At 39.2% G+C, this 64,499-nt stretch overlaps 3 protein-coding genes and 2 pseudogenes across 4 annotated transcripts; 1 reads left to right on the top strand and 4 right to left on the bottom strand.

Moving 5' to 3' along the window:
* The first annotated feature begins 11,335 nt into the window (after positions 1-11,335).
* LOC143605073 (glycosyltransferase family 92 protein RCOM_0530710 pseudogene) lies at positions 11,336-13,302 on the top strand (annotated as a pseudogene).
* Positions 13,303-28,566: 15,264 nt separating this feature from the next.
* Positions 28,567-32,886, bottom strand: LOC143605077 (serine/threonine-protein phosphatase PP2A-2 catalytic subunit-like). The gene is made up of 6 exons (XM_077081328.1): positions 32,629-32,886; positions 30,549-30,663; positions 30,322-30,430; positions 30,144-30,221; positions 29,863-30,054; positions 28,567-28,998 (listed from the first exon to the last, which is right to left on the bottom strand). Exons 1-6 carry the CDS (start codon positions 32,879-32,881, stop codon positions 28,825-28,827), a joined length of 921 nt encoding a protein of 306 aa, XP_076937443.1. The 5' UTR covers positions 32,882-32,886; the 3' UTR covers positions 28,567-28,824.
* An 18,307-nt stretch (positions 32,887-51,193) lies between these two features.
* On the bottom strand, positions 51,194-54,204 carry LOC143605074 (transcription factor BHLH094-like; annotated as a pseudogene). The gene is made up of 6 exons (XR_013148431.1): positions 53,986-54,204; positions 53,245-53,436; positions 53,073-53,138; positions 52,070-52,138; positions 51,929-52,000; positions 51,194-51,360 (listed from the first exon to the last, which is right to left on the bottom strand). The product of XR_013148431.1 is annotated as a transcription factor BHLH094-like (transcript).
* Positions 54,205-62,950: 8,746 nt separating this feature from the next.
* On the bottom strand, positions 62,951-63,424 carry LOC143605075 (uncharacterized). The gene has a single exon (XM_077081327.1). It carries the CDS (start codon positions 63,422-63,424, stop codon positions 62,951-62,953), a length of 474 nt encoding a protein of 157 aa, XP_076937442.1.
* A 74-nt stretch (positions 63,425-63,498) lies between these two features.
* LOC143605072 (uncharacterized) lies at positions 63,499-64,089 on the bottom strand. The gene has a single exon (XM_077081326.1). It carries the CDS (start codon positions 64,087-64,089, stop codon positions 63,499-63,501), a length of 591 nt encoding a protein of 196 aa, XP_076937441.1.
* Positions 64,090-64,499: the final 410 nt, after the last annotated feature.

Genomic DNA, 64,499 nt, shown 5'->3' with positions numbered 1-64,499 from the left:
CCTTTAATCAAACTTAATAAAACTCTAAGCGTCGAAAAACCGCTAATGGTGACATTGTTAAAATCTCCGAAGCTTTAGAAAATGGAAAAATCTTGTTAGCCGGTTATGTTTTGCCTATTCAATTATTACCTATGACTCTTGCTGGTTTTGATGTTGTATTGGGTACGGATTGGTTATCCAACAACCATGCACGTATCATTTGCAATACCAAGACTGTTGAACTCCAAGCCCCCGATAAACGTACTATACGAATTGAATGGGACAAGGAAGCTGGCCAAGTTAGCCTAATCTCCATGATAAGGGCAAACAAATGTTTGAATCAAGGATGCTTGGCATTCATGGCCTACGCCACCGAAGAATCGAAACCCAAAGAAACCAAAGACGTTCCTGTTGTTTCTGATTATGCCGATGTATTTCCCGACGAACTCCGCGGCATTCCTCCCGATCGTGAAGTAGAGTTTAGAATCGATCTTATTCCCGGTACTACTCTGATCGCTAAAGCACCTTATCTCCTCGCGCCAACCGAGATGAAGGAACTGAAGAAACAACTAGACCAGGTCCTAGAGAAAGGCTTTATACGACCAAGTTCATCACCGTGGGGAGCGCCAATACTGTTCGTTAAGAAGAAGGATGGATCCATGCGAATGTGCATTGATTACCGAGCCCTCAACAAAGTTACCATCAAGAATCGTTATCCACTTCCGCGTATCGATGACCTATTCGACCAATTGCAATGTGCTAGCTACTTTTCCAAGATCGATCTTCATTCCGGCTATCACCAACTTAAGGTTCAAACCGAAGACATTCCTAAAACCGCCTTCCGAACGAGGTATGGCCATTATGAGTTCACCGTTATGCCATTCGGACTCACTAATGCGCCAGCCGCATTTATGGATATGATGAACTGAATCTGTAAACCTTACTTAGATAAATTTGTAATCTTTTTAATCAACGACATACTTATTTACTCTAAGTCTAAGGATGACCATGAAATTCATCTTCGAACCTTACTTGAAATCCTTAGGACCGAGAAGTTGTACGCCAAGTTCTCGAAATGCGAGTTCTGGTTGCACGAAGTGCAATTTCTTGGTCACATAATAAACGTTAACGGAATTCAAGTAGATCCCGCTAAGATTGAAGCCATTTCAAAGTGGGAGGTTCCAAAGTCGCCAACCGAGATCCGAAGTTTCTTGGGATTGGCAAGGTTTATCGAAAATTTTTCCTGAATCGTTGTTCCCTTAACTTCTCTAACTCGTAAAAACATCAAATATGAATGAGGAACAAAGCAACAAGAGGCGTTTGATATACTTAAACAAAAGCTTACCCAAGCTCCTATACTGGCTTTGCTAGAAGGGATGGAAGACTTCGTAGTCCTTTTGCGATGCATCACATTCCGGTTTAGGATGTGTGTTGATGCAACGCAAGAAAGTTATAGCTTACGCCTCTCTACAACTCAAGGTGCACGAGAAAAACTACACAACTCATGATCTAGAGTTAGGCGCCATAATCTTTGCACTTAAGATATGAAGGCACTATCTCTATGGAGTAAGATTTGTCATGTACACCGATCACAAGAGTTTAAAACACATCTTTGATCAAAAAGAACTTAATATGCGCCAACGACGCTGGATGGAAACTCTAAACGATTATGACTGCGAAATTGTCTATCATGAAGGTAAAGCCAACGTTGTGGCCGACGCCTTAAGTCGTAAAGAGCACGAAAAGCCAAAAAGAGTCCGGGCGTTAAGGCTAGAACTTCAAATTGATCTTATTGACCAAATCAAATCCGCGCAAACTCAAGCGATCAACGAAAATCAAATCTCCGATGAGAAACGAAACGGCACCATTGACTCGTTGGTCAAAGGTGACGATGGTATCCTTAGACTCGGAAATAGAATTTGGGTACCAATCATTGGAGAATTACGCGAGAAAATATTAAACGAAGCCCATAAGTCCAAATACACGATGCATCCCGGAAGCGATAAAATGTACCAAAATCTTAAAGCAAATTGTTGGTGGAACGGAATGAAGAAGGATGTCGCTTCGCATGTGGCAAAATGTCTCACTTGTATAAAAGTCAAGGCCGAACACCAAAGGCCTTCGGATTGCTTCAGCAACCTGAACTTCCCATGTGGAAGTGAGAATTAATAACTATGGACTTCATAACCAAACTCCCAAAAATGACTCGACAACACAATGCGATATGGGTGATTGTGGATCGTCTAACTAAGTCCGCACATTTCATACCTATTAATGAGTCGTACTCAATGGATAGATTAGTGTGTATATATGTAAACAACATTGTTGCTTTGCATGGAGTACCGCTATCTATAATTTCCGATCGAGACAGTCGTTTCACGTCTCACTTTTGGAAAAGCTTCCAACATGCACTCGGCACAAAGTTAAACCTTAGCACTGCCTATCATCCACAAACTGATAGGCAAAGCGAAAGGATAATCCAAATGTTGGAAGATATACTCCACGCATGTGTAATAGACTTAGGAGGAAGTTGGGTTGACCACTTACCTCTAATGGAATTTTCGTATAATAATAGTTATCACACGAGCATTCAAACTGCACCATTCGAGGCGTTGTATGGACGAAAGTGTAGGACGCCCGTGTGCTGGTCTGAAACCGGAGATAATCAATTATCTGGACCTGAGATAGTCCAAGAAACTACCGACAAGGTTATTCAAATCCTGCGAACGACTCAAGACAGCACGTGATCAACAAAAGAGTTACGCCGACGTCCGTCGTAAGCCCGTTAGAGTTTAATGTTGGTGATAGAGTTCTTTTAAAAGTCTCGCCGTGGAAAGGCGTAGTCCGATTCGGCAAGAAAGGTAAACTAAGTCCTCGATTCGTTGGACCCTTTGAGGTACTCGAACAAATTGTTACCGTCGCATATCGATTGAGACTACCCGAGGAAATGCAAGGGATACACGATGTATTCCATGTTTCGAATCTACGAAAATGTCTAGCCGACGAATCTCTTTCCATGCCGTTAAAAGACGTAGAAATCAATGAGAATTTAAAATTTGTAGAACCTCCCATCCAAATTGAAGATTCAAAACTAAAGAAACTTAAAAGACGAACCTTGAAAATCGTGAAGGTAAGATGGGATTCCCGACGAGGACCTGAGTATACTTGGGAACTCGAGTCTGAAATGAGAAAGAAATACCCTCATTTATTCGCGTAAGCAATCTCGAGGACGAGATTTATTTCAAGGTGGGGACGATGTAACATCACGTAAATTTCGGGCCAAAAATGTAAAATTTCAAAAGTCAAGGGACCAATTCTGCCAATTTCCAAACTTCAGGGACTAAATTGAAATTTTTGTTTTCTAGACCCATCGCGCTACGCGATAGGGTTAAGAAAGACATCCATCGCGTATCCCGATGGGGTGTCTTACACAACGTAACACGTGTGCCACGTGGCACATGGTGGCAGCACCTGCTGCCACGTGTCACCACGTGTTGACACGTGTGGCGGCGCCTGCCACGTGTCAACACGTGGCACGTCTAGGGTCTGACACAGCAGGCCTATATCGCGCTACGCGATAGGTCTGCCAAGTGACCCATCGCGTACCGCGATGGGATCCGATGTGGCAATAAATAGGGCAGCTACGGGTTCAAGGCAAACGCACCTCAAATTCACACATATACTCTCTCTCTAGACTCTCTCTCTACCTCGAAGTTCGTGCCCTTGATCCGTCTCGATAAACGTGCCCCGAAAACTCGTTTTCCGTGCTCGTTATCTCGATTTCCGTGCCACTCCCCGACATCCAGAACAAGAAGGAAGTGCTGCCCCAACAACCCGGGTGATTACCTCGAAAAGCGTGCCAAGATTCAATCAAATGAGTGTTGATAAGAAGGATAGAGTCGAAGTTATGCCCGAGTGTGAAGGGTATTTCTAAGCCGACAAAGGTAGGCATAATGCCTGACCAAAATAATAATAAAATATTGAAAGGGCTTAATACCCTAAGTCGAAATTATTCTCGATAATCAAAGAAAGGTATAACAAAGAAAATAAAGAAAAGAAAAGATAAAATATATATTATGAATAGATATATATAAGATTATTCTTTGTTATGAAATATATTATTTAAAGTATAACGAGTATACTTAAATATTAAAGAAAAGAATACGTTTCTTAAAGAAGAAGAAACGTCGGGTTTTATAAATAAACTAAATGTTTATAAAGATTACTTTTTAGCTAAAGGTTTTAAAGTAAAAGAGAAAATGAGCTTAAAAGGTTCATCGAGATAAATAAGACTAAAGGTCTTAAGCCGGATCGAGTATCCCACTAATGAATTTTATACTCGTACTATAGGGTGCGAGATAGCGAAGGAAGATTAACGGATGGTGTTGGAAGCCAATCCCATTAAAAACAAACAAACGTGTTATGTGTAAACTTTACATGAGACTAAGTGTCTCTAAAAACATTGTAAATAAGAGTATAAGCCAGCCCTCAGGCTATGGTATACGTTTATCTGGATCCTTTCATATGTGGAACGCGGTGGGCACATCGCACCACGCTTGGTCACGACCTCCAGCCACGATGGGCCGGACCTAAGTTACGTTCGAGTGGGGAATGGCCATGTGTATATTTATAGTACCTAAGTTATGTCATAAACGCTGCGGTGTTTCGCTGAGGTGACCTAGTGCAGAGACTCGAATTTATGATGATTGTTTAACTTGATTATTCCTAAGCCAATATGGGCCGAGGCTTACGTGGTCTCGAGGAGTAATTAAGTAAAGAAAATATTTTAGCGTCAGCATATTCACCAGCATACGTTGCTGACGTATTTTATTTAACATTGTGCAGGTAATCAAGATTAGAGCTTGAGAGAACGAAGAAGCTCAAGTATCCGATGGCTTGGATAGTTTTATGTAAATATTAAAACTTGGTGGTTTTATAAAACATATAAACAAGTAAAACCAAACGAGACTTTTGTCTCGTCTTTTGTATTGTAAATTATTATAATATCGATCCTTATATTTTAAAAGTCTTCTGCTAATAACCATAACTCTGATTTACTTACAAATACGATACCAACTATGGTTCACACTCCTAGGCCTAGAATGGGGGTGTGACAACCAGGTGTGGTGGGCCCACCACATACGTAAGGATCCAGACAAACGTATACTACAGCCTGAGGGCTAGGCTTATACTCTTGTTTATAAATGTTTTAGAGACACGTAGTCTCATGTAAACCTTTTCATTTAACACATTTGACTCATTTGAAAACAAGTTTGTAAAGTTTAGGTCGTATTCACCTTTTTGATTTGGATCGGCTTCAATACACCGTCCGAGGGTCTTTCCCGTTGCTATCTCGCACCTATAGTACGAGTATAACCTTTTGTTAGTCGGATATACAATCCGGCTTAAGACCTTTAGTCTTTTTATAATCTTTACCTCAGTTATATCTTCTTCAGCGAACCTTTAGTTCAAATCACTTTTTCTTTACTTTAAAACCTTTAGTTAAAAAGTATTATTTTCTTTTATAAATTAAAAGTCTTTCTTTTAACTTACATTCTTTTACAATATAAACCTTTAGTTTATTTTGTTTAACCCTACGTTTCTTCTTCTCTAAGAAACATATTATTTTCTTTTATTATTTAAAAATAGTTATTATTACTTAAATAATATTCTATAACAAATAATCATATAATATAATCACATTGATATATATATATATATATATATATATATATATATATATATTTATATATATTCATAATTCTATCTTTTCCTTTCTTTGTTATATTTTCTTTTATTTATCGAGGTATCGAATATAACCTCGACTTAAGGTTTAAGCCTTTATAATATTTTATTATTATTTTATTCGGGTATTATGCCTACCTTGGTTGGCTTATGAATACTCTATAGACTCGAGCAGCACTTCAACGCCGTTTCGCCTTCTTTTTCTTCTTGATCAAACCCTTCTGTCGACACTTTTTCATTGGTACACAAAACGATGCACACCAACACTTCTCCACACGTCGGCACGCTTTACGATACAGTCTTCAGGACGTTGGGATGGCACCTTCTTCTTTGTTGGAACTTTGTTTGGAATATGGCACGAAATCGAGGAACGTTGGTATATTGGCACGATTTACAAGGAATCAAGGTCCCGAACTTCGAGGTAATCAAGGGTATGGTTTATAATGTTTACAGAGATATTAGAGAGTGAATTGAAAGCTGATTTTGGTGTGCAAAATGAGAGAGCCCGACCTTGCTATTTATAGGCAAAATCATGGAGCCCATCGCGGTACGCGATGGCCCCTTTGGCAAGCCCGTCGCGTATTGCGACGTAGCTTGGCCCAGTCACCGTCTAGACCTGCCATGTGGCAGGCTTTGTGCCACGTGTTGACACGTGGCGACACGTAACGGACGTGCTGCCACGTGGTGACACGTGGTGGACGTTGTGCCACGTGTGGACACGTGGCATGCCACGTGCCTTGCCTGTCAGACAACCCATCGAGATACCCGATGGGTTTCCCTTCTGATGCATCGCGTATCGCGATGGGTCAGGAAACCAGAATTTTCATTTTAGTCCTTGAAGTTTTGATTTTGACAATTTTGGTCCTTTAACTATAGAACTTGATATTTTTGATCCAATATTTTCACGATGTTACAAATATCCATGCATGATCAATGGTAAAAGGATATGCAGCCTATTTTTTTAAACGATTACTATGTATACCAATATTGATTCTCATGCCGATGGTGGTTATGAGAAGGCCTCTTCTTTTCCCCTTATCGTAACGAGCTCACGGTGTTCTGTTTTGCAAGTCTAGCCGAGGTCAATTCATACTGACCCATATCCTTACTATCATTCGGTCGAGATATTGAACTAATCCTCTTAGGGTTGGGTTAGGGTTTCTTTATTGCCGTCATTTGTACCGACTGGAGCAATTAAAACCTATATCTGGTCGTTATTTGTTCGGCTCAACCTCCTCTTTCACACCACCGTTGTCGAACCGAGCAGGACCCGCCACATACAAGTTTATGGAAGGAAACGAAAGGCGAAATGAAGTGTTCAATCGAAACAACGAGGACTACATGGAAGTAGAGCAGCCACAACAACCTGATTTGTCCTTTCGCTTCACGGAGGCGAGGTCCTCTCGTCAAAAAGGTCCAATGAAAACCCTGACAAGGACCCAATTAGATGCAAAACTTCCAAAATGTTTTTCCAAAGAATCTCGAACACCTGATAGTTGGTTACAAAAAATAGTTAAAAGAATATAACTACAAATTCAATATTATTGTTCAATATAAATAAATAAATAAATAAATAAGAATAACTTTGAACAGTTTACCACATTCAGGATCTTCCGATATCGCTAGCCACGACGGTGTTATGTATTCATACTCGTCCTTTGTCCATGTTATAGTTTCCTTTTTAGTCCGAGGTTTGCCAGCATGTTCCCTTGTGTGTTTTCTCTCAGGTGCGCCTCTGCCTTTTTCACGTTGGCTCATCCCGACACGAGTCTTCGGTCAGGTTGTGTCTACGGCACCGTGTCTCCTTCCTTGTGTTCGAAACCAGCCATCGTGCTCAGATTTTGAACCGGCCATCGTGTTTGGGTTCGGAAAACCAGACCAAGTAGTTGCATGTATGCCCTCATGCTCGGTTGTAATTAACACCAACTGGGTACGGTGCTTAGTTGTGGATTATTTTTTGTTTGGGTCGAGATGTCGGGAGTATTAATCAAAACCGAGCATAGGATTTTTGAATGAATTCATATTTGTCCGGTAAACTGAATAAAATGAAAGAGGATGAGAAGATTTTTAGGTTTAAGATGGCGAAAAAAATTGGTGAAGTTTTTAAAAAAAATGAAAATTGGTGGTTTATATAATAAATAAAATTGTTCTTTTATTTATTTAAATTATGTCGTTTGTCAACTGTAACTTATCAAAATTTGAAAGACTGAAAATGTGCGGGGGAGCGGGGGCGTTGTGCCTTGGTGTTTTGGTCGTAAACATATCTCGACTACGAGTTATCCAAGTCTAACAATCTATTTTAAAAGGGAAAATTCCCAAAGTAGCCTTATTTTGGGAAGAGGTTCCAAAAATGTCCCTCAAATTTTAGAATTCCAAAATATCCCTCTCTAACACATCTCCGATGATGCGTTAGGAAGTCTATCTATAACGCATCGTCAAAAACGTGTTAGACTTCCTAACGCATCGTCGGAGATGAGTTAAACTTCCTAACACATCGGCGAAGATGCGTTAGACTTCTTAACACATCGTCAACGACGTGTTAGCCTCTTGTTTGCTTTTTTTTAATATTATCTTAATATAACTAATTCTACTTGATTTTTTTGATTTTATAACTTTTAATATATAAAGTTTTATATCATTTCGAATATACCGATAAAAAATGTTTGTTTTTATTTATATGTTGGCATAAATTTTATTTGAAACCGTGCGGGTCAAATTTTATTGAATATTTCGATATTAATTTGACATGAATCGGGTTTAAGTAAATCTATGTCGGTCCGTAGATAAAAATAAACATGCTTTGTCGGTATATTCGAAATAATATTATACTTTATATATTAAAAGTAATAAAAAAACAAATATAGGTATAAATAGTTATATTAATATAATATTAAAAATAATAAACAAGAGGCTAAAACGTCGTTGACGATACGTTAAGAAGTCTAACGCATCGTTGGAGATGTGTTAGAGTGAGACATTTTTGGAATTTTAAAAATTGGAGTACATTTTTGGAACCTCTTCAAAAAATAGGGCTATTTCTGGAATTTTCCCATTTTGCCTTCTCTATTCATACACCTAATTTTCTATTCAGACACCCTTCCCTACCATACTACTCGTATAAGCTATACTAGTCGTATAGATGTCAGCTTTATGTCAGAACCCATTGACCATACAATACGAGAAGGTCTATACGAGTAACGCCCCATACGAGTAGTATGGGCCATACGAGATAATTTGAATTTTCATATGACATGACAACTTCCTGCTTTATGCCAAGACACCTTTTTTAAGACTGCGTATACGAATGTCTCATACGAGTTACACGAACTATACAAGATAAATTTGTAGATGAGTGGTATTAATTTGTACGAGATAAATAAATCTTGTTTCAAATGATACATGGTCCACTTTCAACTATAAATAATACTTCACATTTACTCCATCTTTAAAACCCTTAATTTTCTTCCAAATGGCGCACCGAAGAGACAAAGAAGAAAATGAAGAATTTTTTTCCTCACAACCAGTTTCCAAATCGGCAAGATGGACCGATGATGTTTGGAGGCGTTTAACAAGGCCTCGTACAATTACTTCGGCATCTTCTTCACATGTTCCCGAAAACCCCCACGGAAAAAATAATTTTGCAGTTTTGAATCCAACGAAAAAAAGTTGGTCAAGAGATGTAGTTGAGTTTTATATTAACGGTCTGAGAAGGGTGTGTGGTGATCCAAAACGACTCGTATAGGCTATACTAGTCGTAAAGAGGGTGTATGAGGATTATACGAGTAGTATAGTCTATACTACTCGTATGGATACCAGTAATGTCTCGTATAACCCATACGACTCGTATAATAATTTGGTCAAACACCTTTTTCAAAAAGTTGATAGTTGATAGTTGTTAGTGTACGGATATCTATACTACTCGTATAAGCTATACTAGTCATATAGAGGGTGTATGAATATTGAAGCGGGGTGTCTTATTAGCAGGCCCCTTTTAAAAACATTTAACCTTGTTACGATTACGAAGCCCTCAGAAAGGAAAACGGAAACCTATAACCTATTAGTCTATCTAACTATCTATATAATTGCCTACCATAAAATCCTACGTGTCGCTCTCAGGTTGTCCCCCCAATTCTCTAGAGCCACCAGATTGCTTGAGTCCTAAATGGAGGCTTCTCATGCATTTGACCCGAAATAGTGGGTATGGGTCTTTCCAAACCCAGATAGTCTTTAAATGGGTTATAACATTTCATTTATTTATGAAACTCTTTCATAATCATACAATAATTTTCGCGGGTCATGGGTCTCACCAAACCTGGATAACCCTTAAACGGGTTATAACATCTCATATATTTGTGAAATAGCCTCTTAATCATCAAATAATAATTTCCACGGGTTAAGGGTCTTACCAAACCCTAATAGCTCTCAAATGAGTTATAAGATCTTATTTATTGGTAAATATTTTCATCTTCAAACCCTAATTTAATTTATCTTCTTTACATGTTCTCCATTGCTGGTCTATCATCTCCATCGCCGGTTAACTTCCGATACTACCCGCCATCGTCAACTACATCAACGTACCCTTTTTCATTAGACAAATATTTTTGTTCATGTTTGTTCATTTAAAAAAATCAACATTTTCGTGTTCGTGTATTTTTGTTCGTTAAAAATCTTAAAACTACACATCTCAATTGAAAATACTCAAACGCAAAAAAAAAAATATAATAACAAACTAATATATATGTATTAAATTAAAACAAACTACGTTAAAAAGTAAAATAAATCATCATAATATAACAAAACGATTAAAAACAAAAACTTTAATAAACTCCCGTAACACGGGAGGATCAAACTAGTAGTTTATATATAGAGGTACGTAAAATGAATAAAAAAAGTTCATTTTTGTTGACTAAAGTATCCCTGTGTTTTTCCACTCATGCCCCCCTAGCAATAACTAATTGACCCGTAACAAGAGGCGAGTATGTTTGCGTAAAGCAGCACGATGTCTTCCATTATTTTGTTCCTTTTTTAGGTACGCTATGATTGGTGTATGTATTCTTTATATAAAATTATTTTATTTTAGTTGTTTTGTAAAACACTTTATTATATTTAATTAATCTCATACTTTTGTTCCAACGATAACTTGTGTTATTTTTAATTCTTTTATGCTTTTACCGATAAAGAAAAATAAAAGCTTGATCTTCTAATCCAATATGGTTGATAGTTAATGTTTGAAATTATTATTATCTTAGATTCAAAACATACTTTCCATAATAATGAGTTTGTATTGATTGTGTTTTTAAGCAAGTCAGATCTAAAACGTTAAAATTATTGTAAATGATTAGAGGCTCGGTTAGTATTGGGATAATTCGAAAGGCTATTAGTAAAAATAAAGTAAATGAAAAGCATTTACAAGTTACAAGCAGTGGCGTGATGTATAACAAAGATTTATAGCGTTGAAAGGCAATAAAGAAAACGTTGTGGATGATACGTGGAAATAAGAATAACAAAGTATATAATTTCAAGATTGGTCACAGCGGTTTTCAATCATCATCTCTTTTACCTTCCTTTTAAAAGTTTAAACTAAACCCCACATCACATCGCCGCCCTTGACCACCGTTTCCGACAAACATTCCGTCCTTAAAACCACCAACCGCCTCCCAGATCCAACCACTCACCAAAACAACCGTCATGGACTCGCCGGAGCAACGGCGTAAACGTAAACGGTTCCTGAAACCCACCAAACTCCGTCACTCTCCCGCCGTCAGATCTCTTGTTTACTTTTTCTGCTTCTTCCTTTTCTTCTACTTCTTCTTCCACCGTCACACCACGTCGTTTCACCACCCAATTAGGGTTTTATCCAAATTCAAACTCCACTCCAGGGTTTCATTTCCTGATCACATCCTGTTAATAATAACCTCCTCACAACCTCCCAATTCCAACAACCCATTCGAATGCCTTTACAAAACCAACCATACGGATCATCATGACGTCATCAACCGTTTACCCGTCTTGTCGGTGGACCAATACACCGATAACCGCTTCCTCGTCCGGTGTCCACCTTCTAACTCCTCATCGCTGGTTACACTAACACGACGGGGGCCAAGTTTACCAGTTGATTCCGGTGAAGATAATAAACCCTTGAACTCGTGGGATAATTTAGCCTATGAAGCGGTATTGGATGGAACTACTGTTATAATATTCGTCAAGGGGATTAGTCATAGACAGGGGAAAGAATCTGACCCGGCGAATTTTAATTGTCATTTCGGGTTACCAGATTCGGAAATGAATGGGAAATATATTCTTAGTTCCAAAGCTGTGACTGCCGCTCAGGAAGTGGTCAGGTGTGCGGTTCCAAGAAGTATTATTAACCACCCGGATAAAGCCCGTGGGGTTCGGGTCACGGTTAGTTTTCGAGCCCCGCGGGGTAACCATGTTCTCGTCCCGTCTGTTGCGAAAATACCCGGGTCGATATTCACCCCGAAAGCTATAAAACATGAGATTTGCGTTTGCACGATGCTGTGGAACCAGGCCCGTTTGATACGCGAGTGGGTTACATACCACTCGTGGCTTGGTGTCGGGAAGTGGTTCGTGTATGATAATAATAGTGATGATGAGATCAAAGCCGTTGTTGAGAATCTTGTATCCGAGGGTTATAATGTGAGCCGACACGTGTGGCCTTGGATCAAGACTCAAGAGGCCGGGTTCTCACATTGTGCGGTTCGGGCTCGGTCTGAATGCAATTGGGTTTCGTTTATGGATGTGGACGAGTTTTATTACTTTCCACATAACCCGACATCCGGGTTTGCGGGCCCGGGTTCGCTTAAAACCCTGGTTTCGAACTTTACCAAATCGTCATCGATTGGTGAGATTAGAACGTCATGTCATAGTTTCGGGCCTTCTGGGTTAACGTCTCGGCCCAAACACGGGGTCACGGTTGGGTACACGTGCAGACTACAAAGCCCGGAACGACACAAGTCGATTATCCGCCCCGATGCACTCGACCCAAATTTAATGAACGTGGTGCATCATTTTCATTTAAGGAGCGGGTATACGTTCATCGATTTGGCTCAAAGTGTCGCGGTCATTAATCATTATAAGTACCAAGTGTGGGAGGTTTTTCGGGCCAAGTTCTATAGACGGGTGGCCACTTATGTGGCGGATTGGACGGAGAACCAGAACGAAGGGTCGAGGGACCGAGCACCTGGGTTGGGGACGGAGGCGATTGAGCCGGTTGACTGGCGGTTGCGGTTTTGTGAGGTGTGGGATACTGGTTTGAGGGACTTTGTTTTGGGTAACTTGGGTGATGTGTCTAGTGGTGTTTTGCCATGGGATAAAGATATGTGATGTAATATTGGTATAGTGATACTTTGATTGATTGATTCTTTGACAGGGGTTAACTGTTGGTTATGCGAAAAGGGGGTGCCTTTTCGAATTTCGAGTTTTCCTAACATTGTTTTTATAAGTATGAAAGGGGCGGGTTTTGGTGATAGATGTATGTTATATAATTCTTTTCTTGTGACATTAAAGGAATTTATTGCTTGTGTTCCTCTTTTTGTATATTGGTTTGTAACTATGTTGTATGTAAGGTTTTGAGTAAGCCTGGTAAAACGGGTGATCGGGTCGGGCATGGGTTAAAGAATACTATGACCGTAACTTGTTCGTGTTAAAAACTTAAAAATAGGTTGTCTTTTAAAATGTTTTTGCCGTAAAACTTTTATGAGGGTTCGACGGCTCTAAGATTCACCATTTCGGTTAAAATATCGGGTCTAGAAAAGAAGAATTTTTGAAGTCAACAAAATGATGGTGAAGAAACACTAATCGACCCCGGGCAGATTATGGATAATCTGGGGGTTAAGTAATGTTTCCCACGAGGGTTAGGTCCGGCAAAGAAGGATGTTCTTCAGATGACCTGCAAAACAGACACCGTAAGCTCGTCACTGAGAAGGGGGGTTCCTCCTTGTGACCACCCTCCGGCGTGAGAATCAGACTAGATTGCTCAGAATATAAATGTATATTGAGAGAAATAGCTAGTGAAGGTAAAATACCAGATGATCCTACCGTTCCAAGGTGTTGGAGTATTTATAGCCGAAGGTAGGTTTCCAAGCAGGTACAGCCAGCTGTAGAATATTCCTGTTCTACCAACTATGGGCTACGCACGTGCCATGCTGGTTGGTGGGTAGGCAGCGGCTGATAGTGACCAGGCCGGCTGTGTACTATTCCTTTTCCACCAACTGCAGGCTATGTGCGTGCCACGACAAGGGTTGGTGAGTAGGCAGCGGCTAATAGTGACAAACAGTACTAGAGCATGCTCCTCGTACTGTTTGTCGGTGAGCTGTCACCTTGTGATTGGTTCATGGGCTGCTTTGGTCAGATCTTGTCTATTTTGTCCATACCTTGGCAGGTATAGTACAAAAGATCTTCCAGAAGCATACGGACTGGCTCATTTGGGCGGGAGTATTCCCGCCTTGCTCATTCCTTCAGGTGACACTGAATTATTAAGTTAGTGCCTTGTGCGTGTAGCCTTGCTATTAGTGCGGGTAGCCTTCCCTGATGGCTTGTATCCGCAGCTGCGGGGACAGGCGGGATACTTCACCATTGGGAGGCTTTCCCTGCGGGAACAGCTGGCGTACTGCGCGTAAGGTCTTCATCTCTGAGCATGGTGGGTCCTGCGGAACCAGTTGGTCCTTGCGCAAACGTCCCTCTTCAAGGTGAGTCTTGCGGGTCCAACTGGGCTCTGCTGGGACCTACCTCTTCAAGTCCCCCCAGTCCAATGTTCTTCTCATGAATTGTTAATAAGTGAGGTGAACTTTGGACTTAATCAAGGGGTTTTGAAAAGTATTTGGTTTTAAGGTTGTCCGTGGGGATTCTTCCCGCGGTTTCCCTAATGTCACGCAGAAATTCCCGACTTTTCTGCTTGATCTTTGGGTATGATGCGGGTAGGTGTGTAACCTCCTCGCAAGTCAGGAGCGTTGAGTTCCACTTGTGTAGATTCTCCATGAGGTTTTGGTAGTTTTGAACATAGTGATCAATTATGTTAAAACAACTAATTCCATCTTGGAGCTTCAAACAATCTAGTTCTCGACGTTCCCACTATGCGGGGATGTTATTCTCGTTTCCGCAAGCATGGCCCAGAAGATCCTTCTTGGTTTCAATTCCCTGCGGAGTGCTAGGTATGTGAAGGGTTTCGCCTTGACACTGTACCCGCACTCGTCTTATAGTTGCTTTACTTCCAAGGTATTCCTGGCTTCAATTCCCTGCGGGTGCTAAGTATGTGAAGGGTTTTGCCTTGACACTGTACTCGCACCTGTCTTATAGTTACTTAGTTGCCAAGGTAAGGGGTATTTTCCCGCTTACTTTTGAATCTTTTTGAAATTCGAAGAGTTGGTGAGAGGATAAGAACAGTCCAAACTGTTGAAACGTCGTCCGACGGTTTCTTCTGACAGTGTCAGGACGTGCAGGAAGTTATGGCGACGTGACAGTATATGGTCATTCCAGGCGCTTTTTCAGGCGCGTGGGCGCGATTTTTCGGGCGCGTGGCCACGAAATTAATGGCACGCGTCCTTTCAACAGCTGTTGCCAGCTTGCTCTTTGCCATGTGTCATAGTTTCATTGCACCTGCGATTTCTCTCTCTTCCGCATTAAATTCATCGCATTAATTGCGATGAGTATATAAAGGGCGAGAGGGTGCACCTTAGTCCGCACTTTCACTTCTCTCTTCTTCTAAACGATTTCCGGCGAATACTCACTATTCCGTCGAGCATTCTTCTGAAATCGTTGTTCTGTACATCCAAAACATGTCTTCTACCCGTGATTTTGAGGCCACTGCCGAGGAGTCTGAGTTGTTCGTCGAGAACCCGACGTCGACGTCCGAAAGGGACGACAAGAGCACTGCTGGCGAGTGCCAGTGCGCTCTTCCTATTGACCTCTACCAGTACATCGTCCGGAAGTTCATGCTCGAACCTTTCGAGCCTGAGTTTCCGGAGCCTCATCAGACGGTGTACGATGCCCCCAAGGGCAAGATAGGGGTGTACGCTGCATTCTTCGTCTATGGGAATCTGAGGTTCCCATTGACGAAATTTGTGTACCGTGTTCTGGAGAGACACGGTGTACACTTGACGGAGGTACACCCAATGGCGATCGCGAAGATCCGCCATTTCGAGTGGGTGTGCCTCATTATGGGTGTAGAGCCCCATGTCGACCGCCTGATGACCTTCTACTCCTGGAGGTGCATCCAAGGGTGGTACACCCTGGTCAACCGGATCAAGGGTCTGAAGATTTGCGCCACCGAGCGCAGTCTTCGGTCTTGGAAGCGGGAGTTCTTCTACATCTCTGCCCGTGTCGTCCCTATTGCGATGACATTCAAGAACGGGAGAGCACTCCCCAACCTTCACGCCTCCAACTACCAGGAGGCGGAATGGTTCTCCAAGATTTCCCGGATCCAGACCCCGGTTTACCGGTTTGCGGAGTCCGGGATGGTGATGCTCGGGATGAGCCGGGTATGGAAGGATGCCGGCTCTGAGACTCCGCAAGTGCCGATCGTCCTCGAATACGGTTTGAACTCTGTCCCTTACGGTATGCTTTATTTTATTTGCTAGGTTAGGGTTTTTGTTCTAACCATCTCTTTATTCTCAGAGGGAAACGACTTGCAGTCTCTCCTGCAGCCGCGGGAGGCTGGTAGTCCCGCTCGGATGGGTACTCGCGCTCTTGACGAGAACGAGTTGCCCATCCTTGAGCAAACGGCGGATCGGTTCGTGGAGGTCTGCCCGCCAGGCCACGAGATCCTGAGCGCCAGGCGGCCAGGTAAAGAACTTTTTAACCCTCGCCCTGTCAATGCTGAAACCTCTGCGGGAATTCCTCTAATTTTGTCTTCTTCTGATGAGGAATCCGCAGATGGTCCTTTCTTGGCGAGGAAGAAGAAGGCTGTCGGCGGGAAGGGCAAGGCGAAGGTTGCCTCCACTGCCGATCCGGTGAATCGGTCTGACTCAGAGACCGAAAGTGAGGAGGTGGCGGGGAACCCTGGTGGTGAGACCACTGTTCCGGAGGTTCAGACGGCTGTCACCTCTGAGCGGCCCCGGACGACGACGGTGACCAGCGTGAAGAGGCCGGCTCCATCGGGTTCGTCCCCGCCTGTTCGCACCTTCAAGCTCAAGAGGACTCGTAAGTGTAAACTTAACAGCTTTAACTTCATATCTTTCTGGCAATGTTTTTAATGTCTTGTCTTCATGCAGGCGTGGATGCAACTGCATTCCAAAGCGATGCGGGGAGGAGCGGTTCTAGACCCATGACGGCAGGTTTGGTCAACCTACCCGAGGCGATGACCCAGGCGGCTGCGTCTGTATGCGGTATTGGTTCAGTTGCCCATCCTTTTGAGGCAACTGTTCCAACTGTATCGTCATCCCCCGCCGGCTGTCAGTGTCATATTTACTAAATCTTTCACTGAGCCGGCGGTGACTATTTCTGCGGGCTCCTCCGCAGCGGCGACCACGGTTGTGAGTTCACCTCCGGTGAGTTCACCTCCGTTGGTTTCCGTTGCAGCGGCCTCCACCACACCTCCTCCGGCGCCGGCGACTACGGCCGGTCCTTCAGGTATGCACAGGGTTGGGGCGTCTAGCCAATCCTTGCCTCCTTCCCATCTCTCTGACCTTTTGGATGGATATCCTTTAGGTTCAGGTGATGGGTTTGGTGGCTATCGGCCTGTTGTCGACCCTACAGGTGCGTAGGGTTAATTTGGCCTATATTCCTTATATCATTTCTTTTGCTAACTGTTTTTTGCTTTATTGCAGTTCGTGACTCCAATGAGGTGTACGCTCCTCGGTGGAGTATCCGCCGGGGAACGACCCTCCGGACTGCTGAGGATTGTGTCGAGTGGACACGCCACGCCGCCCCCGCTGGTGCGCTGGGGGAAGCCATGGCCAGCTACCAGGAGGGTAGGCTGTCCAACGAGCTTCGGATTCTCGTTGCCCGGATGCAGCCGCGTGTCGAGCTGCTTTGTCGTGAAAACGACAAGTTAAAGGCGGCTCGTAACCTTGAAGTGGCTCAGGCACGGGGTATCCGGGAGGAGAATGCGAAGCTTGCCGCCGTTGCTGCGGAAAAGGAGAAGGCCTTCAAGGCCCTCGAGGTTGAAGTTCAGGCCCGGCTTGAGGCCCGTTCCAAGGCTGCCCAAGCTGTTAACGAACAGCTTCGGCTGGCCAAGGAAACTGCACGGAACGCAACCGAGAGGGCCACCAAGGCTGAAACTGTTGCTGAGCCTCTACGCATCGAAAATGAGGAACTTAAAGCCAAATTAGAGAGGCTCCAGCAGGCTCATGATGCCTTGGCCATGGAAGATGCCAAGAAGCTCCAAGAGATCTTGGACCAGAGGGGGGTGCTTGACCATACTGAGCGTAAGCTAAAGGGCGTCGAAGAGGCTGCAGCCAAAGATGTGTTGCTTGCCAACCTTACCAAGAACGAAGCCGAACGCGCCCGTAATGAAGCTCAAGCTGCCCTCTAGGAGGCTCTGGTTGCCAAAGCATGGCTTCTTCGAGAAGCGTTGTCGCAGGTATGTGCAGCTTCCTAACTTCTCACTTCTTTACGCTTTTCCTTACTCTTGAGTTTGACAAACTTCTGTTTTGTAGGTTGTGCATCGGGTGTTCACGAACACATCATATGACGATGCGATGAGCGCAGCCCTCAACGCTTCTCATGAGGATGGGGAAAAGGCTGGCTTCCTGCTTGGTCTAGGGTTTGTTGAACAAGGCATCCCGCCTTCCAACTTCCCTCTTTACAATGTGGATACTGAAGCTGCGTATGACCAAGCAGTGAATCAGTATGCTGCCTTCCCGCATCCGGTGGTGGAGAAGGTGAACGAGATTGCTGCTGCTGATGATGGGCTAGCTATCCTTAAAGCTTTCCTTGAACCGTCACACTCTACTGATGGTGCGGGTCCAAGTGGAAGTGGTCCTGAAGCTTGATCCTTTAGATCCCTTTCCACCATTAGAGTAGATTTTTATTTTTGTATAGCTTCTCTTGTATGCGGGTATGTACCCAGCAATCCTTGTAATATTTGAATTTCGATGGAATAAAGATTATTTGCTAATGCATTGCCTTGTTTATTTCACGCATATTTTGATTTAACTTAGCAATTTCTTAAGTACTTGGATAAGTTAACTTTTCAACGTGGCAGATAAATAAGTTAAAGTTTTGCTTCCTCTTTCGTGATTGTGCGGGTATGACCTTCACTTTCACTTAGTAGGATGTCTAAACTTTACTTATATATGTCCTGCGTGGAAGTTTTCCTCATCTTTTCCTTATAAATTTTCTAAGTTTTTTGAATAAGTTAGCCTTTGTAAGCGCGGTTGTTAATAGGTTAGTGTTCAGTTTCCTCTATCATGATTGTGCGGGTAGGACCGTCACTTTCATTTAGTGGGATGACCAAACTTTACCTATAACTGACCTGCGTGAAGGTTTTCCTTATCTTTTCTTTAGAAATTTTTATCATTTTATGTGTTTATGCGGGTTTTGCCGCCTTCCACACGCAACGACTTACTTCTTCCCATATTTATGCGGTGAATACCGGCATATCAATATGGGAAGTTCATAAGTATAAAGGTAAGGCTATCTACACAATGTGAAAGGAGAATCATTTCCATTAGAAGTGGCTCTAGGCCTTTTCTTTACAAGTTTGGAATTGATCTACATGTAACATTTGCGTAATTGAGCTCCATTCCATGTTCTTGGGATGGGAGTGCCATCGAGCCTTTCGAGCCGGTATGCGCCATTTCCCAGAACTTCTTTGATAATGTATGGCCCTTCCCAGACCGGGGCCAGCTTTCCTGGGCGTTGTTGGTTCGAAGCCTCGTTGTTACGCAGTATGTAGTCTCCTACATTGAAGCTGCAGAGTTTTACCCGCGTGTTGTAGTACTTTTGCATTTGTCGCTTGTAGTTCTCTTCACGCACTGCGGCTAAGTCTCTGCGTTCCTCGGTTAGCATAAGGTCTAACCGTCTTTCCGCATCATTGTCTTCCGGCTAAATCAAGACCCTCGGTGAGGGTAAACCAATTTCGACTGGGACCATGGCTTCAGTGCCATAAGTGAGGCTGAACGGGGTTTCTCCCGTACTGGCCTTTTTCAGCGTTCTGTTTGCCCAAAGGACGTGTGGAACTTCGTCCACCCAGCCGGATCTGTGTTCCAGAAGTCTTTTCTTTATGCCGTCGACGATGCTCTTATTTGCTCTTTCCACCTCACCATTACCCTGCGAGTGTGCCACTGAGGTAAAGGTGTGGGTGATTTGAAGTTCTTCCAGCCACTTCTGTAGCTTCTTGTCAGCAAAGTTGGTGCCGTTATCGCTCACCAAAGTCTGTGGAAGTCCAAAACGACAAATAATAAATTCCCAAATAAATTTTTTAATATGTTTTGCGGTTGTTTGGGCTAAGGGTTTTGCTTCTATCCACTTGGTGAAGTAGTCGATGGCCACCACTAGAAACTGAACGTTCCCTGCTGCTGTGGGAAATGGGCCTGTCACATCGATGGCCCACTTCTGAAATGGCCATGAAGAGGTGACTGGAACAAGTTCATTCTTCGGGCGATGCGTGTTGAGTGCGTAGAGCTGGCAAGACCTACACTTTCTGATGTATGTCAGCGCATCCGTATGCATCCCCGGCCAAAAGTATCCCGCGTTGTTTAGCTTGGCTACAACAGCGCGTGGACCTGCGTGTACTCCACAGATGCCCTCGTGTATTTCCCTTAGGAGGTAGTCAACATCTTGGTTGTCTACGTATCTTAGGAGTGGGCCAAGAAAGTTACGTCTGTAAAGGATGTCATCGATGAGTTGATAGTTTAATGCTTTTCAACGTATTTTTCTTGCCTGTGTTTTTGACTCTAGTAGTGTACCCGCTGCAAGGTAATTTATTATTGGTGTCATCCACGTTTCTGTACCGGTTTGGATGACACAAATTTCCTTGTGCGGGACTGATGGTGCTTCAAGGAGTTCAATGCGGATGTCCTTTCCCAAATGGGTGAAGGCTAATGATGCAAGCTTGCTTAACGCATCCGCAGATTTGTTTTCGCTACGCTTGACGTGTATGACTTTACAATCATTAAAATCGCGCATAAGGGTTTTTGCTTGTGCGAGGTACAGGGCCATTGTGTCGTTCACGGCCGTGTACGTTCCATTTATCTGATTGGCTACTAACATGAAATCTACGTGGGCTTCCAAGTTTTTCACCCCCATTTTACGCGCAATTCTCAGCCCTGCCAAGAATGCTTCGTACTCGGCTTCGTTATTCGTACTTGGAAAATCCAATCGAATAGCGTAAGTGTATTCTTGGCCTGCTGGGTTGGTTAATTTCAACCCTGCGCTTGAACCCTCGTTGCTGGCTGCTCCATCAGTGTAGAGTCGCCAGACATCATTGATGTCCTGTGCTGGGGAGGGTTGAGCCTCCTCCTGGCACTCTTTCTCCCGCGAAGCGGGGACTTCTGCAATAAAGTCGGCCAGGACCTGGCCTTTCATAGCTGGTCTTGGCTTGTACTTTATCGCATATTCCCCCAACTCAATTGCCCATTTGGCTAGACGTCCCGATAATTCGGGTTTGCCTAGAACGTTTGCGAGTTTGAAGTTGGTGAGAATGGTGATTGGGTGACCCTGGAAATATCGTCTTAGTCTGCGTGAAGCTTGTACAAGTGCTAAGACTAATTTTTCCAGGGTGGAGTAGCGGGTTTCTACGTCTGTTAGGACACGGCTAACATAGTAGATTGGCATCTGGATGCCTTTCCGCTCTGCTAGCAAGACTGCTCCGGTTGCTCTATCTGTGGCGGAAAGGTATAGGATTAATTCCTCACCCGCTTCTGGTGCTGTGAGCGTTGGGAGTTCAATCAAGCGTGACCGAATCTCCTGAAAAGCTGCTTCCGCTTCTGGTGTCCAGCGGAAGTGCGTTTTCTTTAAACAGTTCCTCAATGTTGACACGAAAGGAAACGACTTATCCGCATGGTTTGCCAAAAAGCGGTTAAGTGCAACTAGTCGTCCATTCAGTGTCTGAGCTTGCTTGATGGTAGTAGGTGATTCCATTTTGATAATGGCTTCGACCTTTTCAGGGTTCGCTCTGAAGCCATCTTTAGTGACGATGACCCCTAAGAACTTCCCTTCTTCCATCCCAAAGGAACATTTGCTCGGGTTGAGCTTCATGTTTATCTTCCTGAGCGTGTTGAAAGTTTCTTCGATGTCTTTCAACATCGCTTCTGCGTCAGGGCTTTTGATGACCAAGTCATCCATGTAGACTTCCAAGTTCCTCCCAATTTGGGCAATGAACTCTTTGTCCATCAGGCGTTGATATGTGGACCCGGCATTCTTAAGTCCGAATGGCATCATTTGAAAACAAAATGTGCCATGGGGCGTCCGAAAAGCGGTTTTGTCCTGGTCATCAACGGCCATGTGGATTTGATGATACCCCTTATACGCATCCAGGAAGCATTTAAGGCGAAACGGTGCTAACGAATCTACCTTAAGATCAATTTCGGGTAACGGATAACAATCTTTGGGGCATGCTTTGTTTAAGTCTTTGAAATCTATGCACATGCGCCATTGTTTGTTATTCTTCGGTACCATAACAGGATTTGCAACCCATGTTTGATATCTGCTAACGCGTACGATGCCCGCGCCAAGGAGTTCCTTGACTTGGGTTCTACACGCGTTAGCTTGTTCCGCCCCCATTACTCTGCGCTTTTGTATGACTGGCGTAAAAGCCGGGTCACACTTCAGCTTATGCTCTGCCTTACTTCGAGGTACACCAGTCATGTCAGCTGGTGTCCATGCGAAGATGTCAGCGTTTTTCAGTAGTAAGCGTTTGAGTAAGGTGTGCGTGGGATCAATGACTGTTGGGCCAATGGTAACGGCCTGGTCAGGGTATTTGCCATTGAAGGCCCATTCTTCCGGTTCGGTGAATGTTGGTTTAGCCATCTTTGGTTTGGGTTTAGATGAGACAGATGCGATGCATACCTGGGGAATGCCGGTGATCATCGCTACACCCTCAGCTGTTGGCCATCCCATCATGCCGTGGACTGAAGATACCACGGCGTTGAATCTTGCCATCCTGTCTCTCCCCAAGAGAATGTCGTATGTGGTGTGGCTTCCTCATTACGACAAAGTCCACATCTTCTGTGCGGGAGTGTTTCCCGTCCGTGAGAGTGACGGGGAAAGATAGGATACCCAGGGGGGTGTTTGTGCTGCCGTCGAACCCTTCCATCGAGGCGCAGACCGTTTCTAGGCGTTCCTTGTCTTCGTCATCTAGCTTGTCGAAGAACTGCCTGTACATCACCGTTGACGAGGCGCCGTTGTCAGCAAGAGTGCGTGAAGTGATGTAGTGCCCCAGCTGGCTTTTGATGACGATAGGGCCTTCTTTGCTGGGTCCTCCTGGCACTCGCGGGAAGCGCACCTCAGCTTCCTTCCACGCGCATGGTTCTGTCGTTCGTCTTTTTCTTCCTGTGATGTTAGTATGAACCATGTGGATGCTGATGTCAACGGGCTTTCGTCCATTGCCTTTGTACCGTTTCTCATTCCTCCCTCCATTCTTGATTGATGCCACGAGGTGCGTAAGTCTTCCATCCTTGATGAATGTTTCAACAACATCCTTCAAGGATGTACACTCCTCAGTGTTGTGACCCTTTATCCCGTGGAAGTCACAGGATTTGCTCTGATCCGCATTAGGTTGCTGCCGGATCATTGGAGCTTTTGGCCATGGGAGTTTTTCGGTGGCAAATATCTCCGTGACGCTTTTGGTGAGTGGCGTCCACCGGTGTTTTTGGCTTGAAGGGTGCGTGTTATCCCTTCCGCCAACAAGAGGGCGAGAGCTGGATGAGGTGTCAAAGTTTACCCTTGACTGCCAAATACCTAGCTTCCTCTTTTTGTTCTGCCGGGCGATCCGAACATTGTTTTCTCTGGTCCTCTGCGTGTATAGGTGTGTACTCTGGGGGAGATCCCTACCCAATTGCTTCTCCGTCTCGGCAAAGCGCTTGGCCGCCGTCATGTTGGCATCCCATGTGGATGGCATGCCGTCCTTTCCCGTCAACGTGCGGATAAGCTCTGGGTATTCGGCACCCTGGATGAAAGCGGCGCGAACAAGATCTTCACTTATGTTGCCCAGACTCAGCTTTTTGGAGTTGAAGCGAGTGATGAAGTCTAGTAAAGATTCATCCTCCTCTCTGACGCAGTTGAGGATCGTCCACTGTTCTTCAGTATATTTCCTCTGTTGACTGAAGTGTTGGCTGAACTTGTGCTGAAAGTCCGTCCAATCATAGATGTGGTGGACCGGTAAACGATCGAACCACGCCCTGGCCGCTCCAACCAGCATCATCTGGAACATATAACACCACGTGGGTTCCGTCCAGCTGCTGACGGTTGCCCCCGCTATGAATCTGTTCAAGTGATCATCTGGGTCGGACATACCATCATAAGTGCCGATGTTGGACATCTGTTTGGCACTTCTCGGGGCGATTGCTTCCGCAATGTCCCTTGCAAACTTGGACTTTCCTGCATTTGCGGCAGCTGGTCTAAAGGTTTTGGAGAAGTCACGTGGTTTTCCTCCCGCGGTCCTTGGTGTGAAGGTTTCTCCAAAATTCCTTCTTGGTTGGAAGTCCGTTTCCTTACGCTTCCCTTTCGCCCTGTGGCGAGGGTTTGCGTCGGTGTCGGATTCCTCCCGATCATCGTCCGAGTACTCGCACTCACTGTTCATGTTGAGCTGTTGTCGAGTACTTCCGAATTCGTCAGCCTGTTGGAGTGAACGCAAACGTTCATCCAACTCAGCTTGGAACTCTTTCTGACGTCCTTCGGCCCACGCCTTAACTTGATCGAGTGTTTGGCGAGGGAGCCTCGCCTGTTTCTCCAACTGGGCATCAGTGAACCCCAGTGAAATATTGTTTACTGCACTTACCCCGGCTTGGGTAACCGGGGTAGTGTTCGTAAAATTTGTATAACCGCCGGTGTTCCCCCCAGTAGCTGGGGTTGTGGTTACCGGGGTTTCTTGGTCACTTACTGGCCTTGGGACCGGAGTAACGTTAACCATTTCTTCAGAAATTTTGAAAAAACTGAGAATTAGTTCTAGCTTTTGTCCCACGGATGGCGCCAATGAAGAAACACTAATCGACCCCGGGCAGATTATGGATAATCTGGGGGTTAAGTAATGTTTCCCACGAGGGTTAGGTCCGGCAAAGAAGGATGTTCTTCAGATGACCTGCAAAACAGACACCGTAAGCTCGTCACTGAGAGGGGGGGTTCCTCCTTGTGACCACCATCCGGCGTGAGAATCAGACTAGATTGCTCTGAATATAAATGTATATTGAGAGAAATAGCTAGTGAAGGTAAAATACCAGATGATCCTACCGTTCCAAGGTGTTGGAGTATTTATAGCCGAAGGTAGGTTTCCAAGCAGGTACAGCCAGCTGTAGAATATTCCTGTTCTACCAACTATGGGCTACGCACGTGCCATGCTGGTTGGTGGGTAGGCAGCGGCTGATAGTGACCAGGCCGGCTGTGTACTATTCCTTTTCCACCAACTGCAGGCTATGTGCGTGCCACGACAAGGGTTGGTGAGTAGGCAGCGGCTAATAGTGACAAACAGTACTAGAGCATGCTCCTCGTACTGTTTGTCGGTGAGCTGTCACCCTGTGATTGGTTCATGGGCTGCTTTGGTCAGATCTTGTCTATTTTGTCCATACCTTGGCAGGTATAGTACAAAAGATCTTCCAGAAGCATACGGACTGGCTCATTTGGGCGGGAGTATTCCCGCCTTGCTCATTCCTTCAGGTGACACTGAATTATTGAGTTAGTGCCTTGTGCGTGTAGCCTTGCTATTAGTGCGGGTAGCCTTCCCTGATGGCTTGTATCCGCAGCTGCGGGGACAGGCGGGATACTTCACCATTGGGAGGTTTTCCCTGCGGGAACAGCTGGCGTACTGCGCGTAAGGTCTTCATCTCTGAGCATGGTGGGTCCTGCGGAACCAGTTGGTCCTTGCGCAAACGTCCCTCTTCAAGGTGAGTCTTGCGGGTCCAACTGGGCTCTACTGGGACCTACCTTTTCAGATGGGATAAAAGTAAACACAGAAAAAAGTCTAATAAGTCGTCTGCTATTTTCTGATTCTGTTGTTGTTTGAATAGGTCAATTACAATTTACAAGACCCTTTTTCTAGAAATAAATAAAATAATCAATCCACAACATGATTTAAAAAACATGGGCTTAGTTGGTTGGAATTTAAAACACGTCACATGCACGTAAAGAAATAATACAATTGAATTGACTGAACATGGAATACATGGACTGAAATTTTAAACTTGATATTGCCATGGTGTTGCAAATGGGTCATGGCAGGTTTCAATGTGGCGACGGCCAGTAGGTGGTGTACTGTACAGGGCTTAATTTGTTTGCACACACTTTTGGTTATCAAGTTTGTTTTTTAATAGAACCCAAATTAGATCCTAACTGAAGTAGATTTAAATTGAGTAATTGGTTCGTCGTATAATTTTGGTAGCATCTAAATGAACTTATAAGACCATCTGTTGTGGTTGTGGTTGGGGGCGCCACCCATCAACCCACTGTCAAACCACAACACCTTGCTTTAACTAGCCAAAGCACAACACACAGTCGAAATGTTTATTTACTTAAATCAACTCCTTTTTTCCCCTTTTTGCTATTAAAGTCAATAGTGTGTAGCTACCCCGAGATTTTATTTGATGGTGCACTCTTTATCTACGTTAAAGGAATGCTCAAGGGTTATACATATACACACGACACGAGTCGCACTTGTATATACACACGGCGTTCATTTAAGAACCAATAATATGGAAAAGCTAAATGTAGGGGTATGGTACTAAACCCGGTTTTACGATCCTAAATTTATTATGTTTGGCTTATTTTATTATATGGACTAATACAATGTTATTGGGCTGAGGGGGTTTTGTGGAGGTAACCCTAACTGGGCTAGGCCCATTAGGGTACCATGATGGTGGCCATGAGACTCTCTATATAAGGAGGTCTCCACCTCCTTATCAAGGGGTCATGCTCAATAAGAGCCACCACCACTTTTTTGTGTCTGTAAACAAGAAATCCTCAGGATATCTTAGCAGTCACCTCCACACTCCCAAAAAGCCATCGCAGGTCACCAGCAGCTGATGAAGAAGATCAAGACGTGGTTCGTTCATCTCGAAAATCCGTGGAAACATCGTCATGGATCAGGTCAGATTCATTTCGTGCTTCGACATTGGCGCCATCCGTGGGACGGCAACGAACTACCCTTCGATCTTCATCTCGGCTGTCAGATCTCTCCCAAGAAAAACCCAGATCTGGAAGTTTACAGAAAAAGACTTCAAGGCTTGTTCTATTAAAGCTCAAAAAGATCCATAGATCTAAAAAGAGGCTTCCAGATCTGTGCGCAAGCTTTATTATTCATACAGCTCATAAGACGCCTCGCGCGCAAGCTGTTATTATTATTACAGCTCATAAGACGCCTCGCGCGCAAGCTGTTATTATTCTTATAGCTCGTAAGACGCCTCGCGCGCAAGCTTTATTATTCATACAGCTCATAAGACGCCTCGCGCGCAAGCTGTCATTATTCTTATAGCTCGTAAGACGCCTCGCGCGCAAGCTTTATTATTCATACAGCTCATAAGACGCCTCGCACGCAAGCTGTTATTATTATTACAGCTCATAAGACGCCTCGCGCGCAAGCTGTCATTATTCTTATAGCTCGTAAGACGCCTCGCGCGCAAGCTTTATTATTCATACAGCTCGTAAGACGCCTCGCGCGCAAGCTGTTATTATTCTTATAGCTCGTAAGACGCCTCGCGCGCAAGCTTTATTATTCGTACAGCTCATAAGACGCCTCGCGCGCAAGCTGTTATTATTCTTATAGCTCGTAAGCCGCAACTCGCGCAGGCTTTATTATTCTTATAGCTCGTAAGCCGCAACTCGCGCAAGCTCCATTATTCTTACAGCCCGTAAGTCGCCTCACGCGCAGGCTTTATTATTATTATAGCTCGTAAGCCGCAACTCGCACAAGCTTCATTATTATTCTCATAGCTCGTAAGTCGCCTCACGCGCAAGCTTCATTATTATTATAGCCCGTAAGCCGCAACTCGCGCAGGCTCTATTATTATAGCTCGTAAGCCGCCTCACGCGCAAGCTTCATTATTTTTACAGCTCGTCACCATCATGAAGAAAACCTCCCAAAATTCAAAGACAATAAAGACAAGGCCAAAGAACAGGGAAAAAACCGCCTCATAGCCTAACACACCTCATAAAGTCCAGCGCTCCACCTAGACGCTTGCGCGCCCAGGAGCAACGCTGGACTTGGGGGGGCTTGTAGGGGTATGGTACTAAACCCGGTTTTACGATCCTAAATTTATTATGTTTGGCTTATTTTATTATATGGACTAATACAATGTTATTGGGCTGAGGGGGTTTTGTGGAGGTAACCCTAACTGGGCTAGGCCCATTAGGGTACCATGATGGTGGCCATGAGACTCTCTATATAAGGAGGTCTCCACCTCTTTATCAATGGGTCATGCTCAATAAGAGCCACCACCACTTTTTTGTGTCTGTAAACATGAAATCCTCAGGATATCTTAGCAGTCACCTCCACACCCCCAAAAAGCCATCGCAGGTCACCAGCAGCTGATGAAGAAGATCAAGACGTGGTTCGTTCATCTCGAAAATCCGTGGAAACATCGTCATGGATCAGGTCAGATTTATTTCGTGCTTCGACACTAAATAATATTAAATACATAATGCACAACGTATAAGCGTTTTATGTTCTCACAGTTCTCAACATAAGTGGCTAGAGCTATCTCTCTTCTAAAATAATAGACTAGAAAAAACAAAGGATTACTCCAAAAACTAGAACTTTATTATGATTGCTTAAAATGTTAAAGCCACCAAAAACCTGCTTCTAACTTAAGAATTGAAAATTCAGAAAGAAACATTACTGCCTACATATTAGTTTGTCAATAACAACAGCCAGCAGCAATTCAAACTCCAAATCCCAAACAAAAGAATGATGTTCACAACAAAACTCTTACTCTTCTTTGTTTTCAAACATCTACAAGGATTACAAACAAACAACCAGACCATCCATGTAACTGATTACAAGAAATAATCCGGTGTCTTGCGGGTAGTATCCGGTTCAATCTGCCTTGGTGCCGGATCAAATTGAAGAAAATTTTGGTCCATGTTTTCCCCTATTTCAAGTATCGCAGCCATGTTCCCGCACCGATAACAGTAGTTTGGAGCACTAAATACCGTCACCACGTTCTTGTCCTGACATTACCATAAGGATAAAATGGTCATTTCACAAAAAAGTTTTAACACACTTTTGTTTTTAACACCACTTAGTGAGAAGAACCAAGCGTTTTACAACTGAGTGATCAGTGAAGACCGCGAATGTAATTTTTTGGAAAAAAAAAGGATCAATCTAAGCTTGTAAACGATTTGGATGCTTGTTCAGCGAGAGGTTCGTTATAAATGAAGGAACCTGAACACGGCTTGGTTGTTCATTTATGTTCATGATCGTTAGTTTGCGTCATTCATTTAAATCTGTTTTGTCTGTTCGTTTACGTTAGTTTATGTTTGTTTAAGTTTGTTCCTTTATGTTGGTTAATATATTATATTTAAATTTTTAGGCCTGTTACAATTTACGAGGTTTAATAACTTTTTAGGCCCAACACATTGTTGTTTGCATTTATTTCTAAATAACGTTTGTTCATCTATGTTCAGTTATAGTTCATTTTACGTTTGATTATGTTCGTTTATGTAAAATAAATGAAAAAAACATGAACAAATCTTATGTTCATTTATGTTCGTTAGTTTACATTTGTTCTTTCATGTATATATTCATTAAAAACTTTTAGGCCAATTACAGTAATAACTTTTTAAGCCCGATACATTGTTCGCATTTACTTTTAATCACCTAAGTTAGGTATGTTCATTTGTGAACCGTTCGAATATACCTTTAACGAGCGAACGTAAACGAACACGTTCATGTTAAATCTCTTAACGAACGAACACAAACAAAAAACCCCGTTTGTTTAACTATTCGTGTTCGATCGTTTGGTTCATTAATGTCAAGCGAACGGGCATGCTCAGTTCGAGCTTGTATGCTTCATTTACAACCCGTAATCTAACCTGACACCAGTTAAAACCCTCCATAACAAGCTGATGAGCTCTTGATATAAGCGAGAGCCCATTCGTATGGTTAAAGTGAGATGCTATATCTTGTCCAAATGTGTATCCGGCCCCACGTGGAGATATTCCCCACCCGCATCTGTCATCAGGGTCGGACCACAACAGGTCACACATTGGTCCTTCATGTGGGACCTACATTGAACTCACCAAAAATGCATCAGTAAACTACAAAAATTCAAATCACACGTTCAAGAACAAAGGCAGTACAGACTACAAAGTACCTCTTGAATGCGGTCCAATGCTCGGATATTGTCTAGTGTATCCAGTGACGGTGAAAGTCCTCCATGTAAGCAAAAGATCTATAAAATATTAAAAAAAAACGAAAGAAAGAAACTGTTTTATTATCATAAGATGAATGAAATTATAAAATAATGAACATGAAATTTGTAAAAGTGTAACCTGGCTTTCAATAAGTGCTGTAAGAGGTAGGTAATCAAAAAGATCGGTAAAATGCTGCCAAACGTTAGCATTTCCATACTTTCTCAAACATTCATCATAAAATCCATATCTGAGTTGACCAAAAAGTAATATGAGTAAAGCTAAAGAGCTCTTCAAGAAATGTTGACATATATGTACGTGAGTGTACGCATTTCTCAATTTTTAAGATAAGATAGGAAAAGTCTTACACTTGAGTGATCTGTCTGCTTTCATGATTCCCACGAAGAATTGTAATTCTATCTCTATAACGAACTTTTAGAGCCACTAAAAGTGTGACGGTCTCCACGGAGTAATACCCACGATCTGTGATAACAATTTGATTAAAATCAAAATATTAATTTTAATTAAAAAAGAATATATAGCTCCCACTGAATTGATTATAATTATGAAAGATAACTACACTCTCAAGACCATCTACCGCAAAGTCATAGTACTATCATTAGTAGAAGCAATGTTGCACAACCACAATATATATAATTATTTTACCATCTCCGTTTGACCTAGTTGTAACCTATTTGGCTACATGATGCAACATATCACCTTCTTAGACTTATATATTGAAATATATATTTAATGTTATGTAGACCTTGGTTTTAAAAGGCGTGAGGCGAACTAGAAAACGCCTCAGGGATGAGGTGGTGGCCTCATGTACTAATGGGTCAAAATCAAGGGTTTGTAAGAGGTTGATATGTAAAAACAACCAAAAGAAGAATAATTAAAAAATGCACTTCATAAGAAGGTTGATATGTAAAACAAAGAGAAAGACGCTTGGAGTTCTAGTTGTAAATAAAGCTAAAAGCAAAGGTGAGTCTTGGACCTAGGTTCAAGGCGCTTAAAAAGCGGAGGCCCGAGATAAAAAAAGGCGCATAGCATAAAATACCATTTTTTAAGGGTTTTATAGACACATTTTTTGCTTGTTAAGCCAACTTTAGGCTGGTCACTGTTCCTTTTTGGATTTTTGATATTTTAGACTAGTTTGCCCAGAGCTTGCAGAACTTTGCCGAAACTTTCAAGATTTGGCCAAAATCTCACCCTAAGGTTCCTGTAGGGCCTGAATAGCAAGGCACTTTACTGCTCATAGCCTCGCCTAAGGGCCTAGGCGTGCGCCCAAAGGGCTTTTGACAACATAGCGTCTAGACGCCTAGACAAAGCGCACCAAAAACACCTTTCGCAAGCAAAAAGGCTCTTTTTGCAAGATTCTGGCCAAAATATTGTTTTCCAACAACTTTCAAACAAGATTCTGGCGAACTTCTGCATATTCCGGACTGAACAACTAAACAACTACTAAACAACTACCTAATTGCAGAAAACTCACTTTCTCATATTCAGCATCAATATTATCCTAAACAACTACCTAATTAATCAATTCCAGTTATTTCACATCAACAAAGATAGTAATACATTAATGCACAAATATACTGCTTTATCATTCATGCTGACAACGATCTAACCAACATATATAATCGCATCACATCATGACATCTATGTGTTTCTAGAATTCCATATGACGGCCAACACTAAAACTCTGCATCGAATTCTAAATTCTAACAGCCTGAAATATACTTAAATTGTGCGCTCCAAATAATCTTTAAGCAAGTAACCTCACATGATCGCACACAAATCGTCTTCTATTATACACACTCGCACAACAAGAAGATTGACATACGCAAGCAACAAAGTTGAATAAGCCACAACTGTCTAGTGACAAATATAGTAATCATCCTAATGCTAAACAAGCAATCCAAAAAAACCAACTTTGTCTCTCACGACCGACAGAATTCAATTCGATTCAACCGTGTCTACGTCAAACAATAAAATCACTGACGTACTGATTAACAGTACGCAAACATATTCCAAACACCAGAATTTTAATGTAACAAAAAAAAAATCCTCTATTTATTATTTCATTGAATGTCCTAAAGTCAAGGAAGATGCTATACATACACCACCCCTAGATCCAAACGGCGGCACAAGTGCCACTTCATACGCACAAACCACAGAGTAGTCGCATCTATCAATGGGCCAAATGAAGCAAACTTCTACCTGTAAAAATAAAAATCCTGACTAGGCGCCGATTAATCCCCAATAATCACTAGTCAGCACCCCCACCGACTAGTATCGGATTAATTGTTATTTGGTCAAAATCGGTCAAAACGGAAAACTTTATACATAAAAATTTGGTGTGTGTGTTTTCCAATCGGATTAATCCCAAATAGGTCATGTAGGCCTAAATGTAGTTAAATATAAAATAATAATAATAATTCTCACCAACGTAATCGCCCATGAAGAGATAATTGGTGTCGGGCGGGTTCCCACCGATGCGAAAGAGCTCAATGAGGTCATAAAACTGGCCGTGAATGTCACCGCAAACCGTAACGGGACATTTAACCGGCTGCACATTCCATTCCTCGACAAGAATAGCCCTGGCTTGATCGCAGAGAGATTTGACCTCGGATTCGGTCAAGGGTTTGCAATCCATCAACTGCTCTATTAACCGATCTAAATCCGCGTGCGATGGCATTTTCTTTCAAATTCACACAGATCCGAAAACAAACAGATAATAAAAATTGAAGATTTCGATAACAAGGGAGGAGGATTATTTTGTGGTACCATATAGATTTAGAATTTTAGAATTAGAATTAGATTTAGATTTAGATTTAGATTTGAAAGACATCGATTAATTCCTTATTATAAATCTAAAGGGTCATGTTTGACTTTCTTTTATCATATTTCCTACAATGTAATCAAAACAAAAACGTAGTTCAACGATTGATATTGCAATCGGCAAAGCCTACGCTAGCTTCAGTATTCGACAAACCAAAGGAAAAGTGATGTGCTTTCCTGTTTCCACCCTTACATGTGTAAGGTCACACATTCCACCAAATTCTACAAATTTATCTTCCTTTAAAGTATGATAAAAGGTCGTACGAACACCCGATATACACCATCTTCTACATTACTAAAATCATTCAAATACATTTCCGAAAATACCACTATCTTAGATATGTCAAACTTGGAAAATGAATCTCGTATATTTAAATCATATATATATTCTAACAAACTAGTTAAGACCAATGTTTTCAGACCTGGCCCGGACGTCGACCCGGACGCCTTACCGGGTCAAAGGTCGGACCGAACCAGGAGGGTGAACCGGTGTTTGACCGGAAGGACAGCATAAATAATATACATATATAAATTTTAAATGTATATACGAAAATAACTAGTTTACATGATAACAACCTAAAAAATATGCAGATTACCTAAAATTTTTTAGATAATAATATTAGTGTGGCTAACCCACAACTCTTTTAGTACCTATCCAGGAAATTTTAGATTGCCCATTTAGAGCACAAAATAAATAAAACATTTGCCCTAATAAGCCACAAATTAAAACACCATCACTCTAGCCTTCTTTCTTTCCTCTATTCAAGTAGCAGTCGCCATCTTTTTTCTACTCAAGATCTAGCTGTTGTTCTTCGCATCAGCAGCAAATAGTAACCACTTCCTTTTAATACTAGTGAATCGAGTGGCGAAGTGAGATGGGAACCATGGCAATGAGCGGCGAAGTCTAGAACCTTAGGGTTTGATTTTATTTTACATATTCTGATTGTTTTTCTACTAAAAATAGGCATTTGCCGGGTCAACCGGCGGTTCACTGGGTCCGGTTCAACCGCAACCCGCAAAAACCGGCCGGGTTTTTAGAAAACGGGCTAAATACAAGAACCGAACCGGTGTGTAGAGCGGGTCCCGGTCCGGTCCGGGTTTAAACCATTGGTTAAGACTTCACTGAATCTATTTCCAAGTTCTTGAATTTGCATAACCAAAACCATAGTAAAAATTTCAATCACAAAATGATTCTGTTGAGCTTGTTTTAGTTTGATGTTTCTCGTTCAAACGAAAGGAAAAAAAGTAATGGTTTCTATTTTATTTATGCATTTTGTTTGGGTTTTATTTGATTTGAACTTTTAAATTGGTTGGACTTTAAACAAATAGAGATAATGTAATATTTTTTCAGGGGTAACGAAATACGAAAACCAACCAAAAACGAAAAAGATTTACACTATCGACCAAAAGTTGAGGGGTAGCGGATGGTACCTGATGGTTGGTTAATTTGTATATGTTTTAGTTCATTTATTCTTCAGTTTTAATCGTTTATTTTAGGAACTTCGATATTTCATACGTGTATTATTGGATTTCAGGTCACAGGCGTTAAAGTACTCAATTTGGACCTATTGTAAACGGAATGAAGACCCGGGATGTCCAGCACGCGAAACGAGGAATTATTATGAAGATTGCTGGTAACAAGACCCATCGCGATACGCGATAGACTTACTTGAGGACCCATCGCGTATCGCGATGGGATTTAAAATAATGTTGACTTTCTGGTCCATCGCGATACGCGATGGACCAGTGAAGACCCCATCGCGTATCGCGATGGGGTGTGCAGACGGGAGTTAGGGTTTTTAATCAAACTTTTCATCATAAACAACCCTAACTCATTTTTTTACAAAGAGAGGCGATTTCCAGCAGTTGAGGAGGCGATTTCCACCAGCATAGCTCGTGCCAAGACCTTACACATGATCCATATTGAAGATTTAACAATGTCAAGGCTCGGCTAATCTCCTAGAATCTCACCCGGGATGTATAGTTTGTAATTTTTACAGTTTTTCTCATGTGATTAAGAACACTCTTGTATAATTATTGATGATTGATATATGATTATTGATGTTTGGTATTTATGTGTGTTCAATTGGTTTAGATTTACGTTAGTCAGAACGATTTGTTACCAGTTGCTGGATAATTGATCATATGACTGTTTGATTAGATTGAATACGATAAAACATACGATTGCCCTTAACTGAGTCAAACTGGCAAAGACTGTTTAATAACCAGTGACGTGTAAAGTGATTGTTGATGTCTAAGGTTTTGTCTGATTGATCAGTCTGTAGTTAATCATTAATAATTTATCTGTTAGGTTGCATGAGATTACTGTAGGCTGCTTACTTGAATTCCTGGGTGTGATTTGCTTTGTTAATTGCTTGAAACTCGTTTATTTTCTTACTTGCGTAATTACATAAATTCACTTTATTCGCTTGTGTGATCAGCACTAAAAACCAGTTACTTCATAATATTAAATCTGTGCACGAATCACCTTGACCACATACTCCTGGTGGATACGATACCTTACTTATCCTATCTAGGTAGTTTAATTAGGTTTTTGATTGACTTGAACGACAGTCATCAGTACCCCTGATTATGAAGTAGATCCTCCCCTGCCTAATTAATCGTTAGTCTGTAGCTCACCAACTAGTCACTGATTACCGTCATTTGGTCATGATCGGTCAAAACTGAATTCTATATATAAAATTTGGTATATATGCGTGTATTTGAAAAATTACATATATATTTGAAAATTTTGGTAATCGTCCATACCCCACCGTCCGACTAGCGTCTAGCGATTCCTACAGCACTGCCTATGTATTATACATGTGACTCATGAAAATACAATTATATGATAAATAATCGATACATAGTAAATAGTTAACCTATTGAGCAATGTTAATGCATAGTCGTTGTACAATAGCTTTACGACAATTTTAAATGCACTTCTATTTTCTAAAGGGTTTTGAGATTTTAAGACAAACTAAATAATCTGAAAAGCAAGATGATACTTTTAATTTTTTTTTATCAATATACTTTCTTAGAAAAGTTATGAATAGCTAATGTTTTACTTTAGAGCGGTAACTTTATTATTTGAATCCATCATAAGAGAACTTAAACTATAAAGCACGCCTATTTGCATTTGATTTAATTAGAACTTCAAAACCCTGACCGTTTAGAATGCTAGCAATGAAAGTTAAATACCCGATTTATATATATTGTTCAAATAATACATATATATTCAATTGAATTATTATGGGTACCCTTTTTTTGAACGACCAACAAAAGAAAATATATTAAGCTAGCAAGACGCTAGGAATAAACATACACCAACACCAACACAAGTAAGACCTCAACTATCCCAAAACAAACAATTAAACATTAAAGCGACACCAATTTTCCCAAGTGAGGCATCTCATCTTCCCCCTATTTATAAACTAAAGAAATTCCATAACCTTTTTTCCTCAACTAGACCAGAGATGGTTATTGGCACCCCCCTAATAAACAAGAGCATTCCTTTTTTTCTACAAGCACCATGTTAAGACAAATCGCTTGAAATACTTTTACCTTGCCTCTTGACAACGACAAAAATTCATGAACCCCAAACAACTCTTGAAAACTAAACAAGAAAAAAAGGGGGCACCTTACACCATTGGAAAATCACGCTCCACAAAGATTGTGCTAGGCCACACAAGATAAAAATATGCTCCACTGATTCCTCAATATCGCCACAAAATGGACACAATTTTAAATTGATTGGAATATCCCTTTTTTCCAAGGCATCAAAAGTTGGTTACCGAGCTAGAGCCGCTCGCCACGCCATAAATCCAACCTTTTTGAGAATCAATCGGTTCCACTCAAACACAAAAGTAGGGGCAGTGTAGGGACGAGCTCGGCACTGGTACGGTACCGGGATAGTACCCGTACCGAAGGTAAAAATTCAGAAAATATCGGTACTATAACATCCCAAATTTTAGTTCTGTTAATATAATAATATTTGATGTTATGAGATGGGCTTGTGTTGGGTTAAGTAATATGGGTGATGGATTTGGGTTATTAAAGGAAAGACCATGGGCTTAAACCCATGACCCATAATATAAATACTTTAATTGCCTTAATCCATTCATTTACCACCCATTCCATACACCACCCAAAACACACACTTAGCTCTCTCTCATCCTACTTTCTCTCTCTATCTGAAATAGAAGAAGAGCTGATCCCGACCCTGGGTAATGATAGTATGATATTGTAGAGATCCAAACCCGTTAAATCTAGCCGCGAAACGTCGAGCCGACACCTTAAACCATTAAAGTCACGAGATCCGGATGGAATCGGGTATAAACCGATCGAAAGATGAGCTTAGGGATCACCCTAGCTCAGATCTGGATCAAACGGGACGAAAAATGGTGAAAACGGTGGTGAAACAAGCGAGATCTCGCTTTTTCAGCGAGATCCCGGTTTTCCGGTGATGACGGCGCCGGACTTCTGAATACGAGGTAACAAATGTCAGAGAATGTCTCTGACCTAACCCTAATTCGTTAGCGGGGAATTAACGAATTAACGGTAATTCGTTATGTTGATTCGCTAAGGAAGAGTAACGAACTAGCTTCAATTCTTTAAGCAGTTTGTGATGATCGTTCGTTATGGAAAGCCAGTTCTCTATGTTAAGATGACGACTCAAGTGATTCGTTACTCATCCAGTTCGTTACGTTAAGATAACGAATCAGGTTAGTAAATAACGAATCAGGACAACGAAGCAGGATAACGAATCAGATCATGTGCGAATAACGAATTAGGCTGTGTTCTGATAACGAATTAGGCTTAATTCGTTATAGCGAATGGGATGGTGAATTAGATAATAATTTAATATCATAATGAAAAATGTGTTAAAACAGTTAAGACAGCTCGACCCCAGCCAGGGGCTCTGCCTCTCGGACCTTGAAAAATGTGAAAAATGGGATGGTGAATTAGATAATAATTTAATATCCTAATGAAAAATGGTTAATTCATTAAGACAGCTCGACCCTAGCCAGGGGCTCTGCCCCTTGGACCCAACCCCACTACCAGGGGCGCTGCCCCCGGACCCCGTTCGTTGAAGATTATAATTAAACTAGAAATACGATATGGATAGTGATAGAAATTAATACGCGTAATTGTTATACAGTTAGTTGTGCACAGCTAAAGGAAGGAGTAACTGTTAACGGTGAACGTAACCGAGTTCAGGTGAGTTTCTAGCCCCATTCCTTGTTATGTTTTCGGGGCTGTGTGCATACTCGATGTGATAGTTAATACACTTACCTTAAGTGGTAAGTGTATGCCTTGTATGATGCATGTATGAATGAATGCTTGACTATGCGTGAACGATCTTCGGATATTGCATGTACCGCCAGGTTGTAGTTTAAATATATGATTGCTATATATGATGTATGAATGATGTATACATGCTATATATGATATAATGGATAGATATGAATGATTTCTTGTCGGTACGTGAACGATCTTCGAATATTGCACGTAACGATCAGGAGTGTGATTGTTAAATGAATGATGTGAAGAATGCCTAGAGTGTTCTTATGCTACGATGTAATTATTTTATATGCAAAGTAAGTGTATGCAGGTATAGGAATGGTATATGAGTTATACGTCTGACGTAGTAAGTTAGGATGACAAATCCCCCTAACTTCTGTTGGATATAGACTTGGCATGTGATGGTGTAGTTAAGGACTGCGGGCCTTATACATGTTATAGATGATAGATGAGAACGTAGTTAAGGACTGTGGTCCTGATACGTACTTCAGATGGGATCCAGCATATGCGGACCTTATACATGTTGTAATTGTATTGGTAGCATAGGGGAGGAATGCGGACCTCGTACGTGCTATGAACTAGGTTGCAATTTAAGGAATGACTGCGGACCTTGTACGTTTTGTTATGGTAGGATGGTATAGGGAAGGACTGCGGACCTTGCACGTACCATAAAATGTGAACAAAGGTAAGGACTGCGGACCTTTCGTGTTCATGACCTTGAGTATAGGTATAGACGGCAGACTATGAACATACTCTCGGTAGGCTGAGGTAGGTAATAGTATGTATGCATGAATGTATGTTGGAAAAGTAACTGGTTAGGTATGGATATGTATCTTCGGATATGTATGTATGTATGATATGTGAATGTATTGTATGTCGCCTGATTAACTAGAACTCACTCAGCGTAGCTGACTTTTAGTATGCACGCAGGTGAATATGTTTAATGAGCTAGCATGAGGAGGGCACATGGCATGGATTGAACAGCTGGCTTCTAAAGATGGAAGAAATGATGTTTTAATTATGATGTTGCATGTTATGTTTTAAAGAAAAGATCGAGTGTTTTGTATTAAATGATTAAGGTTTACGTTTCCGCGAAAGTTTTAATGAACTCTGATTTGTAAGAACTGTGTTTAGGAGTAAATCCAATGTTAAAGTAGGGCTACTGGGTTCGGGGCCTTACAGGTACGGTACCGTACCGGTACCGTACCGATCCCGAAACTCACAATTTTGGTATCGATTTGGTACCGACGATACCAAATTGGTACTGAATTTGCTCATTCCTAGGGCAGTGTAAGTATTTGCAAAAACCAAATCCTTAATGTTTCGAACCGAGAAACCATCCAAGCCATCTCGCCCCCAAACCACTTTATCGGGCCTATACGAATCCGAACATCTTGAAATAAACGAAGCAGACCTCGAAACTCCTCTAACTCATCACTACCCATCGACTCTCTAGTCCAATACCACTTCCCGCAGACCCAACCATCTATCATGAACAAACGGGTGGCTACTGCACACATTTTTTACTTTTTAATATAAAACAACTTAGGAAACCTCACACACAATGGAGCGGGACCTAACCATAACTCCAATCAGAACCAAGTTCTTGTACCATCATTAACCACATTCTGGAAGCCATTACCCAAATCAACCCCCACATCTAATAAACTTGAATCAATCTTTGCAATATGATTCCAAGGGAATGGACTAGACATTTTGGATGGGATGGCAGGCCATGATCTTGATGAGTGGTGGATAGGCCATACCACCTTCCACCATAAACTACCCTTCTCACTTTTAAACCACCATCACCATTTAGCGAGTAACGAAATATTCGCATCCCGCAACCGACCAAATCCAATCCCACCAAACTCAGTCGGGGCCCCCACTTTATCCCATGCAACTCAATTAATATTTACTTTCTCTTCCGAACCTCCCAAAAAAAAACACTCGTCTCAATATTTCAAGTTTCTCCAACACTCCTTTGGGAGCCTTGAACAAAGAAAAGTTATATGTTGGAAGAGAGTCAAGAACCAACTTAATTACCGTGATTTGAGCACCAAATGAGAGTTGTTTCGCCTTCCATAGTGATACCGCTTCCAAAAAACATCTACCATCGGGTCCCACGCCTTAATTCCATTCATATTTCTACCAACTTGCAACCCGAGATGGATAAATGGTAATTCGCCCACTCTACGCTTCAAAACTACCAGCATCTGAGCTTTCTCTACTCCACTAACTTCGGTACCAAATGAACGACATTTAGCCAAAATTATTTTTGGGCCTGACACCAGAAAAAAAAAAACATCTCAAAATTCTATTCAAGTTTAAGGCGTTATTCTCCTATAAATATTGTGTCATCTGCATATAACAAATTGGATAAAACCGGTCCCTCAGACCCGAATTTCATCCCTCGAAACAAACCATTTTCAAGCGCCCTCTTTATCAAGCTTGTAAGAGCTTCCACCACGATAACAAATAGAAAAGGTGACAGTGGTCTCAAGCCTCGAGAACACTGGAATTCCCGAGTAGGTGAACCGATTACTAAAACCAAGGCCCGGCTCACCGAAAGAATCACTAACACCCATCTCTGCCATCTATCTGGAAAGTTCATTTGCCCCAAAATTGAATCCAAAAAACCCTAGTTTAACGAATCATAAGCTTTTTCGATATCCACCTTTAAAAACATTTCTTGGTTTTTCAATTTTTTCAGCCACACAAAAGCTTCATTGAGAATCAAAGGGCCATCTAGAATGCTCCGGTTTGTAGTGAAATCTGATTGCTCCTCCAATATTAACCCCCTATCACCTATTTTAGTCTTTGAACAAAAACTTTTGAAATTAACTTGTTTAAGCTTCCAATTAAACTAATTGGGAAAAACTCACTAAGACTACTGGGATCCTTAACCCTAGGTATTAAAGCAATAAACGAGGCCGTACAACCAAAACTAAGCGTATTAGCTTCAAAATATTCAACAAACAACTTCACGAAATCACCTTCCAAGCAGTTCCGAAACCGTTTTAGATACTTAAAATTAAATCCATTCGGACCAGGGCCTAATCCCCGTCGCAATCCCATACCACCGCTTTTATCTCTGTTACCGTTAATGGGGACGTAACAAATCCATTTCCACATCATTCAGCCTCTTAATATCTTTGAGTGTTATCCCCGGTCAGTTTGAGCTGGTATGAGAAATACGAAACAATATTATGTTTATTTTACATATAGCAAAATTTGATGAACATACAAAAACAATAAAATTAATTATGTTTTTTTATAAAGTAAGTGATAATTATAAATTTTAAGTAATTGTAAAAGAAAACGGAAGTAAATATTAAAATAATAATATTTAAAGCATAAATTTTTAGGAATGATAAATATTATAATAAATTTATTTAAAAATACGAGGTTTGATGTGGGTGTCAATTGACTAAACTTAAAGCTTTTTATGATTTTTTTTCGAATTGTGAACTTTTTAAACAATCAACACCAAACACACCAACGGGCACGCAAAGTAATTTTTATGATAAAGTATAGATTGATTTTTTTCTAAAATAAATTATATTAACAAAAATAATTTTAACGTCTAGAGTTATCAAGTTCAATTGTAGGTAATCCTCCACTTGTGGCCTAATGGTAGGAAGTTTGGGTTACCAAGTGCAGGCTCAAATTCGAATCTCACTTGTGTCACTCTTGGGTGGATATTGGCGATGAAAGATTTGAGCTATACCTTGTGTAAAGGTTGTCAATTCGAACCCTGAGCCCACCTGGGTTTTCGTCCACTGTGTGTTACGCTAGAGATTCTGCTCTTGGTTGCACAACGACTGTCAAGTGGCAGTCTGCGGTATGATTTCCCGGATGAACGCCAGACCGTCCGGAGAGCTCGATCGCTTTCGTGGGCATTGCACGAGTTATAAAAATGGGCCCCATTGTAGCAAAATTATATGTTTTATATTATTTGGGTCATTTCACTACTTTAGATTTGAGCTAATATATTTTTAATGGGCTGATGCATATTTTCAGCTTAAAAGATTTTGGGCCCTTTCAGTCTATGGGTCATGTGCAGCTGCATAGCCTACACAGGCCCAAAACCATCTCTTGGAACGTCCAAGCCAAACTTTAAAGTCAACGTAAGCCCGGTTAAAACAACATAGTCTTACAAGAGTGGGGCACCGGGGCTCTCTAAATTTGGTGGGTGCGATAGCCTGAATACAAGAAAGTTGACGTTCTATGAAAATTGTCAGTTGCAGGTATGTCCACCATCATTTACCTTTCCATGACTCTTCTTCACATGATTGATATAAAGGCTGGTATAAAACCATCAGCTCAGAGATAGATCACATATGTGTATGCAATTTTTTGTTCTCATACTAAGATGAACCAGTTTTAATCAGATGGGGCTAAATTTGAACTTTCCATCAATCTTTGACATGTACGCCAAAATTTGCTATACAGGAAAATGAAAATTGAAAGCTGCTCATAACATATGCAATATTAACACAGTACAGATGGTTTGGTGTAACTTTGTGGATGCGGTAGTTAATTTCTTTAAGAAAGCAAATTATTAATTTTCAAGTGTTTCATAAGTAGGGGAATAGCGGCTGATACAATGGCGGTGAGTGACTATGAAGATAGTAAGATGGTTTGGTGTAGAAGCCCTAACTTTGTGGACGCGGTAGTTAATTTCCCTAGGAAAGAAAAAAGTGTTTCATAAGCAGGCCTGCAATCGGGGCCATAAAACCGAAACTAAAAATCAATTATAATTTGGATACAATCAAGCCTATGGAAAATCAGTAACTAAACACTAGCCAAGGGGAATTTGAGATAAAATTAAAATCAAGGGAAAGAAGAAAGAGACGGATTAGGAGGTAAGGTAATTGACGTTGGCGGAAAGTCAATCATGTCAAATAGCGGCTGAGACAACAGCGGCCAGTGACTATGAATAAGAAGGAGTCGTTTTACATGCGGTGGTGTTGTTGCTTATTGTGAAGGATTACCGGATCTTTGTTGTATCATCAAAGGCATGACTGTGGCAATGGAGATAAATGGTAGTGGAATGATGGTTCTATGGATACCAACACGTGTGTACAATAATAACTAACACCTTATTAAAACTTTTAAACAGTAAGAAATTGTGATACAATGGTTTTTTTTCATTTAGTATATATATAATTCCATAGGTAGATATGAGCAACCCGTCCAACCATATATCATCAATTTGTTCAATCACACAAGTTAAAATATTTATAGGGTTCATCATTCTAAAATTCCAAAATCAGATGATTTTCGAATCTACTATTATAATAAACAAAAATGTTGGTTAAACCACAAACCCCTTAGTTGGCCTAATAGTTTGCCAAGTGGCACTCTCATGAATTAACCTATAATTTCTAATTTAATTTATTAATTTAAAATTAAAATTTAATTAAGATTTAAACCATTCCTTATCTAGCCTTATCAGTTATCACATCTCTTCACCAGACTCTTGGATTTCAAATCGTGGATTACATTAGACGCTTTAACAAATCTGGATCTCCAAAAACCTATTGAAGGTTCAAATCGCCATTCTTATTTTGTTTGCACACCAAATCCGGATCTTCAAATCGGTATGTTTCCAAACCCTGGTATGATTATATTGTTTTGCCAACCCTAATTTCCTATTCTTGAAATCGTTATACAATGCAAACCCTAATAATTTAATACCCCAAAACTCTATTCCAATTGGGATAACCGAATCGTTAATAATCTTGTAACTGATAGCGGTAACAAGTTATTTAGTGAATGATTGCTTATATGCGTTTACTAGGTGTTAATTCGTGGCTAATATTTATCTTATGCATTTAGTAAGTATTATTTTTTGGCCGATAATTATGCTATGATTGATTGATTTGTGATCAGTTTTGTAATAAATTATTTTTCTGTACATTGATTGTTAATAACTTATTATGTACATTAACTGTTAATAACCAATAATTTCTACTGATTATAGAGATAGTTGACATTTTTTTAGGAACATTTCAGAAGTATATGATCATTTTACTTCATAAGCTTTATATGCCTTCAATCAACCACGATATTTTACAATTCTCAACTTCTTAAAAGAGTTTGATTATTATTAATTATTTGATTAGCAGCACATTCAAGAAGAATGGATGTGAAACATGAGAAGCACAAAATGCTATGGAGATCGAGACGTTTGCACAAAATGATGCGGGACAAACGATATGAGACGTAACATTGCTGTTGGGGTACTGTATCTCTCTTTCTTGTCTTTTCTTTTGTGTATACACATTAGAATTGTGTTTATTTGACATTAGTTTTTATTTTGTTTGTTATTGTCAAGCTTTTTGGAATTTTGTTGTTGTTTGGAATGCTGATCTTGAAATGTCCCATCTCTCTTACTAATAAATGAATGGGTTTCAAATCAACAAGACTTTTTCTAATTAACCAGAATTCTTTAAAATGCCACATGGCAAATTGTAATTATTTGTTAATTAAATTTAATTTAATTCATTATAAATCTTCCATTCAAAACACACGTTGGTTTAACAACCAAATCAAAATTTCCTCCATTCTTAATTAGATTTAATTCAAAAAATTCAACTTCCAAATCTTCCCTTCAGCTTAGCTTCACGTGGGTTTAACAACCCATTAATTCATCTTCCAGATTGCAGGTAATTTTTACAAACCAATTCACATCCATATCACTTATATAATTATAATTACATATAATGTGAGTTATATGATTGATGAATTGGACATGTGAATATAATTAAAAAGATTGATCGATTGAATCTCATTTATACTGTGATGTGAAGTTGAATTGATTGTATAAGTGATTATAATTATAATTCAATACGCACTCCAACTATTTGATGAAATGCCTAAATAAACTTGAATTCGTTTGTCATCTACTTAAGAGGTTTTCTGCTCATTTTTTATGGTTTAATATATATTCATATTTTGTTAGTTTATCGTTTAGGCCATTCTATTTAGTTTTGTTTTGTTAGTGAATTGTATTTGATAATCTGAGCTTTATATTGTTTTAGGGTAAGCTTTAAACAAATTAATGCTTATTCTTATTGTGTTAAAAAAAATTGTACCCTTAAAAATCACTTTTGATGTTGATTTTAATATTAAATGTATACAGTAGAATTAAAAAGTTGGATTGTAGTTCCATAATGTTTTTGTGGTGAACTGTTGATACACCTTGTGATTGTTTGATTTTGATTTTACTATTAAATGCATACAAGTAATTGTGGTATAATTTGGTTCTTGATCATGCTCCTCCAATTGGCTCAAAAGGTATACTATCAGTTTTTGGATAAATAAAAGTAATTGTTGATGCTGCTTAATTTAGAATGAACCAAGTTGTTTACAATAACCAGTTTTACTTTATTGATTATTCTTGGTCGATTCAAAGTGTTATCTCAATTATTTGCCAGATCATGTATCAGTGATAGTTCGACTATAGTTTTAGTGTTGGTTGATTTCTTTCTTTCGTTTTGGTTATTTTCTATTATGTTATTCGATTCTACTTTTCATGCACCACTACTTTTAACTCTTTACTTATTATTTATTTCATTATGTATGTACAATTCAATAAGAGACTACGCAGCTACTACGAATTCAGATCATAACGCCCTCGATATCTACAACAACCAAAGAAGTGCATCAGGTTTTAATTTATTTTATTCTTGATTTATCAGTATCATTTATGGACTTTTATTGTTTTTAAGGGTACGATATCCTTCAATGGTAACAATATGATGTCTCTACATAATAATAATAATGTTTACTTATATAGGCATCACCAATGAAAATTTAGCCTCTACACATCAAATATCACAACAAAGATTGACCAAAAAATTTAAGTCCAATTTTTGTATATTTATTTTTAAAATATTAATCATTTTATAATTATTATTATATTATTTTTTTTACTTTAGATATTTGTAAGGAAAACCGATGGCTACGAAAATTCATTCGTGATAACAAAAAGAAGAACCTCGACCATATAACTTCAAACCTCAGTCGTATAGTTAATTGTAAATAATTTTTGGATTTTATTCATTATTCATATTTATAGCTACATCTAATACTAACCTTATAATAATATTTTTATTTTAGTGACGTCTTTTGATAGAATATATTGTAAAGAGAGAAGAGAGTTTCGAAAACGACTTTTGGACAACAAAAGAAAACGCGACTGTATAATATACTAACTATAATGGTATAATCACTCTTCAATTTATTAATCACCATTTTGAATCTTTGCTTTCAGGTCACCAAAGTGTTAACAAACGTCAACTATCATCCGTTACAAATTTATTTCCTTCTCATGATAAGGAAATGTCAATCCTCAAACACGCATTGGTGATATTTTCGATCTTGCATCTCCATTGTCTGATATCACAAATCGTGGTAACATTTATGATCATTTTTTATAAATAATTTTTTTTCAATCGATATATATATATTAAAACTTATTAAATATGTTAACATAATTGTAGCTACGTATCAAAACTGGAGTAGAACACCAACACTAACTTTGAAATCAGTTTCATTGTTGTCCAATGTCCCTTCATCATCAAACGCATCCATATGTAAGTATTTACACTAATGATTTTTAGTCGCCTTTTAACACAATCTTAATAAAAGTTTTGTTCAGTATTTATTAATTTTTTTCTATTATTTTTTTTTTAAATTTCAGGTCCTAAAAATGTACGCTTGCGTCACATATCAGCCATTACTAATCTCATGTCTTCTTATAATCAAGAAAATGTCAACCCTCAAACACCTACAACATATCAACCTTCTATATGTAAGTATTTAAAATAATTATTTTTACTTGCGTTTTCTATCTATCTAAATAAAACTTCTGTTCAGTTAGATTTTTTTCTTTTTTCAAGTCCTAAAAATGTAGGCTTGCTTCACATATCAGCCGTTACTAAACTAATGTCTTCTTACGATCAAGAAAATTTCAACCCTCAAACACCTACAACATATCAAACAAACTTTGCAAATAATATTAATCTACCATTAAATATTTAAACTCCATCATCTGACATCACAAATGATATTACTTATTCTTCTAACATATCTACCTATAACCAACGGTGTTGATGCAATATTTTATTATAAATTACTCTTCAATATTTTCAATATTTTCAGGTACGCATCAAAGTGACTATACAACTCCTACACCACCGAATTTCCCATCTTCGTCAAAAACAAGTGGTATGCGTACAAAGGGATCTTTTGTCAACCCACGTAAACATAGACAAGCTTCAAAAACAAGTTTAAACCCACGTGAGTTACATTCGCATGGCTTCACACATGATGAATTAAATGATGACGATGATATTGAAAATGGCTTCAAGGGAATTTCTAAAGGTATTTTCTAATTTCATATATAGTTAGTTAACAACTTTTTCTTTCTTTACTTTATTTTTTTTAATATTTCCAATTTTATATTAAAAATAGATTAACTGGATCATGGTGATCAGTCAGTTATATGCTTAGCATGTCAAGCTAAATTATGGAAAGACGAATCAAGAAGAGGAAACGAAAATGTTGGGTCTGGAGTCTATTCAATGTGTTGTGCCAAAGGGAAGGTTCAGCTTCCAAAATGGAAGGAGCCATCTGATTGTTTTAAGAGTTTATTTCTTTCATCAGATGAAAAAAGCAAGTTCTTTTTGAAAAACATACGTCGAAATAATTCCATGTTTAGATTTACTTCAATGGGCGGTAAACTAGACCGCTCAATTAATAAAGGTAATGCTCCATTTGTTTTCAGACTTAGTGGACAAAATTATCATAGTATTGGCAGTCTTCTATCGAATACCGGCTCGAAACCAAAATTTGCACAACTCTACATATATGATACCGACAACGAAGTATCTAATAGACAAGGAATATTCTGGTAATATTACAAAATTTAAAAGTACCTGTTCTTTACATATTATTTTTTCCTTTCATTTTCACCATATACTAATAAATTTTATTTTTTTAATAGCGAATCCGGTTCTTCAGCAAATTCAGCTTCAAATACTCAAGATTTGACCATTATAAGTGAATTAAAGCAAATGTTAGATTCCCAAAATCACTTGGTTAAATCTTATAGAATGGCAAGAGATTTTATTGAACATAATCCAGGCATTGAACTAAAGCTGAGAATCATCGTTAACAGGCAGAAAGATGGTCGTACTTATAACTTACCCACCGCTTCTGAAGTAGCTGCACTGTTAGTTGGTGACATTCATGAACATCTTGACACAAGAGACAATGTTGTCAAAACTCAAGACGGAAATCTAATACCAATTAGCGAACTCCATCCGTTTTACCTTCCGCTTCAATATCCATTGATACATGTTTATGGTGAAGATGGATATAGGATTGATTGTTTGGTTGTTTTGACATTTAAGAATTTTTTAATGGTTTATGGATAATGCTTTGACATTGGGTTCGTTTACGTGGTTAGATTTTAACTTATTATTATTATGTTAGATTTGTTGGTTTGACAATTGAAAGGTATAATTAAGTTTTCTAATTAATGGTTTATACTTTCAATATTAAAAATTTTAATATGCTTTTCATATTGGTTTTAAAATAATGAAAATTTTAAATTGGTTTATATGTTTTTTATATATTTTTTAATAAAACCCGTGTAACCTAATATGGTAATAAGTTTGTGGTTCAGTATTCATAAACAACGCTATCCATGATGGAGTGGTTTTTGTTGGAACACTTGGTTTATTTAAGGTATTGGTTATATCATGTGATTTTAACAAGAATTTGGCTTTCTTTTATGGATCATTATTTTATAATGTTTTCCTTTATGATATTTTAAGGACGCACTTTCAAGGAAAAAATTTCTTAGATGAAGAAATATTTTTTTGACTTTTATGATCATGTTTGAGACAAGTTAGATCCTGGGACACGCAAGCTCGAGTTCACAGTATCAAGTCTATATTTGAAGGTAAGACACTATGTTTTTAAAAACAAAGAAATTTTTATTTATATGTTTTAACCTCTTTGTTTGATAAGTTTTATGGATTTTTTTTTCATTCTTAATTATGAACCAATATTTATATATGGGTTCATTTTAACATTGGTTTGTTTTTGAAGAACGGATTGACTTAGGGAAGAGTTTCATCGACAAAGAATATGCATTAAAATATAAAAGAAAAGGTGTGTTTCTATCCTATTATTCTAAAAAAGTTGATTCTTGTAATTCAAGATGTATAATAAAAGAAAATATTTCTTAGATAAAGAAATACCTTTTAATTTTTGTGACCATGGTTTGGTACAAGTTAGCTCATGGTTTATCAAGGGTATTTGATTCATATTATAAAGTCATGTTCATTGCACCACCCCTGTTATTGATTATGATTGTTCAAATGACTTATTTACTCTTCTCACAAACTTGAAGTATATTGACTCTTGGTTTATATTTTGTTCCAAGTTGCGTGCAATAGATCCCCTTTGTCAATGACAAATTTGGATGTTACCATGATAAAAACATGATCAGAAACATTAGCGAGTTGGGTAGAAACCAATTGATCAGATTATTCTAGGTTATCTTGACCAAAAAACTTTATTTACAATATCATAAACATAAGAGGGTTGGGTAGAAGGTCAAAGTGACTAATTTCATATGGACCGGTTGGAACCGGAACACTCCTTGTCCAGTATTTTGATTAGCAATATGGGTGTCACATACGAATATAAAAGCCTTATTATTTTGAAATCGAGCTGAAATGAATTTAGCCAATCTTTCTTTCCATTTTTTTCTCTCTTTCGATCTATTTGACTGATTATGAAGTACAAACCGAACTGAATTAAATGAGACAAGTGTTGGGTATTAAATCATGGTTAGTTTGGTTATTTTTTGTTGTGAAATGCAGGTAATAGTAGAAGCAATACTTGGGCATCAGATGGCATCATCAATGGTTAGGGAAACTAGCAATTAGTTGAAATAAATAAAAATTGTATATGATTTGTATATGCTTTGTTGCTATATAACGTATGGTTTGTTAATGTTTCAGTAAAACTGTATCAATTTATTTGTATATATAAAACTTGCAATTATTTGTAATTTTAGAGCTTTGTGAACTTTTCATTTTTCATTATTATAATACGTAATTTTAATCATATAACGTATTTAAATATTTATCAATTATACCGTTTTCATTGTCCAGCCCGTGTAATACACAGGTACCTAACTTGATACATAACATATATAAAAAGGTATGGGGCCGCTTGGTTCCAAATCATGAACATGACATAAAAGGTCACCTGAAGGCAATGACACTTCCTTGATGTGACCTCTAACATGACATCTTGAAATTATGCAAGACATACTTCAAATGATGGTAAAAAAAATTTGGGACAACTAATAAGGATAATAACTAAAAGGGTTGATAATAGAAAAATACACAGTACTTGTTTGTTCATAGCGTCCGTCATCTTGTTAAGACATACAACGAACCCACAAGTACCATCCGAGCGGAAATAAACTTATAGCATAAAATAGATATAAGTATTTTTTACCCAGAATATGTAACTTACGCGATCTATTTTCAACCCAAAACCACATCGAACCAAACTGCATACAATACTAGGAGAAAGATTAAAATGGGCTGAAACTTATTTAAATCCAAAAATTGTTTCAATACACATTATGCTTCTAATATTAAAGAAAAAAAAGGATGGACAAACAATTTCATCATGTTCACAGGTAAAAAAGACGTATGACTCTACGAGACATATGAGCAAGAATAGTACATAATACATACATACCTTCATCTTGTAAAACTAAAAAGATTGAATATATATATAAAGCTTAAACATATATATTAGCTTCATGGCCTCTGTTTAGTGCATACTTATTCCCATTGATCATAATGTTCTTTCAAAGCTGCCACCGATTTGCATGTGCAGCCATTCTGGTGACAATCCGTTACTGAATTCCCTTGCGGGTTGTGAAGCAAACGGCACCCCAGACATGCCGAATGATTGTTGACCAAACTGAAACACCAGCTTTGACTTGTTAGGCAGAGGTGGAAAATGGGTAGGTAAAGTAACGGGTCAAAGGGGTCAAAGCTTTACAGGCTTTGGGTCATGACTTTCAAGCTAATATTCTTTATTTTACTTATCTGACCCGTTAGGAATATAAAACATAACCCTAATGTGCTCGTTCATAAGTAAATGGGTCAAAGTTGCCATCCTTAATGTTCCCTTCTAAGGTGATACACTTTATTTTACTCATGTGACACTAATAAAACATTACCCAAATGTACCCGTTCATAAGCAAATAGGTCAAAGTTGCGATCTTTATTTGATTTAAGTCCATTTGGCATGTTCCCTTTTAAGCTACTATTACTTATTTTACTCATTTTGACTCTTTAGAAATCAAACATAACCCAATTGTACACGTTCATAAGTAAACAGGTCAAAGGTGTCATCTTTATTTAATCCAAATACCATTTGAGTATTTGACATTTTACCTTTTAAGCTAATAATATTTTACTACCCGTTAGAAATAATACACAACATCTTTCGAAGGAAATCAACATACATAACATTCAATGCTTACATCTTTCGAAGGAAACCCTTGGGGACTCGGTTGTGATCTTGAAGTGACAGCTTCAAGCTTCATTGATAAGAACTGTCACACTCACATTAATTAACAACACAATCGTTAATAATATTAAAATGAACATACAAGTATGCTTACCTCAACCTGTTGCTGTAGTGATTGAATGTAGTTAATTATCTCATCAAGAACCGATGCTTTCCCAATAACCTTAACATCATATAATTAATCCTTTTATAATCAAAACTGCATACTCGTGTCTGTCCTATTTTTAGATCGGTTTGAAAATTTTGCACATGACTAAAAAAGTTAAAACCACTTGAACAAGACTCACATGTCATGCTGTTTAAATCTTATCAGTTAACTGATTTAAAAATTAAATTTATACTATATATAATTGGACAAGTAACTGTTACAGTGAAGTTTTCATATGTGCATATTCAGTCCTGCAATTTATTAATAGCAACATTTAGTACCTCTATTTGTGTGTTTTGTTTAAATACTTTAAATTTTCAATTATTAACCAAAGTTGCTGATTAGCCCAGCGGTTGACACGCTTGCTATACTTAGACTTAAAGATGGCACGGGTTCGATCCTGTGACGGGTTTTATAGATAATTTGGAAGAGATTCTCTTTCTTTTCGCTACTTTTTTCTCTTTTTTTTTCAAATTGTTTTGCTTAGCGAGAGATATGGACAAATAAACAAATTCGAATAGATGCGTTCAAAAAGACGAAAATAAAAACTGAGAAATGTGTAGAAGATGGGAAAATGTGAACAGTTGCATTAACTAGACATGTTTGCTAGGCATATTAATACATTGGATTGGGGTGGAGATTGGTCTCCTGTGCCCATGGTGCGGTTGGCCTAAATAGAAGTCCCTTCATTAGTGACGCACGACTAGAGGTGAACAAAAATATTAACATATTGGGTTTTCTTCCATTTTGCTAACATTATTTCTTTCATTCGGTGTGATTTATGTATTGGGTTCTACGTCAGACTTATAGCCATCATAATATGTTTTTTTATATGCGTTTTAATATTCGAGTTCGTGGCAAAATTCCCGCGCAACTCACGTGGGTAAATTTCAAGTTAAATACAGATGACAAAACAAGAACAAATGAACAATAAAATAATAAATCATACCTTATTACAGCCAGGGACAAGATCTTGAAGAATTTTCATTCTTTCACTTATCTTTTCTCTTCTAGCCTGTGACCGACCGACCGTACAACGGGCCAAAATTCAGAAAAAACAAAAATCTTGATCTTTATAAAGAAAATAACAATATAATTTTTAATGAAGTTAGAAAAGTTACTCTTTCTGCTAGACTGTGGCTATCAGTGGCTTGACCTCTTCTTGCTCTAACATGAATATAATCTTTGGGTGGTTCAGATTGTTTCACACTGTTACCTACTTTCTTGCCTGCGCTTCTTTCATCTTCGGGTTTAGATTCCGAGTTCTCATTTTCAATTGCTAAAGTCTTCACTCGTTTACTGTCACCGTCAGTCTGATTCAAGTTTCCCAATTTTTAATAAACATTAACAACTCTTATTGCATCTCACTATTTAATAAACAATGGAGACTTAATTAAAAAGGTACAGTAGGAAAGGAAGCTGCAACTGTTTAGGTGGTGTGAATTTAATGTTATATGCAAACAGAAAAGATCGGTGAGATATGAAACATTTTTGATAGAGGATAGATTACGGTCCGTGTTTTAAACTTTTAATCTTAATTTTGGTACCAATCTCATCCAAACTTGAATAAATTTTAACTGAATTTGTTTATTTCTGTACCAATTTCATCCAAATTTGAATACAATCGTACCAATTTCATCAAAATCTGAATAAATTTTGTTCCAATTTTGAACAAATTCATCCAAATTTGACGACGAAAGTCACCTCACCTCACGGGATGTTCTTCAGATGAAGAAAAAACAATTAAAAAACAGGGTAGCAGCATATCAGATTACAACCTCAAATTGACATCTACAGAAGGTAAAAACTTAAAAGTAAACAAGATATTATGACCAAAGTTGATTAATTAATGAATGAATTACCATGGTAGTAGTATTGGCATTACCAGTAGAAACACCTTTAGACTCATCATCATCATCATCATCATCTTGACGCCGCTTCTTCTTATTAATATTAATATTCCCTGTCTGTTCCACCACCGCCATGGGATCATCAAATGACGCGGCAGCATTGCCGACTTACGGCCAGATCTCACACAACGACGGCGTATTGCCTGACCCGAACCCACCCCCGTCCATCATCACCACCCAATGATTCAAACCCAACCCTAGATAGACTGCTTGGTTGAGGTTATTATAGATACATATGACTGACTGACTGACTAGTGTATGTATGTATGTATGTATGTATACCCACCACCAGTGTACGTTTGGAAGACACAACAGACGTGACTTCTGAATGAACAACGAGGATTCTCAGTCAGTGTGTCAACCGTTTTCTTTTCTTCTCCACCGCCTTGCCTTTCTATTTTTCTCTTACTTCTTTCTTATCAACCATACGATTATCTATATTTATGCTACTAGTAGCTGCCCGATACGACGGCGTCACTGATTTACAATGAGATACTCGTTTTATGTTAGTTTATCTATGCTCATGACATATTATGTATTAGTTTTGTTAGTTTTTGTATTCGTCACATCAGCATGGTCTATCTATGCCATAAGTATTACATAACTCAATTAAGTAAAGAAAAGTCATAAATATAAATAAGACAATATAAGTCATAAATACCATTTCAGTTTTAATAAACCAACACAACAACAAGAAAACATAAGTTTTATACATAACCATTTAAAAATAAACATCCATGTGCTAACCACTTGCATTCTGATAAGATAACTTTTACTCATATGCCTTACACATCTCAATGACCTCATCTGTGTATTTTGACCACCATTCTTCATCCAAATCGGTACCAAGGTCTTCTTGTTTGACCGCTCCAGTGACTTGATTATGAGTTTCTACAATCTTCTCATCCTTAACTACCACATCTGCCGTAGCAGGTTTGGGCACTACAAAAAAACAATATTCAGTTTCTCATACATGTTTTTACCAAAATCAACAATGTTATATATATAGTATAGATGTTAATATGATACATGACATTTCTTCTAAGTCCTTCTTTGTTTCGTCCATAATAGTTCTAATTTATTCAATTAAAAAACAAACAAGTTAGTATATTGTAAAGGATAGGCTTGATAAAGAAGACCATGTCTTACCTTTTAAACTCAAATAATAATAAACTCAAAATGTATTCAAAATATATTCAGAAATATAAAACATTAAAGCACAAGATCTATAACATATCTACCTACATTTTATAACACATATGATTCATTCATCACGTAATACTTCACGATAGACAACATTTGAGGTGCATACCCCATCTCGTCTGAAATCTTTGGCGGGGTGTACTAATACTTTTGCATTTTCTCGTGATCTCCCTCTTGACAATGCTACGTGTCACACCCCACTTTAGGGCCTAGGCGTGTGACCACAAGTTGGTACCTGTTTTGTAAATAAATCAGAGTTGCGGGTTTTATTTCAGCGGAAGTCTTTAATATAATATTATTACTTTGAAAACTTATTAAAAAGTCGGGTTTAAATACCCGTCCATCGTTTACAATACATTTCTTAGAAAAACATAACTCTTTGTAATATTTTGAAATAAAATATCTGAGCCATCAGATAACATCTAATGACTATAACTCTAATCTTCTATACTTCTTGCTTGTCTGTTCTAACCTTTCTTGTTTCCCTGTAACATGGGTGGGAAAATACGTCAGCACAAAGCTGGTGAATAACGCTGACTCTAAAATATCTTTTCAATACCTTTGTGAAACCAACAATAATATCTTTGTGACTACTCATTAGGCACCCAACTAAATTGGGTTCAAATTACCCTAAGTACCTTGTACAATTAATTATATACACAAATCATTTCTCATAAAGCTTCCGGAGACTTGTTATGATTTGCATGGCCTCGGGAAAATGCCGAGTCACCATGTATGTTTGGATCCAGACACATGTATACTCTTAATCAAGTGTCCGTTTCTTATTATTGTACACAAAGTTTTTAAGGATTCGTAAATCCTATGCAAACATTCTGACTCAGTATAAAAGGTTTGGGGCGTATTCACCTTTTCAGTTTATAATCAGTTTCTGATACTGATTCCTATTTTCTATTCTCTTCTTGTTTTGTTACCTCGGACCTATAGTACGAGAATAACATTTGTATAAATAACTAGATCAGCGATCTAGCTTTAGACCTTTAGTCTATTTTGGTATAACTTCAACCTTGATAAAAGCATTTGTTTACTCAAAACATTTGGTCAGTTATTATTTACCATTTATATGTTACGTTTCTTCTTCAAGAAGAAACGTCTATACTGAGTTTCTTCTTCAAGAAGAAACATTATTTAACTATACTCTTTGAATATTATATTTCTTAATATTAAAGAAATACTATAACCTTTGCTTTATATTATTCTTAATTGTAATCAAGGTTCGGGCTATACCCTCGACTATGGTCTAAGCCATTTATAATAATAAAATAATAACTTAGACAGAACCCCTTACCTCGCACGGTATTCGGAGTTAGATATTCCTAAGTTTATACGGGCAGCACTTCTACTCTATACGCACGTTTATCGAGGCGTTCTTGATCCACCTTCCTTGGCACGCAAATCGAGGAAATTTTCGGTTGCCGGGTCGTGCACGTACTTCGAGACGGAATGTCGGCTAATTTTGGGTGGCACGCACTTCGAGGAAAACGTCGGGTATTTGCACGGATTACGAGGTGATGATTGTCGGGTTGGTGGCACGCAAAACGGTGTTCGACATGCAAACCGAGGTAGAGAGAGAGTGAAAATCTAGAGAGAGAGTGGAGAGGTGTGCTGCAAATGAGCTGATCCCCTCCCTATTTATAGCAAATTTTGGATCCCACGCGATACGCGATGGGCTCTTTTCTTCCTTCGTCGCGTATCGCGATACCCATATTTCTGAGATCTTGCCACGTGTCGCCACGTGGCCTAACACGTCTGCCACGTGGTCTGACACGTTCTGCCACGTGTCTTGGTCTGCTGCCACGTGTCACCAGAGTGTGACACGTGTTGATGCGTCATCACGACCCATCGCGTACCACGATGGCCGTCTCCTTGGACTCATCGCGTAGCGCGATGGGTATCTGGAAATTATTTTTCATTTTTAGTCCATGTACTTTAGTAACTTGTCACTTCTGGTCTAATTCTCGTTGTCCAAATATACTAAGGCGGCTCTCAAAGCGGCTCGCGGCGATGCGAGGGTGCGAAGTGCGCCATCAAAGCGCCACATTGCGCGTGCGCGTGCCGTCGCCGTCGCCGTCGTCCTCGTACTAGCCCGTGCGCGTGCGCGTCGGGTGCTACACACCCTCCGCTAGGACTACTAGGTGCATGGTATTTATAAAAGAATATAACTATGGAAATTCTCTTCCTTATAAGAAGCTTCCATTTTTTTACCACTTTCCATGTGGGATGGATTCCATCTTCCTTATTTATACCTTGGTGGAATGCTTCCACTTTCTTACATCTTCCAATGTGGGATTGAATTTCTTTCATGTAAGTAAACTTAACTTAGGAAATATTTTTATTCCCTTATTTCTCTTATATTTCTTTATTTAATATTTTCTCATGTCTTGTCTTGATATTATTTTTGATCCCTCAACTTTCCTAAGTTGTCAAATTTGGATCGAAATTTTGGGGATGTTACATCCTCCCCACCTTGAAATGAATCTCGTCCTCGAGATTCGTTGGTTTAAGAGTGAATGGTTCTTGCTTTCGATTGTTGATTAGATTTTATCTAATCTGGTTCTTGTCGTTACAATCTCCATGCAGAATTACTAAGGTTTTTGTTTTGTTGTTAACTTACATCCTTGAATGATGTAACCAGTCAATAATTCAGAATATCATTAGGTAATATAAATTGATAAACACATTGATCAGTTGTGTTTAACTATTTACCTTACCGTTTTTGTATTCTAAACATTTACTGATGTTAACTACATTGTTGTTTTGATTCAGCATATCGAATCTATTCCACTAAGTTGTTTGTTTAGATTCAGTCTATCGAATCTATTCTATCCTTGATCTTGATCAATGACATTCTCTATATTCTAACAGTACCCTTGTACTTTGTCTTAATCACTTTTGCTATACTTAGCAATTGTATTTCTTGAAAATCTTCGAGCTCTTTTCCTTTGACTTTTTGATCAACCATAGTTGGTAGATAATTCTATCAGTTGGATTTTTTGATCGGAAATTCCTTAATATACTTGTCCTCGTATATTTAAACATTTTCTAATGTTTGATGTATCATTTCTTTCTATTAATATCATCTTCCTAGATGTTACATTATCTCAATGGTTAAACCTCTGACTATCTTTTTAGATGTAATGAATATAAGCATTCTTGTGTATTAACACGATCTATATGCTAATATTTTATTTATAACTTAGGGAATTAAATACCCTTCTTTGATTACAAAACTTCTCGTTTAAGAACGAGTTACAATTAATATACAAAAGTTAGCTAGTCTATCTTGACATTTCCTTGATGTGATCTTGTCATTCATTAATCTTGACTAGCTTTTCTTTTCGGGCATTCAGTCTTAAAGTGACCCGTTTCTCCACATGTAAAACATACTCCTAGCTTCTTACGACATTCTTCTATTGTGTGTCCTGCTCTCTTACAGTATGCACAATTATTCGTATTTTCTAGTCGACACTTTCCAGTATGTTTCTTTCCACAAGTCTTACAGGCTGACTTGGGAGTACTTTCTTCTTTCTCTAACTTCTCGGAATCTTTTGGTTTCTTGGTTTCCTTGTCTTTCTCCTTTTCTTCTTCTTGGTTCCTTATCATGCTGTTGATTAAGTATCCGGCCAATTCCATAGCCGAATCAACTGTTTCTGGCATATTGGATCGTACCATGTCTTTTATTTCTCTTGGTAGTCCATACATGTAACGAGTTACTTTATTATATTCCGGAGTTACTAGATGTGGAACCAATCGGCAATACTCTACGAATTTAGTGTTATATTCCCTAAGATTTGTGCCAATAACCTTGTGATTCCATAACTCGGTTTGAATTCGATCCATTTCATGAGTTGGGCAAAATTTCTTCAATATGAGACCTTTGAATGTTTCCCAACTTAAATTATACATTGTTTATGACCCTTGTTTTGAATTAAGGTGTTCCACCATTCAAGAGCTTCTCCCTTGAACATTTGTGAAGAATACTGGATAGCTTCCTCACCAGTACATTTGCTTATGGTGACGATTGATTCTTGTTCTTCTAGCCATCTCATAGCGGCTATACCATCTGAGTCTCCATGAAATTCTTTAGGATTGTAAACTTTAAAGTTCTTAAAGTTGCATCCTTTTTGAATCTTACGTTTCTTGTTCCTTGGGTTTTTATTAGCTGTAGAGTTATCACTAGTTTCTTCGTTTCTTGAAGAAACAGATTTACTTCGACTCATCTTGTTAGATTTTGGTCGACTTTGACTCGTAGAAAAGTCTTTCATAGCTTCCTTAATAATCTTTTGAATTCCCTCTTTATATTGGGCGGGAATTTCATTATCTTTATTATTAATGTTTTCTTCGTTTCCCGATTTCTTTGGAGGACTGTTGTGAGAGTTTGCGTTTTCTTCTCTTGACATACTACAATAAAATTTTAAAAGATAAGTCCAATATTCTAAGAACTTAAAACATATCTTTTATTCATCTTATTATAGTTACAAGAGTGCATATTATTTTTGTTACAATTATACTCTCTACTAAGGTTCTATTTCTTCCATCGAATGACGAATTTCTTAATCTTGCTATCTTTCTTGATAGTCTCCGTTTCTTTTTCTTCCACCTCCATCTCTTCCATTGTTTCTTCCTTTTGAGTGCGAGCAAGGAAAGAATCTTGAGTTTCCGGAAAATATTCATGCTCTCGAATATATTCTTCCGGATAATTTATTACTTCTTTTTCCTTTGGCATCATTGGTTTCTTAGATATACTTGATACGTCTCCATACGTATTTTGATTCTGAATAATCCGAGCTAGTGGAATGTTATAATCGAATGAATCTGAATCTTCTTCCATTTTTGTTTGGCATGTACTTTCATCACTAGATATAGGAATTGGGAGAAAAGACGTTCCCATAAATCTTTTTCCTTTACCAAATCGAGGCTGACATGATCCTTGGCTAGATTGGCAATCGGACATCTGCGCGAGGTTAGATTTTTAAGGATAGGAAGACGCTCCTATCTTATTTGTTATCGTTTATATCTTATCCGATATCCGTATCAATTTTGATTGAAATCTAGATACTTTTCGACTAAGTATCAAATTTTTACTTGAATCAGTATTTTGTATAATAAGTTTTCCAAAACTTATCCTTAATCAAAGCCAAGGTATAATTAAATACCTAATTCGCTAAGATTGATGGCTCTGATACCAACCTGTCACACCCCACTTTAGGGCCTAGGCGTGTGACCACAAGTTGGTACCTGTTTTGTAAATAAATCAGAGTTGCGGGTTTTATTTCAGCGGAAGTCTTTAATATAATATTATTACTTTGAAAACTTATTAAAAAGTCGGGTTTAAATACCCGTCCATCGTTTACAATACATTTCTTAGAAAAACATAACTCTTTGTAATATTTTAAAATAAAATATCTGAGCCATCAGATAACATCTATTGACTATAACTCTAATCTTCTATACTTCTTGCTTGTCTGTTCTAACCTTTCTTGTTTCCCTGTAACATGGGTGGGAAAATACGTCAGCACAAAGCTGGTGAATAACGCTGACTCTAAAATATCTTTTCAATACCTTTGTGAAACCAACAATAATATCTTTGTGACTACTCATTAGGCACCCAACTAAATTGGGTTCAAATTACCCTAAGTACCTTGTACAATTAATTATATACACAAATCATTTCTCATAAAGCTTCCGGAGACTTGTTATGATTTGCATGGCCTCGGGAAAATGCCGAGTCACCATGTATGTTTGGATCCAGACACATGTATACTCTTAATCAAGTGTCCGTTTCTTATTATTGTACACAAAGTTTTTAAGGATTCGTAAATCCTATGCAAACATTCTGACTCAGTATAAAAGGTTTGGGGCGTATTCACCTTTTCAGTTTATAATCAGTTTCTGATACTGATTCCTGTTTTCTATTCTCTTCTTGTTTTGTTACCTCGGACCTATAGTACGAGAATAACATTTGTATAAATAACTAGATCAGCGATCTAGCTTTAGACCTTTAGTCTATTTTGGTATAACTTCAACCTTGATAAAAGCATTTGTTTACTCAAAACATTTGGTCAGTTATTATTTACCATTTATATGTTACGTTTCTTCTTCAAGAAGAAACGTCTATACTGAGTTTCTTCTTCAAGAAGAAACATTATTTAACTATACTCTTTGAATATTATATTTCTTAATATTAAAGAAATACTATAACCTTTGCTTTATATTATTCTTAATTGTAATCAAGGTTCGGGCTATACCCTCGACTATGGTCTAAGCCATTTATAATAATAAAATAATAACTTAGACAGAACCCCTTACCTCGCACGGTATTCGGAGTTAGATATTCCTAAGTTTATACGGGCAGCACTTCTACTCTATACGCACGTTTATCGAGGCGTTCTTGATCCACCTTCCTTGGCACGCAAATCGAGGAAATTTTCGGTTGCCGGGTCGTGCACGTACTTCGAGACGGAATGTCGGCTAATTTTGGGTGGCACGCACTTCGAGGAAAACGTCGGGTATTTGCACGGATTACGAGGTGATGATTGTCGGGTTGGTGGCACGCAAAACGGTGTTCGACATGCAAACCGAGGTAGAGAGAGAGTGAAAATCTAGAGAGAGAGTGGAGAGGTGTGCTGCAAATGAGCCGATCCCCTCCCTACTTATAGCAAATTTTGGATCCCATCGCGATACGCGATGGGCTCCTTTCTTCCTTCGTCGCGTATCGCGATACCCATATTTCTGAGATCTTGCCACGTGTCGCCACGTGGCCTGACACGTCTGCCACGTGTCGCCACGTGGTCTGACACGTTCTACCATGTGTCTTGGCCTGCTGCCACGTGTCACCTGAATGTGACACGTGTTGATGCGTCATCACGGCCCATCGCGTACCGCGATGGCCGTCTCCTTGGACGCATCGCGTAGCGCGATGGGTCTCTGGAAATTATTTTTCATTTTTAGTCCCTGTACTTTAGTAACTTGTCACTTCTGGTCTAATTCTCGTTGTCCAAAATACTAAGGCGGCTTTCAAAGCGGCTCGCGGCGATGCGAGCGTGCGAAGTGCGCCATCAAAGCGCCACATTGCGCCCAGCGCCCTTCGCCGTCGCCGTCGTCCGAGCCCGTGCGCGTCGGGTGCTACACACCCTCCGCTAGGACTACTAGGTGCATGGTATTCATAAAAGAATATAACTATGGAAATTCTCTTCCTTATAAAGAGCTTCCATATCTTTCTTATTTATACCTTGGTGGAATGCTTCCATTTTCTTACATCTTCCAATGTGGGATGAAATTTCTTTCATGTAAGTAAACTTAACTTAGGAAATATTTTTATTCCTTTATTTTTCTTATATTTCTTTATTTAATATTTTCTCATGTCTTGTCTTGATATTATTTTTGATCCCTCAACTTTCCTAAGTTGTCAAATTTGGATCGAAATTTTGGGGATGTTACACTACGTAAAGTTGCCCGTGTGAAAATACAGAATCTGGTAGATAAACACTGACATGAGGAATTGTTTGACCTTGAGCTTTGTTGATGGTCATGGAAAAGCTAAGTTGAATGGGAAACTGTTTTCGTATTAGCTTAAATGGGAACATGTCGTCTTCAGAAAGACTTTGAGGAATTCTTGGCAAATATACTCTTTTACCGGTGTGTTGACCACCAGCTATTTCTACATTAATAGCATTGGGATGGAAACCTTTACATATTAATCTTGTGCCATTGATGGATTGATATTCCGTAACAATATTATCAGACAACCATTTTTTAATCGAAGCTTATGAGGCGCCAAACCACTCACCGTTAGTGAGTTTAAGAACTCGATCGGATAGAAGTTGTTGTGATCATCTTCGACTTCATCAAAACTGTAGTAAACTTTTTCCTCCCCTTGAAACATGCCAATCATTTGATCATTGATCTCATCAACACTCTCATTTCTGGTGGATAATATTGCCTTAGAGATTATATAATCTGAAAAACATAGATTGTTTTGAATTGACGGATAGATGACATTGATGAGTTCTTTTATTGAGTTTTCTCGGATAGTGCATGGAATTGTCATGTCATCGGGTATATGGATAAAGCTTCCTTCGATCGCTTCTTCAATTATGTCACTGACTCTTAAAAGAAAATTAGAAAACCACAGATCATTAAGCGCTCTCATATTTATGGCAAGACGCATCTTTTTAGTCAAAGACCAAAGAGGCAACATTCGTAGGCTAGAGTCTACAACTTGTGCACGCGTGCCACATTTAATTACTGACAACACCTGCCTAAAATCACTCCAATAACCATTTTCTTTCCACCAAATGGGAGACTAACACCTATAATGTCTTGCAATGTTTGATCGACTGCCTCGATCGCCTGTCGTTTTGCCATCGATGCTTCATCCCAAATGATTATTTTAGATAGCCTAATTAGTTCAGCAGCCCCACTCTGTGTTGTGAGGCCGCACATTGAATTATTATCAACATTAAGGGGAATCTTGAATCTCGAGTGAGCCGTTCTCCCTCCTGGCATATTATTAGCTGCAGCACCTGATGAAGCTGTTGCGAGAGAAATAAGACCACGTGAACGAACTTCAGCAAGCAAAGCTTTGTACACAAATGTTTTTCCAGTTCCACCTGGACCATCTATAAAGAACACACCTGGTAAATCATTATCCACATGTTTCATTACCTCATCAAACACGATTTTTTGGTCAAAATTAAGTGAATCTTTGGCACGCAAGTGCTCAGCTTCCACAACCAACCCATACTCCTCTTGTACCTCACGATAACCTACATGTTGTAAGTTAACATTTTCTGTTATGCTTGGAAGATCTAATAGATTGATATCTTTACCCATTGATTGTAAAAGGTCCACAATTTCGGTAAGAACCAAATTTTGAACTTGTTCAACATTTTGACAATTTAACCGATGATCTTCAGATAGTGTTTCAAAGTGGCCATTCCATAACTTTCGAACATCTCCAGGTATGCAAAAAATAATTATGGTCGCGAATAACATTCTAAGAGCACTGGGAAACTGAAATATAGAGGCTTTTGCGATACATTGTGATAAATTTTCATTGTTCTCTATTAATCCTATCTCAAGAGCTTCTTTTCAAAATGTCATGTATTGTACACTGTTAACTTTGTAAAGATCTTCAAAAGAAGTAGGCCCTTTGACATTCGACAAAAATAGGCGTAAGTAGTACCTTTCTCCTTCGGTTGGATTAGCGGAAACGATACGGCCTCTTTATGCTTTACGTAAAC

Source organism: Bidens hawaiensis, unplaced genomic scaffold (assembly GCF_021521415.1).
Source record: "Bidens hawaiensis isolate Kalapana, Puna unplaced genomic scaffold, B.hawaiensis_p1.1 tig00067837_1, whole genome shotgun sequence".
Taxonomy (NCBI): Eukaryota; Viridiplantae; Streptophyta; class Magnoliopsida; order Asterales; family Asteraceae; genus Bidens; species Bidens hawaiensis.
This window is presented reverse-complemented; position numbering and strand designations above follow the sequence as displayed.

Coding starts and splice junctions, on each gene's coding strand:
- LOC143605077 (XM_077081328.1), bottom strand. CDS start 32,881: ATGCCATCGCACGCGGATTTAGATCGGTTAATAGAGCAGTTGATGGAT. Junction 30,431..30,548: donor AGCAGACAGATCACTCAAGT/GTAAGACTTTTC, acceptor TGGTCAACTCAG/ATATGGATTTTATGATGAAT. Junction 28,999..29,862: donor AGGGTTTTAACTGGTGTCAG/GTTAGATTACGG, acceptor TGGTAATGTCAG/GACAAGAACGTGGTGACGGT.
- LOC143605075 (XM_077081327.1), bottom strand. CDS start 63,424: ATGCGTCTTGCCATAAATATGAGAGCGCTTAATGATCTGTGGTTTTCT.
- LOC143605072 (XM_077081326.1), bottom strand. CDS start 64,089: ATGGGTAAAGATATCAATCTATTAGATCTTCCAAGCATAACAGAAAAT.